Raw genomic sequence first — 65797 nt, forward strand, 5'->3', positions numbered from 1 at the left:
GGGACAAACATGTCGTTATTTATGTTTAGTTTTTTTCTACCATATTCATGCACACAAATTGCAATGAAGTTGCCTAGCATTCGCTATTCAGACTTTATTTTTGAAAACATTTTGTTTTGGGATTCATCATGATATTGAATTGATATGGTTTGTTGCCACCCTGCATTCTAATGGGCATTTGCTTGTCTTCTGATAGAGACTTAAGGCCCCAACAGACTGAGCAGATCCCGGGGCCGATCAGATTTCGGGCTGAATTTTATGACCCCCCCGAGAAAATCGTTCGGTCGGCCCCGGACTAGGTGTACAGACAGAAAACACACAAAGAAAAGAGGAGCTGTGCGTGCTGCTCACCTGAATGCAGTGGTGTAAAGTAACTAAGTACATTTACTTAAGTACTGTACTTAAGTACAGTTTTGAGGTATTTGTACTTTACTTGAGTATTTCCAGTTTTCAGTATTTTACTTCTACTCCACTACATCTCAGATACAAATATTGTACTTTTACTCCACTACATTTATTTGAAAACTTTAGTTATTAGTTACTTTGCAGATATAAATGATTATATTATAAAACATACATTAATGCACTTTAGCCCTATTTTATACCGTGGCTATTTGAAAATAGCAGATCTACATGCTCACAACGCGTCGCGATGCGACGCATTGTGAGCTTGTAGATCTGCTATTTTCAATCATTTTGTACTTCTACTTTTGGTACTTTAAGTACATTTTGATGCCATTACTTTCATACTTTTACTCAAGTACATTTTGAAATCTGGACATTTACTTGTAACGGAGTACATCTACATTGCTGTATACTTTTACTTAAGTATAAAATGTGAGTACTTTTTACAACACTGCCTGAATGCTTGTCTTTTGATGCCAAATGAACACATTATATGGAAAAGCTTTTTTAGACTTTGTGTTAAACCTTTCTATCTTATTTAGTAGAACATCTATGATGATTTCAAGGCCATCAGCCATCAGCAACAATGTATTCCTGATACAGTAGCACACAGGGGTCAACATATAGCCTATAGTATGTGCCATTATGCACCAGTGGACATACAGTATGTAGTACGCTTTGTATGGCTGGTAGCAATTTACCAGGCTGGTAGCAAGTGTCACAGGCTGCATAAATCAGCAAAGGGCAAAGTTCCCCTTAATGGTCATACAGCATAAAATGCCCCCCAGACACAGAAGTGGTTTGTACACTTCTCTCTATGACATAATATTTCTCATAATTGATGATAGAATATTCCAACCAGCAGCAAATGAGAAGGTCTCAGAATAAATCTTTTAATGTACACAAATGTTTTCTAAAATGAGATGATTTGTGATTTAAATCATGTTGTGTATTTGAACGTTTAGTCAAAAAAGAACTGGACAACATGAACATTTAATAGAATCCATCAGCTGATATGTTTCGAACCAAACAAACGTTAGCTATTTATTAATTAGTAGGACAATGTAATTATTTTGCCATTGACAATTATGAATAATAATAATTTCTATAATTAGGTCTATTGTTATTATTGTTGTTGTTGTTAACACTATAAGTTTGTTCTTGCAAAATCTGTCAAAATACAGAACAGAACGTACATTAACAGAAATTAGTATTTATTTTTGTCTTCTTCAGACCCTCAATCTACACTGTAAATATAGTGTTTAAATGGAGACCAGCTGGAACATTGCTTGATTGATTTAATACTTTATAGAAAAGGGTAGGCTACAGGACAGTAGCCTACTGTAACAGTTCACTGATACAAGGTCAACTAAAAGGATAAATACCACAAGATTGCTTTGGGGCCCCTTTTTGTACTCGACACAAATAAAACACAGTGGCCTACTATGCAAAAAATATCATCATAAGACAGTCAGAAAACAACAATAAATACAGTAAAAAGGTCAGGGGGAGGTATAGCTAACACGGCCTCAAGGACCTTCGAGGGTCCCCGGACACTAGGTTGAGAACCAGTGCTCATGAGGACGTCCTGACAGGCATGAAATGTGACACCTGACATCATCTGGCTGCTCGTTTAGTTTGGGGGAACTGAGCGAATCCAGATGTAAAATCCCCTTTCCTCCTCCCAACTTTTTAAGCTGACTCCATTGCACTTCCTCAAACTCGTTCCAATATAAACTCAAACACACTGACCTAGTTCAACAGTAAAGGAAAAATCAGCGCATCTCATTCAGAAGACTTCATCCGAGCGATATAGTCTCACACCTTTGAACGAAAGGTAATAAACTTACTAATTACTATTGTTGATTGATTGAATACTTTATATTAGAAGTTTGCATGGGAAAAAAGTACAGGACAGGCTACAGTTCACTGATAAACTAGAAGGATTTAGACGTCAAGAAAGCTGGATGGCTTGTTTAAATTGGGGTCCTTTGCTTGATTTGTATAAAGTTATTGATCAGGCCTTTTGTTTCACATTCCTTCGTTTTTGTTTATTTTTGTCTAGCTACTTTATCAGGGGAAAAGTAATGGATAACTATAGTAGGTTTAAAGTTTTTCTTTTGTCATATTACATTGATCAGAATTCAGATCAAGCCAGAAATTCGTCTCACGGAGAGTGGAAAAGAGACACTAAAGTTGTTACCATGATGAGAATTTGCAAACGACTTCCTGCAGAGTGAACATAATTATTTGCATAATCGCTATTATTGCTGTTGGTATATTTAGTGGGCGGAACATTGAACCACCCAGGGGAAATTACATTAGCACAAGATCACGTTGCAGTTGCTGACATTCAAATGCAGCAGTACAATATGGGGCCATGCGTGCACAATTCACAATGCAGCTTGGAAGTGGCGACACAAAGTTTAGCCTGTATCACCTTTGTCTCAATCTGGCTAGCCATCGTCAAAGAAAAGGGAACGCCCACTCGGGTTGTCCCTCTTCCTTCAGTAGCTCCACTAGTCTCGAGAGAATGCCTATTTTGTCTAGCTCGGTCGGGTCCATAGCATAACAGCGTCAGCGTCTAGGAGTTCTCCTCCGACCTTAACACTAGTCACCAATGAGCCCTTGCGCCGCAGGAAAGGCTGCGCGTCTTCTGTAGTAAAAATACAAAATAAAGTTTCGCTACTCAGCAAAACAAAGGGAGTTTAAAGCATACTTTCCTTAGTGGGGAATACTCTGAGCCCCCCAACTCACGTCTAAAAAAGGCCTACACTTTTTAGCAGAAAAGAAAATATTCCACCTAACCCAAATCTCTATTGACACGATCTGTAGAGGGCGGCGTGGAGTAGCCGAAACTTCCTGTGAAATCTTTTATTTTCTGGCCAAGAGGACGGTGTATTTTACACACGTGAGATGGGGTCTCAGATTGTTCCCACCAAGGAAAGTAGGCTTTCAACATCATAGAACCGTCTTTGTTTTGGTCAGTAACTTTCATGTCTACCTCACTGGGGTCTGGGAACATTTCTACAACTCTGTCAAGAAGGCATACACACTTTCAAGGGATACTTGAGATTACAGGCAGTAGGCCTGCTTGCTTGTCAAACAGTGGGATCTACTTTTCTGTTTCAACTGTTTTTATTTCTCAATGGAAAAGTAGAAATTGTAGAATATAGGCCTATATAACATACTGTTTATTACTTATTCATTACATTTAATAATTTGAATTTAATTTTTTGGGGGTTGGAGTTCTGGATAAAAGTAGACATTTTTCCTGAATGCAGCTCGGCTATGTGATGCCACACAGTAACATTCTCAGTGTTAATGTATCATCTGTAACTCTGAGAGTGTAGGGTCAATCTAGTACTTTTGTGAACTGAACTCTCATAACTTGCATTGTGGCAGTGTACAATAATATTACCAGGAAGGAACACCTAAAGAGCTAGCCCTGAATGACCATAACAGGTCTGTAACTCTTGTACAAATGGAACCAAGTTCCATTTGTATACCCACAGAGTTATGGTGGTCAAAATAAAACATTTGAGAATCACTAGTACTAATTGGACTCCTAATGTGCCATATAGTGTCATAGTAAATAAGTGCCATATACATATTCTGAAGAAAACCTGGAGACTTGTATCGTCTGATCAAAATATATGAATAGGCTATACCAGTGGTTCTCAAAGTAGATTCCAGGGGCTCTATGGGTTCCTTTAGGGGGGGGTCTAAATTGACCCACAAGTCTGTAACTCTGACAGTGTACAAATGCACATTTTTGTCAGAGTTAAGGGGAGAGTAGCCTCGGAAACCCAGGCTTCATTTTGCGATCGGAAGAAAATGAAGCCTGGGTTTCGAGGGGAGAGAGACCTTGAAATTTGAAAGTTTGAGAAACATTGGGCTATACTATATAATGGTGTGTAAAACATCTAAAACCTTATATGGACAAGACCAAGTCTTTGCCATGGACGAATGTGTACGGACATGGTTGGTTGGTGTTGACTTGTGTGTGTGGTGTTCCATCCAGAATGCTGCTGTGTGCGTGTGTCACCCTGCTGCTGGCCTCGGCTCTGAGCTTCCCTCTGGATGAAGCAGCCCTGGATGCACAGTGGGAGCAGTGGAAGACCACTCACAGGAGAGAGTACAATGGCCTGGTCAGTATGCGTGTGCATGTGCGTGTGTGTGTGTGTGTGTGTGTGTGTGTGTGTGTGTGTGTGTGTGTGTGTGTGTGTGTGTGTGTGTGTGTGTGTGTGTGTGTGTGTGTGTGTGTGTGTGTGTGAGTGAGTGAGTGAGTGAGTGAGTGATAATGTGAGTGTGTGCATGTCTGCTGCTTGTTATGTGAACATCTGTGTCTGTTTGACTCAACGTCTGTCTGTCTGTCTGTCTGTCTGTCTGTCTGTCTGTCTGTCTGTCTGTCTGTCTGTGTCTGACTCAGTATAGTAGTCAGATGTTTTTCTTCAAGTGCGCTCTGTGCAGGATATCAGCCAACGATATTCATTTCTACTGCCAGTGTAGTGTAGATGGCTATTTGTTTGGGGTATACATACAGTATACTGTAGCTCAAATCTTTACATCACTTTGGTGCCAGCACTTCTCTCATTCAAGTGCAGCCAAGCATATTCTTTCAAGTTCAATGAAAAGTGCATCATGCACACACACCGGGCAGAGGAAACCATGTAAGGACACTTCAACAGTAGTCTTGTGTGGCCAGACTGTTTACTCCCGCGATTTGCAAATGCTCCTGTCATACAGTCTGAGGCAACGGAAGTCATATGATGAGTATCTGGCAGGAGAAGCTATAAAGCGGATGTGAAGCCTCCTAGCCACTTAATTAATTTTTACAGTTGCGCACATTTATCCTAATATATCATCTAAGCATACATAGCTTGCTGCTTATCAGAAATGATATTTTAAAATATAGTTTTGTGAACGGAAATGTCAGCTTTCGATACTCGCCGTTCGGGAGCAGTAGCATTCGGAGATTGTGGAATGGTTGTCTGACTACGCGAGACTACTTCGACAGCAACTCAGGGGGAGCCAGGGATCACAACGGGAACCTTCTGTTTCCCAAGTGGCCACTCTAACTCTTGAGCCACTGCCCTCCTCAATGAAGCGGTTAGGAGTTTATTGTGACAACATTTATACAGACGGTATATGTTTAAACAACAGCTGTCAATGCTATTATATAAGTTACAAATGGTGTTTTGATAGAACTGCTGATCTTAAAACATATTTAACACTGAAAATATCTTCCAACACACTGGACTACACAATTTACTATTAACTTTCCTTTACTACTCTAGGTCTATAGACCAATGCCAAAGTTTCTAGGTCTAAAATGTAAATATAACAAACCAGGGCTAGACAGTTCCATCAAGTTTTGGCCTTGGTTTAAAATGACGAGGACACAGACACGGATATAAGTTAATGTATGACATTCTCTTATAGTGAGATTGAGAATATTCCTCAACCCGATTAATTACTTTCCCTATAAATGACTAAACTGATCATGTGGTATAATTCTAGGGCATCGATGGCATTACATTTCACTCTATACTTTTTATACTCTGCTCTAGTCCACGCTGATTTTCCTGAATACGAAATGACAACAAAAAAGTGCTAAATCCTCTGTGTTAATTTATCAATTTGTAAGAGTGTATGTACAGTATGTAACCAAATGGACCCTTCTTGGTTATATTTGTACACTCTGAGTTAACTTAAATTATTACCATTTGAGGATTTTACTATGTAAGCTTTGGCTACACAGATTCTAGCTAGGAGGGAAATGTGAATAAGAACAGATCATTGAGTCATATCGAGCCTTGATGTACTGAGCATCACTTTCATGTCCCAAGCATCTGCATCAGTATCTCTGTTTCCTCATGTTGTCCTCAGGCTAGAGTTCATTAATCCAGATGGGAGCGTGTGTGTGTGTGTGTGTGTGTGTGTGTGTGTGTGTGTGAGTGTGTGTGTGAGTGTGTGCGCGCGTGTGCGTGCGTGTGCATGCTCTCAAAATATTCAGCATTCGTTTGAAACTGAGTTTTTGATTTAGGATCTTATCAAAGGATGTTAACAAAATGTGCGTTTCCTTTTCAACAACCATGCTCAGCAGTGGCTCAGGAGGTAGAGCCACCTTGGAATTGGAATGTTTACTGGCTTACAGCTCAATCTCCTGCACCTCCTGGTTGCATGACAAAGTGTCATTGAGCAAGCTTCCAATGAGCAAGCTGTGTGTCTCGCATGGTTTCCTCCGCCGTTGGTGTTTGAACGGGTGAATGAGATGCACATTCACCATTTATTTATTTTATTTATTTATACAACGGTGTCAGCTCACAACATATTGCATAAAAGAAAATCAAGCTTAAAAGAATGATCGTCCTGCCTCCAGTGTTTTTTTTTTTTTACATTCCTCAAAAGAAGAGAGAACTACTGGTATATTGTTGTTGCATATTGTCACTTTCGGGCAGAAACCTTGTATCTCCAAGTTTCAAAATTGTATGTTTCTTTCGTAAAGTAAAAGAATGCTTTCTCCATACAAGACTGTCAGACAAAACTAGTGAAAATAGCAGATCTACAATCTGATCTTGTAGATTGTCTATTCAATATTTTAAATCATATTTAAAATGATAAATACAAAACGGTTTTGGACATACAAGGTTTCCACCCGACAACAACGATATTTTGGTTTTTGTTCGATTCTCAGGGTGACGACATGATCCGGAGGGCCATCTGGCAGAAGAACATGCTAATGATTGAAGCTCATAATCAGGAGGCAGCTCTGGGTATGCACTCCTACGAGCTGGGCATGAACCATCTGGGAGACATGGTGAGTCAGTGCACACAGTTCATGTTTGGAAACCACCACAGACCTGATATTGGAACACTGAATGGTTTAATCCAGGTTCTCAAATCTTTTTGTGCAAAGGACCCCCAAATGTATACCGGTATATATGTTTGGCCGTGGACCCCAATCTGAAAATATTTGTGACAGGGACCCCCTAAGAGAAGATTAAAACATGTTTCAAACACTTTCAAGATTTGTAAAAAATGTTCCAAACTAGCAGATGTACAAGCTTGCAGTGTGGCAGGATGGAAGTGACACGCTGTGAGATTGTATATCTTCTATTTTTAAATAGCCACGGTAACAAATCCCCGGACCCCACTTTGAGAACGACCCCACTTTTTGAACCCTAGCACCCCTGTTCTGGAAATGCATAACAGGCGATAGGCAGAAAAAAATAGCAGATCTAGATCGTCTATTTTCTGTGAAGAGATTTAAGTGGTTAAATGGCCAGCTTGCACAGCTGATCTCTGTCTGCACTCCAATGGGCATGATGGGCAATATCAGTCCTGTTGACATCAAATAGTGGTCAGATTGTAGATAGATAGATAGATAGATACCTTTATTATCCCAAGGGGGAAATTCAGTTGTCCAGTTGTAGCATAGCAGTATACAGTATTTACAAAGTTACAGAGAAGTAAGACAAAAGATAGATAAGAGTAAAAGAAAAAAAAGAGCAGTACAGTACCAATAAAGAAAAGGTGCATCAATAGAGGGGGCGAATAATATATAAGTATATATATACATAAAGTGACTTACAAAAAGAGACCGTAACAGTCAATGCTAGTTAGTGCAACAAGTATCTCACTGACATTGTTAAACAAAGCAGAATACTCAGAAAGTCAAAAATCAGTGCGAAAAAACTAACAAAAAAAGCAGCTCAGAGAAGAAGAAAAACTAGGGAGCGTGTCACCGCAAGACGCACATGAGCACTCTCCCTGGAAGGTCCTTAGGGGTCAAAGTCAATACAGCAATAGTAACCAATGATTACATTAAACTACATGGGGTGTGCTATGGATAACTTAACCAAGGTTTAAGCCTCTGAATGTAATACATGACCTGAATATGTCTATAATAAGGGGCTTTTGGGACAAAACCTTTTCTGACTGCATATGCCAGCTGCATATACAGAACAGTGAGATCCTACAGGATAAACTACAGAATAAATATGAAAGAAGATTGTTTTCATGCAGGGTGTTTGCTGGTTGAGCAAACATCCCCAGACAAGACATCAAATTGTGTCGATGTTAAAAGAGACAGAATTGCTCCAAGAAATCTTGTCATGGCGGCATCCACACACGACACACTGTTGTGCCACTGTAGAGTGAAATCCACATAATATACACAATAGGTCATATTGTTGCTCAGAAGCCTATTTTCATCAAAATGATTTACATACATGTACACAGTACAGCTTGAGTCTCTGCACTGAGCTGAAGAAGTGATGGGGAAGCCTTATACTGTAAATGCTTGTGGTCAAGTTTCTCACCATCTCTAGCTGACACCAAACATGTCAAATTCTGCAGGATATATGTTCTGCCCCACTTAGTTTGACACTCTTTTGTACATTTTTAATTGGTGTTTCCCCTCTGGATTGGTCACATGTCCCTGGAACACGCCGTATTTTGGGTCAGTGTGGAAAACACACAGAAATCCAGTCCCTAAGTGCCAGCCATCCTTTTCTTTACTCAAAAATACCAGGAGCAAGTGGTGGCTTTAAAGCAGATGCAGTCAGCAGCCATTTGTGTCTTTACATGCTGTGGATAGGGCAAAACAAAGGCTTGTGGCCATTTAATTAACTGTAGATGCCGACAAACAGTATATGTCAGAACAGGTCTTGACTGATGGTTGTTTTTACACAAGGAAGGCAAGAGCCAGGCTCAGTTATAAAAGGCTATATATCAGAAATTGATAGTGTAGTGCCTTTTTATGGTATAGCTCACTTTCATTCATTAATGAGGATTCTTCGTTATTGTGAGCACAGGTGGCTGGGAAATGAAGGGTACATTTTAATTTAGACTTGAAGCATTTAGATGTAACAGATAGGCTGTTTTTCCTCCAAATGGATCTTTCCACACGTCAAAAAATCAGGACAGAAAAATCAGGACAGACAGTTTATCTTAAATGTTTGCTCATACAATCATGATTTCCCACGCAGGTGTTGTCAAACTCTGCACAATCGATAACTTGTGCAATTACATATTTATTAAATTGCCATTGTCTCTAATCTCTCATCTCACTCTGGTTCAATTCCTTTCCTTATCACATTTCTCTATCCCTCCATTCTGCTCAACACTCATCCACATCTCTTTTCTCAATAATCTTTAAAGGAGAACGTTGCCCATATTTAACGATGACACCAATTGTTCTACTGTGAGGAAACATGTCATTTTCCAGTTGGTTCTGTGTTAAGAGCACACTCTCCCCGCTGAATAAACGTACAGTTTTGTATGGCTGGTAACAATTTACCAGGCCCAACACACAGAACACATAGGGGAGTGTGTCACAAGCAGCATACATCTCAGTCAGCAAAGGGCAAAGTTCTCCTTAATGGTCATACAGCATAAAACACCCCCCAGACACACACATACATACAGGGAAATTATGGCATTATTCTATTGCATGTTTCTTAAGTGGATTAAATACATTCAGGAGAACATTTTGCCTCCAGGGGTCATCAGAGCCCTCCCAGTGGTGGAAAAGGTTTTCAATTGTTTTACTTAAAGGAGCTATAGTCAACTTTTTCTTGAAAAACGGATGCTAAAATAAAAATAATGTTTCGAAAATATTTTATAAAAAAATAAGCTTCATATATGTGTTTCAATAAAAAAATGACCACAAAAAGCGTAAAAATAATGATAACATAATCATTTTGGTCCTTTGTTTACATTTACAGGGTCCGAAAAATGTAAACAAAGGGCCAAAATGATTATTTTATCATTATTTTTCCGCTTTTTGTGGTCATTTTTTTATTGAAACACATATATGAAGCTTATTTTTTTATAAAATATTTTCGAAACATTATTTTTATTTTAGCATCCGTTTTTCAAGAAAAAGTTGACTATAGCTCCTTTAAGTAAAAGTATCAATACTGCAATGTAGAAATACTCTGGTACAAGTTAAAGTCTGGAAATCAAAATGTACTTGAGTAAACGTATGAAGCTGTTGGCATGAAAATGTACTTAAAGTAATAGTACAAAATGTTTGAAAATGGCAGATCTACAAGCTCACAACGCGTCACATCACAACACGTGAGCTTGTAGATCTGCTATTTTCACGATTTCTGCCTCTAATATTTGACAATTTGGCCAATGTTTAATTTGTAATTTTAGGTTTTAAAAAGTCCTTAAATTGTCACTTCAGAAATGTGCAGATACCGGTACCCTCTCCTCTATACACTTACACTTTATGTTGGTTTGTTTACTGTTGAGTGAGAAAACAATGTTGCATATTAAGTTAATCATCTGGGGACGCCCCCAAAATAATTTGGGTACCCACAGGTTGAGAAACACTGCTTCAAGTAAATGTACTTAATTTACACCACTGGTCACTCCTCAGCAGGCAAAGGGTAATTGGTGTTTAAACTCTGTCCCTCCTTCTTCTATTTTCTCCTCCCTGCATGCAGACAACAGAGGAGGTCTCTGAGAGGATGACCGGTCTCCAGGTGCCTGTAAACAGGGACAACAGCCACACCGTCTCCCCTGACGACGGCCAGGTGTGGTTGCCCAAGTCCATCGACTACCGTAAGAAGGGCATGGTGACCCCTGTCAAGAACCAGGTCAGAGCTCATGGAATGCACTGTTTCCCAAACACTGGGTTTATGGGTCACGACTCGAGTAAAAAAGAATAATAATCGTAAAATATATTTACATTTTTAAAACTAAAAACAAACCTAAGAAATTCCATAAATATAAAAAATATCCACCTATTTCCGCGGGAATTTACTGTAGAATTATGTGTGGGACACATCCGGAGAACAGCAGACATACAAGCTCACGCCGCGTCACAGATGCAACTGTTGTGAGCTTGTAGCTCACACTTGGCTGCAACGCCGGAACTGCCGCCCACCTTCTGCGCAATGCACGATGGGACGTTGGAAACTTGTGGATATAATTAAGAAGTTGTGAAAATAGACGATCTACAAGCTCGCAATGCTGTGTGCGCTTGTAGTTATGCTATTTTCACTAGTGTGGATCCCGGGCAAACGTCTAATCTCTCTCTTGGGTCTCGACATGAAAGGTTTGGGTACCAATGAGATAATACATTGTTTAGAATGGTGCAAGGATAGTGCAAACACAAGCTGGCAAAATGTACAAGCATCGGCTGATAGAGCTGGTTGGTCAAATCAGGTCGACTGGATACGTTTAATACTGTTAAATGCAAATAACAAAACCTTTTTTTAAATTAATCTGTCTGTCAGACAGATATTCTATCATTACAATCATAGCCCTTTTGTGTAATTCCATTTAGCATTTCTATTGTACGTGCGTAGAGATGTTATTTCAAAAGTGGTGCTGTAGGGCACCAAGGACATTTCACCCACTTTATGAACCAAAATACTGTATATCAGGCCTTTCCTATGTTTCTTGAATCAATGATTTTCACATGAGAAAGTGTGAAAGTAATAGCAAATGTTGTTGGACAATAATTACCAGAGATTGAATTCAATTTCTAGTAGTAGTAGTAGTAGTAGGCTGTAGCCACTGTCCTTTTCCTTTTCTTTAAAATATGGATGATGTGGAACTAAACACAAAATGACATCAGCCAAAAGCTTTAAGTGTAGCAATACTATTTTGGTCTCTATTTTGCTCTCTTTGTGAAGCAAAGTTTCTGGACAATGTAATTCGTTCCTGCACAATCCATGCAAGCCAAATGACGTCATGATAACGTCCTCTGGTGACTCCGGTGACGTTCAGAACTAGGCCAGATCACAGCCCATATGAGGATGATCTTGAAATCATTACCAGGACGTCATATGGATTTATGGATTATGGATATGGATTATTGTTATTGTTTGTAATGTTAGTTGAAATATATGAGCATGTAAGGTTATATTCTGGGACAATTTGGTTACATTTATACAAGTTACGGGACATTGTACAGGAGGAACTGGAGGATTTAACAAACCATTTCTCCCCCTGATTCCAAGTGGAAATAAATGAACACTGTTACAGTAGGTCACATAATCTGCTGGGAGAAAGTAAAACAGTCTGACTGGATTATGAATTACCATTAGCAGTGGAATTGTAGAGTAAGGCACGATATAGCACATACATTGAAATATGGTGTAGGCTATCTTGCGCTAAGGAAGATTAGCACTGGAATTATATACCCTATTATCTAATGAGCATTCATTCCCTCTGAATAGACAGTAGTTCTCTTCTCAACCATTGGTCCGGGGACCACCTGTGGTCCTTTAGGGGGTTCCAGGTGGTCCCCAGCTAAATGATGGAGAGTTGGTAAACAATGGACCCTTATAGATCTTTAACTATTGGGAGTGTAAAATGAAACCAATGGAACCTTAGCATGCAGTTTTACGCTCCCAAAGTTGAATTATTTTTAAGCAACCTTTCCGTTTTATTTCTAAAACAGTTAGAACTTAAGAAATGCACAAGCGGCAGTGAGCAGACATTCAGATGGCCTTTAGAAAATCTGTTCTTTTCACTGCCATTACAACCATAGCTATTACAGTAGGTCACCCACAATGATTTTCTGCCTCGTCAAATGACTTTACTTTACCTGAAACTGGTCAGATTGCGCCCCCTTGTGGGACACTGTAGAAACCATATATGGTACTCTTGTGGCAGGGTTCCTGTGGTTCCTGCTGGGCCTTTAGCTCGGCGGGGGCCCTGGAGGGCCAACTGGCCAAGAAGACGGGGCAGCTGGTGGACCTCAGCCCTCAGAACCTGGTGGACTGTGTCACCGAGAACTCCGGCTGTGGAGGAGGCTACATGACCATTGCCTTCCAATACGTAGAGGAAAATGGAGGCATCGACTCTGACGTGGTCTACCCATATGTTGGAGAGGTGAGGTGACAAATAGATGGGACACGTGTCATGTATAAGAAAAACATGTTTAGTGTAACATATCATTTCTACTCTTTGTGTGTGTTACTGTGTTGATTCTGACAGCACATTTTGATTTAGTTTTAAATCAAAATGCCAGCAGTCCAGGCTGCCTTTAATTTACAGGCACTTATACAGGCCTACACATACTCAGTGAACTAAAAATCTACTGGAACTGAGTCAGGTGCCGAGACAGTTTTTGAATGACATGCCAGAATAACTCACAAATCACATGCTTCAACGAAAAATAATGGTCACTCTATGGTCACGACATGACGTCATTCTACCTGCTTCCTTGGGCTAAAGAATTGACAGACTGAAACTGATCTCTTACACAGCAAAATAATGGTGTGAGAAGGAAGTGAAAATGTATGAGTACAGTTATCATGGTCCATATTCCCTTTTCCTAAATGAACAATGCAATCTCTAGATAGTTACATAAAACATCCAACATTTCAACATGTCTTGGTTTCAAAAGCAAGCCAACGTAAAGCCAATGTAAAGAACTTTGTGACAAAGCCATGTCAACAATTTGAAGTAGGACAGTCATGAACAAAATGTTAGTGGTGGCATAATGCAGCCAAATGACAGATGATTCTTCTCCTGTGTCTTACCTACAGGACCAGCAGTGTCGTTACAATGTAACAGGCATGACTGCCCAGTGCAAAGGCTACAAGGAGATCCCAGAGGGCAACGAGCACGCATTGGCCGTAGCGCTGTTCAAACACGGGCCAGTGTCTGTTGGCATCGATGCCACCCAGGGCACCTTCCAGTTCTACCAGAGAGGTGAGTGTAGGGTGGATGGTGGCCCATTCAAGCACTCGGTCACATCAGACCCGGCCTGAGTCAAATGAATCAGTCTCTAGTCTGGTCTGGGTGTGACTGCAATACATACCTGTTGTGCCTTGATTTTAGACAATGTTTTGATTTCATCATTTTACTGATTACTTTTAAAGCATGTATCTGTCTTGATCCTTCACGCCTTTTAACACTGATGCCTAAGATTGTCTGTCTAACATGATCTTTCTGGCTGTTTCAAAGTCTAGACTGAACTAGAGCCAGCAAGGCTCCTATACTTTGGAACAACCTGCACTAGGCTAGCAAAGTCATTAAACTCACTGCTATAGACTTGCTTTCACTACCTCATTTTATATTTCACTTATTTGTCTTGTCATGTGCCTAGGTGTGTACTATGATCCCAACTGTAACAAAGATGACATCAATCATGCCGTGCTGGCAGTGGGGTTTGGAGTGACTGCCAGGGGCAAGAAATACTGGATTGTGAAGAACAGGTGGGTCGCATAGCCTGTCAAAATGACATCAGGTGGTACATGTGGTCCTCAAAATGGAACGTTGAGATATTAGTTGACTCTGAGCTCACCGTGTAACATTCGTACAATGCTTTCTGTCGGACGTATGTTGACAAAGTGATGAGTCGAAATGGTGTTTGACTCCCGGCAATTTTGAACCTCTTGCTCTTCTCTCTTTTCCTCTTCCCTGACAGCTGGAGTGAGAGCTGGGGCAAGAAGGGTTACGTCCTGATGGCACGTAACCGTGGTAACCTCTGCGGAATCGCCAACCTTGCCAGCTATCCCATCATGTGAAGGAAGGACAAGACTCATGACCAAAGGCACAAAAGACGATGGAAAAGAATAAGGGACCATGCCTGAACTACTTGACAAATGCTTGTGGGTGTGTGTGTGTATGCGTGTGTGTGTATGTGTGTGTGTGACACACACACAAACAGACAATGTAGTCGAAAAAAGGGTTAAATTCCCCCATCCCTGAATGTTTTGCCACCTTCTCGTTCATTGTGCAATATTATTGAAATTATAACCAAATGTAAAACCTTTGTAAGCAGCATTTCTGAGGACTATCTCACCTGTATTTTTGGAATCTTGTTTAGAATATTATCCAAAAGAGATTCATTGAATTTGAATTTAGATATTTTACTGGTATAAGAGGATTAATGGATTTCTTTTGTTGGGTCTTTAGTTTACTTGAAGTATTATTGAAAAGTACAATATGGCTGTCTGTTGTGTTCTGTAAACACTTTATGCACCTCTGAATAATTGTCTTTCTCCCAAGCACCAGGCCTAGTAGTCTGTGGCATAAGAGATTTTTTTTTTTTTTTCCCATCAGGCTGCAAGGCTGGATAAATTGTTGTCTGCTTACTAGACACCAAGTTAATAGACAAACTTAAAATTTGCCTGCCTTTGTTTGGTGTTCAATGTTATTTTAATTTTAATCTCTGGATAGCATTGAACAAATTGTGTAGGGACACTGCAGTGAGCATAGAATTCCGTTTGACAGGTAACATTGCTGGGCAATGAGAGTTTCTCTTTGTGTTTATAAAAAATGAAGGACATGAATGCAACCAGTCTCTGGATTATATTGTATTGAAACTAAAATATGATGTTTTCTATGGAATTGAATAAAGGTTTTTCATTTTGAATTAGAATTTGTTGTTTGTATCCGCGTAGGGGGTGGGGGGTTCTGCTACAGCTCAAATCTAAGCGATAAATCAGACTATAAAAAATATAAATTACACATAGTGTGAAGTGAGCAGTGTGCATCCCATGAAACTTGGCCAATGGGTGTACAACAAACTTTGAGCGCTTTTTGCCAAAATGTAGGCCACGCTTCAGAGCCCGTACAAATAGTGGGCATACAACTAACTTTGAGCACTTTGTGCAAAGTTATAGGCCATGCGTCGTGTCAAGGACAAAGCCAGATATTGGAGCTGTGGTCTCGAGTCGGGATCCAGGTCCACATGGGAACTTTGACCTAAATGTAGATCTTGGACTTCATGTGACCATGCAGCCTGTGATGTCAGTCATACATGATGATTTAAACAAAGTTTGACATGGATTGATCCAGAGATTTGAGAGATTACTAGCTCCGGGCACAGACAGAGACCCCTATCTCAAAGAGCTTGGTTCTGCAGAAGGCTAGTGACCACATTTGGACCAAATGCACTACTGTAGCCACACGCCACACCCCAATACAGGTGACAACAAAGCAATGCAAGAGTGAGGTCTAGGTCTAGCCAACACCAACTCAGGACAACTCCTGAACCGCTGCCCTCCACACTCTTATCTATCATGGCCATACTGACTCCACTGCAGCTACAAGCAGCTGCCTCTTGAGGTCTTCTCCCATGTCTGATTTCTACACTCTCCTCAGCATGCAGGGCATCCCAGGCAAGTGCCCACCAGATCTTCAGGTCCTGTTCTGTTGAAGCAGGCATAAATCGTGCAGGAACTATACGTGGAATTTCTAATCTTTTTAGTTTCCTTCTCCATCAGGATCTCTGTGCCAATGCCCAGCCCCCGTTGAGCTAGCTCAGTTAGGGCCTCAGGGTTGCTGTTGACGTTCTTCAGCAACTGCTTTATGGACTGGGTGTGTTGGTCTGCGCTCACTTTACTGTGTATGGTGAGGTCCTAATGGAGCATGAAAGGAATTTCAGCAATTATGGTTAAGACCAAGACTAACTTAATTAAGGCCAGGGGGAAATTCTGCTGTATATTCACTTTAAGCTAAAGGTTTAATATGTATTTAAAATGTGGGTACATTTCTCTCCAATGATTTAAATATAAATGTTACTAAAGCTGCAATTTACCCTCATTGATTCTGGATGGGGACCCAAATGCATTTGGGTCCCCATCCAGGTAATCAAACCCTGGGGGCCATTGGTCCGATTGGATTCCACCAGTGCAGTGGTTCTCAAGCGTGGGATTTTCAAAAAAAAAACATAACTCTGAGAGTGTATAAATACTGTAGTTCCAATCTTATGGTCATTCAGGGGATCAGGGCCAATTCTTTGTGTTTCTGGTAATATTATTGTCCGCTCAACACAAAAATGGACACCACAAGCCACCATGACAATAAGTAAGAAAGCCTTGCCAAGACATGAGCCCATATGGCAGGAGCCTCCTGTTTCTGTAGTGTGAGGCAGCTTGACGTACCCCCTGGACATGACACTAGTATGTCGCAGGGACATGGCAATGACCCCTGAGAGTGAGTGTGTGTGTGTGTGTGTGTGTGTGTGTGTGTGTGTGTGTGTGTGTGTGTGTGTGTGTGTGTGTGTGTGTGTGTGTGTGTGCGTGTGTGCGTGCGTGTGCGTGCGTGCGTGCGTGCGTGCATGCGTGTGTGTTCCAGAATGCTGCTGTGTGCGTCTGGCCGTGCTGCTGCTGGCCTCGGCTGAGCTTCCCTCTGGATGAAGCAGCCCTGGATGCACAGTGGGAGCATTCACATCCCCAGACATCAAATTGCGTCGATGTTAAAAGAGACAGAATCGCTCCAAGAAATCTTGTCAAGGTGGCATCCACACACTGTTGTGCCATTGTAGAGTGAAATCCACATAATATACACTCTAGGACAGGTCATATTGTTGCTCAGAAGCCTATTTTCATCAAAATGATTTACAAACATGTACACTGTACAGCTTGAGTCTCTGCACTGAGCTGAAGAATACTGTAAATGCTTGTGGTCGATCAAGTTTCTCACCATCTCTATATGACACCAAACATGTCAAATTCTCCAGAAGATATGTTCTGCCCCTCTTAAGTTTGACACTCTTTTGTACATTTTTAATTGGTGTCTCCCCTCTGGATTGGTCACGTCCCCCTTGATTTTGTAACCCAATTGTCACCCTGGCGCTACACTCCTTCTGCCAACCTGGGGAGACAACGGACTGACCTCATGCTCCTGAAAAAAATAATATTCTAAAGTCTTGGGTCTGAGAGGCTACAACCCATCAAATTGTGGTCGGTGGCTCAAATGCAGAATAGCCTAAATAATGGACCTTGATATGAAAAGGGTTGAAAACTACTGGGCTGTGGTTCTAACAAGGTCTGATGAAGCACGTGAGTGGAGGGCGAGCTTGTTGAGTGTTTTTATAGCGACCAACTATGAAGGCCTTTCTTCAGGACCATGAATTATGCAATACATTGATTAAAAATGTTGCTCCTCTTCCAGACCTGTTGTTATAATTAAATTAAATTATGTTTTGTTTTGTCCCTTGAAGGAACACAGTGACATTATTAAATAACCAAGCTAAATGTTAAAATACATAGTAGACAAGGACTATTTCAGTTTTATTTCTAAACAGTTCGGACTTAAGAAATGCACAAGTGGCAGAAAGAAGATGGCCTTTAGAAAATCTGTTCCTTTAACTGCCATCACAACCATTGAGCTATTATACAGTAGTAGGTCACCCACAATGATTTGTTAAACTGGTCAGAGTGCGCCCCCTTGTGGACAAACTGTAGAAACCACACACCTGTACTGTACATAATTATTATCTCAGCTGGTTCTGCTGTTGGGTGGCTGTTCTCTCCATGGTTCTCTCTCCTTGTCACAGGGTTCCTGTGGTTCCTGCTGGGCCTTTAGCTCGGTGGGTCCCTGAAGGGCCAACTGGCCAAGAAGACGGGGCAGCTGGTGAACCTCAGCCCTCAGAACCTGGTGGACTGTGTCACCGAGAACATGACCAACGCCTTCCAAGCTTTGAATACGTAGAGGAAAACGGAGGCATCGACTCTGAAGCCTACCCATAATATGTTGGAGAGGTGATTTGACAATAGCTGGCCTGGCACAAGTGTAATGTGCAGTGGTGGAAAAAGTACTCACATATTTTACTTATTTTTTACTTATTAATACTGCAATGTAGAAGATATACACTGTTAGATATAGAATTCCCGTATTCAAAATGTACATGAGTAAAAGTACAAAAGTATTGGCATCAAAATGTACTTACCAAAAGTAAAAAATACTCACTGTGCAGAATGTTCCATTCTACCACTTTTTCTAGTCACATGTTCAAATACTGGATTCTTCTGATTGGTTTAAAACAGTGGCAAATAGAATAGGCCAACAAGCTTATGGACCCCGCCCACTGAAACAATTAATGATTGTAACTAAAGATCCTTCATCCTTGCAAGTTACAACTGTGTTTTCTTTCATTTATGGTGAAAGTGGTAGAAAAGCAATGAATTTACCATTCGAGGTCGTGGGTTGTTGGCTGATTTACCACTGTTTCAGGGTTGATTGGCACTCTGCTTTGCCTCGTGCCACAACCCTGAAACAGTGGTAAATCAGCCAACAACCCACTTCCTCTCATGGTAAATGGCTTACTTTCACAAGTTCAAAATGTATAAAAAATATTTTGAAAATAGCTGATGTACAAACTCACAATGCAATCGCCGCATCTTGACACATTGTGAGCTTGTAGGCTGAAATCTATACACGCCTGAAGTGGTTAATGTATGTTTTTTAATATTAAAAATCTACTAAGTAACTTAACTAAAGTTTTCATATAATTGAGATGTCTGAGATCATATGTATCTAAGATGTAGTGGAGTAGAGGTAAAAGTACTGAAAATTGGAAATACGCTACTCCAGTAAAGTAAAAAAGAAAATAGTACTCAAGTACAGTACTTGAGTAAATATGTCCTTTTGTAGTAAAAGTGCATGTGATGTGAAGTGTGAAGTACATTTGTGCACTCTCAGAGTCACAAATGGATGAACACTGGCTATTTTACTGTGTGGTCATCACATTGTTCGCCTTTAATTTACAGGCACGGGCACTTGCCGTATACAGGCCTACAAATACTTGAAGTGAACTAAAAAACAACTTAAACTGAGTCAGATGCCAAGCCAGTTTTTCCTATCAGAATGACATTCCAGATAACCCACACATCACATGCTTCAATGAAAATGAGTAGACACTCTGAAACTCTCGTGATCTCTTACACAGCAAAATAATGGTGTGAGAAGGAAGTGAAAATGTATGATACAGTTAGCTTGATCCAGATTCCTTTTTCCTAAATGAACAATGTGGTCTATAAATAAACATAAAATGCTCAACATTTCAACATGTCTATGTTTCAAAAGCAAGCCAACAAGTGAACGCCCTGGGAATGGAAATCACATTTTGCTGTTTTGACATGCCGTATATTCTATTGATTTTTGCAACAGAGTTCTGTGCTCTCTTGAATATTTGCACATTTTATTTGCAGACATATTCTTTGATACAATGAAAAGACCTTTGTGACAAAGCCATGTCAACAATTTGAAGTATGTCATGAACAAATGTCTGGATTATTTCATTCCAGGATTTTACTGATTACTTTTAAAGCTTGTATCTGTCTTGATCCTTCTCAGTCATAAGTCATTAAACTAACTGCTGTACTGCAGACTTGCTTTCACTACCTCATTTTATATTTCACTTATTTGTCTTGTCATGTGCCTAGGTGTGTACTATGATCCCAACTGTAACAAAGATGACATCAATCATGCCGTGCTGGCAGTATGGTTTGGAGTGACTGCCAGGGGCAGAACAGGTGGGTCGCATAGCCTGTCAAAATGACATCAGGTGGTACATGTGCTCCTCACAATGGAACATTGAGATATTAGTTGACTCTGAGCTCACCATGTAACATTCGTATGGCGCTTTCTGTCGGACGCATGTTGACAAAGTGATGAGTCGAAATGGTGTTTGACTCCCGGCAATTTTGAAAATCTTGCTCTTCTCTCTTTTCCTCTTCCCTGACAGCTGGAATGAGAGCTGGGGCAAGAAGGGTTACGCCATGATGGCACGTAACTGTGGTAACCTCTGCGGAATCGCCAACCTTGTCAGCTATCCCATCACGTGAAGGAAGGACGAGACTCATGACCAAGGGCACAAAGACGATGGAAAAGAATAAGGGACCATGCCTGAACTACTTGACAAATGCGTGTGTGTGTGGGTGTTCAGGTTCAGGTTCAGGTTCAGGTTTATTGTCACACATATCCATACAAGTACAGATACAATGAAATGCTTGTGCCAGGAGCACTCTCAGCCTTATTACACAAAGACATGGTCACAGTGACTGACAAGAGTGTGGACCCACATACCATGCAGGCCACACAAAACAAGTCCCAACAACAACAATACCATACAGTGTAACAGTGTACAGTTTAAAAAAAAACATACAGTGCTCATGTTTACCTATGTTTCACTTTCAACCCTTCGTTGAGCAACCTGACTGCCTGGGCAAAAAAACTATTACTGAAACGAGTGGTGTGTGATTTGATGCTCTTGTAACGTTTTTTGGATGGGAGGAGTGAGAACAGGGAATGGGCGGGATGGTGGGTGTGACAATGATAATTCCCATCAAACTAGACACCAAGCTAAAGAGTCTGGGTCTAAATCCAAGCCTTCGCCGCTGGATCCTGGACTTCCTGACACAAAGACGTCAGGTGGTGAGGATGGGAACAAAGACCCCCTCTGTCATTCAGCACAGGAGCACCTCAGGGATGCGTTTTGAGCCCCCTAGTCTACTTTCTGTACACCCATGACTGTGTGGCCATGTTCAGCTCGAACCAAGTGATCAACTTTGAAGAAGGCTGGGATGGGTCCCAAAGTCCTTTAGAAGAGCCTTCTACAGAGGCGCCACAGAGAGCAATCCTGACTGGCTGCTTCACTGCTTGGTACGGCAGCTGCACCGACCTCAACCACAAGGCCCTACAGAGGGTTGTGCGGACAGATGTGATCTCCCCCCAATCCAAGCTCTGTATGACGAACGCTGTGTCAAAAAAGCCCAAGGAATCATCAAAGATCTACACCATCCCAACCACAGTCTGTTCAAGATGTTGCCGCATGGAAAACGACTATGCAGTCTCAAAGCTACTAGCAACAGACTGCAAAAAAAGCTTCTTTCCACAAACAATCAGGCACATGAACAAACTGTCAAAGACGAGAAAGGTCCAGAGCAAAATGAATCGCTAGATGAAAATGCATACAGAGAGATACATACTCCTTCAGACTGTACAATGAACACTTATAAGAACTCCTTCCCTCATGTATTTTTCGATCCGGCCATCCGGGTCCTTTGTGATTGTGTCCATTGTGTCTGTTGTGTTACTGTTTGTCTAGTTTGTCTAGTAGGTTATTTATGTATTGACACACTAATCTGCTGTAACGCCTCAATTTCCCCCCAGGGATTAATAAAGTATAGCTCATCTCACAGGCAGGTAAATAAAACGTCAGGGCAGGTGAAGTTGGCTTTCAGGTTGCCCGACAGGGCAAGTGCTCATTTGAGAGGGGACACAAATGTCTATAAACATCAGATATCTGTCTAAACACCTGAACGTGGCCAGTGCGCTGTCTTCTGGTCTGTGGAATGTAAAATAAGAGCACTATTTACCTATAATGTGCTGTTTTTACTGTTGCTACATTTAAAAATAAAAAATAACAAGTGTGAACCCATAGACATATTCAATCATAGCTAAAGTATTTGGTATTTGGATTTGGAGGTATTGAGGTATGACATTTTATCGCACAGGCTCAGAAAGTAAAGAAATAAGTGTTAAATTGAGCGGTAATTAAAATCGTACCTATCATTTTATAAAGGACGATTTACTTTTCGGGCAAGTGGGCATTACCTTCGGGCAAGTAGAACATGACCTGTACTTGCCCGATGGGCAAGTGCCTCTGAGACCTTAGTGTCAACCCCTGTCTCATCCCATGTCCTCAGCATGCAGGGCATCCGAGGCAAGTGCCCTCCGGTCCTTCAGGTCCTGTTCTGTTGAACACCTTTATCCTCAACACACAGCCTGTAACAACATCATCCTCAACCGGCCTCTGGGATGACATTGGGGATCTCCATATATGGGCCCGTGACATCAGACATAACAAACTGTCCATATTTAGGCATATCTGCATATCTATTCGTTGTTGCAGAGGTCACTACTAAAATATATACACAAATATTCAGTTCATGTATGGGCATATCTGTGTCCGCCACAAAAACCTGCTTTTAGCCAATGAGGAAGCTGCACAACGATGACGTCACAAAAATGCTGGTTCCTCATTGGCTAAATGTTACGCCGTAAACTGGAGCTGATAACAATAGTGTGTTGCCCTTCAGGAAACCACATTAATAAGCCCTTTCTCGAAACAGGGTTACAAAGTGCTTTACAATAGCACGATGTCGTACAACTTTGGTGGCGGTACAAATAATCCTGCTGCAGGCACATCTGGACTTTTTGGTGCTAAAGCCCCTGCCTCAGCCACAGTTAGCTTTGGCACCACCACCACCAACACAGCCCCTTCTGCATTTGGTACTCTTACAGCCCCTTGCTTCGGGGCACAAGCCAACACAGCTGCCGCAGGGTTTGGGTTCGGCTCTCCCACCACTGGTGGTTTTGGTGGCATCCCTACTACATCTACTGCTGCTCCGAGGTCCCCATTCCAAATTACTCCCCCCTCCAACACAACAGGTGGTCTATTTCCCTTTGGTCTTGGTGCCGGAACTGCACCAGGGACCACAGGATTTGGATCTGCACCAGGATCTAGTTTGTTTGGAGCACAAACTCAGCAGCAGCCAGGAGGCTGGTTTGGTCAGCAGCAGCACGGTCAGCCCACCTCAGTGTTGAACCAGCAGTTTGCAGCTTTGTCGGCTCCCGCGTTACTGGGTGATGAGCGAGATGCCATCCTGGCCAAGTGGAACCAACTGCAAGCTTACTGGGGCACCGGGAAGGGCTATTACAACACCCAGGCCTCTGTCGACTTCAAGCAGGAGGGTCCCTTCTGCAGGTTCAAGACGGTGGGTTACAGCCGCATCCCTGGCGGTAAGGACGAGGACGGCTTGGTGACTTTGGTCCTAAACAAAAAGGAGGCTGACGTGAGGTCTCAGCTGAAGCAGCTGGTGGAGACACTCCATAAGAAGGTTTTCGGAAACCAGCAGTACACTTTCAATGTAGAGAGTGTGAGAGCACTTCCTGATGACCAAACAGAGGTGATCATTTATGTGGTTGAACGTCTCCCTAATGCCGCTCCCAGGCAGATCCCAGCAACCGATCTCTCCAGGCTCATGGAGCAGGCCAACAAGACCATGCCTGCTCTGTTCCCACCACTTGGAGTGCTCATGTGTGTCCCTCGCACCGAGCTTTCCCCCGCACAGCTCAGACAGCTCTCGCAGAATGCCCCTGCAGGTATGGACGCTATCATTTGGGAACAGGCCAAGGCTGACAACCCCGACCCAGAGAAACTGATCGCCGTGCCCATGGTGGGGTTTAAAGAGTTGCTGGGCCGGATGAAGATCCAGGAACAGATGACCAAACAGCACCAGACCAGAGTGGATATTATTTCAAATGACATCGACGACCTGCAAAAGAACCAGGCTGCCACGGTGGCCAAGATCGCTCAGTACAAGAAAAAGCTAATGGACCTTTCTCACAGGGTTCTACGGGTGCTTGTCAAGCAGGAGATCCAAAGAAAGAGTGGCTGTGCTATTGACATGGACGAGGAGCACCTCAGGGTGCAGTTGGACACCATTGATTCCGAGCTCAACGCGCCGACAAAAATGAAGGGCCGGCTGAACGAGCTGATGGCCCAAATCAGAATGCAGAACAATTTTAGCGCCGCGAGATCAGAGGAACGTTACAGTGTTGATGCAGAATTTCTCAGGGAAATCAAACAACACCTGAAACAGCAGCAGGAAGGTCTAAGTCACCTGATCAATGTAATCAAAGATGACCTGGAGGACATAAGGCTCATTGAACACGGGCTGAATGATAGTGGACACGTACCCTTCACACCCTGATGCCTAATTTTATGATCCATCGTGGAGCGGCGTCCTGTACCGAAGGTGGCAGTGTGAAGGTTCACTTAACTACAAACATGGCGTATCTATTTTGGCCATGTCATTAGGCAAAGATCTTCAACAAAACAATCGCGTTTTTATTGGGTTTTTGAGCAGTGCTAAATCTGTATGTGTCCGTCCCACACTCGACTCATGGCCAAGCTTCGGGGACGCTATTGAAATTAACTCATGAAAGGCACTGCTCACTTCACACTGGGTGTCATCTTTTTTTTTTTTACTGAAATTTGCTGATCTAGAAGCTCAGCTCCACCATCTTCACTATTTCTGGGGGAAAATAATACTAAGGAAACTAGAAAGGTGCAATTGGAGATTGCAAATGTGGTTGCCGTCGACTCTAATGGGGAGCTAGCCTCGGGAACCCAGGCTTTTATTGGGGAGCCAATCAGAGAGGGGGGAAAAGATGACATCAGGATATCAAGCTATCGTAGGTGCAATTCTGGGAAATTGCAAGTGTGCTTGCCTATTTATAGGCTATACGGTACGTGATGTCACATGAAGCTTGACCAACCCTCAAGCTGCATCACTTTTGAGGTTTTGGGTTATAGCCTATAAGTTTCAATGAGTTACTCAATAAAGTTGGCCAAGAACTATAGTGTGTTGCCTTTGGTGTCATCACCGAGAATGCTGCTTCCTCGTTCTAAAGGTTACGTAATACAAATTATATTAAGAATAAAGTTGGGATAGCACTATGTGCCTATAGGCAACCAAATCCCTATTGTTCAATAAAGGACAATCAATGTGATGTACAGTGTTTTTATGGCTCACTGTAATTGAGACCGTAGGTCTCAGTTAGTAATAAGTTAGCTGAGTCAGTCAGTCATGTCTCGTGTCACGCTCCATATATGGCCATTAATTGGACATATTGTGTCCGTCTCATGTGGTTTATGTCAGACATCTATGATGTCAGACTCAGACGTCAGTAATTTGGGAAAGTATGGCCACATTTGTCGTATGCAAGCCACACTGGAGCAGGAGCACAAGAACCAGCAGGCCTGATGGTAAATAAATGCTATATAGCCTACATCTGTTTTTCTGTGCCTCTCTGTCTGTCTCTGTGCTGTGCCAAATTATTTGTGTAAGTTAAGTTTGCGAGACATCACATTTATCTTTCTCTCTTTCTGGTCCTGAGCCGCAAGGTTGGGAACACTACATAATATGCTACTTTCACATAGGCTTTTGGTAAAATTCGGCTTACAAGACCAAACCCAAATTTTATGGAATTAAAATTAAGTTCGAAAATAAAACATTTAGTCGCTTAACCTACCCATACACCCTTGATGGCTTCCAGGGGATCCTTAGCTAAATGAGTTAATAGGATAAAATCAGTTTAACCACTTATATATATAGCCTATATCGGCTATTTGAAAATAACTGATCCACAAGCTCACAACACAAAATTGTGATGTGATGCTTTGTGAACTTGTAGATCTGCTATTTTCCAAAGAAATCTGAACAATGAAATGGAAATGTGTGTAGGCCTATGGGGGGATCCTGGCACAAAGTAGGCTATATGTTATGATGCAGGTCCACGGCCATACATTTGGGGGTCCTTGACATAAAAAATTAAACCACACTAGTAGGGGAGAGCGGGGTAAACTGAGACACTTTTTACATTTGCTCTCCTCTAGGCGAACTAAAAGATATATTAGTAAAAATTGACACATTTCCCAGTAATTTGGGATGTATCCTAACAATGGAAGTTATCAGAATGTATTCAAGACAAAAGGCAGTGAAAATATGATTGTTTTAAAAAAAAAGTGGTCTTGTGTCTCAGTTTACCCCAGCACCGGGGTAAACTGAGACAGCCCAGAGAAATCAACGGGGTAAAATGATCCACTCACCTTTTTCACTTTAAAACTACCATAAAAACACAACAACCCGGTTAAACCAGGTTACATATGCACAATACAAAAATGTACATTGCAGACATTCTTTTAACACTTATGTTGCTATGATTTTTTCTCTTCAATGTCCCACGTTGCCATGGTTACCATAGACTTCCATGTAATTGCGCAATTGTGTAAAAAGTGCACGCCCATGCCTAGCTGATGCACCACGTGTGTGCACACTGTTCACAGCTTTCAAACAAAAAAATCCGCTTGGAAATCCGTTCAGGCATTCATGATTTATGGGCCATTATGTTTTCTTCAGATGTAAACAAACATGGCTGCCATGTTTGAAAGAATAGGTTGGTTTGGGGGTTAAACATGCAATTTCGCGATCGCGATCATGCCTAATACATTTCTGGAGGTCCAAAAAACAATTTTGAAAAAAAGATTGTTGAAAAAAAAAAAAAAAAGTTTCAAAAACGGCCCAAACTCGGGGTTGGCACAGCGTTGGTATCAATACAAACTCGGGAAACTCGGGGTTGGCAACAGATGTGTTAATAGGGTTTGTCCTGTCATTTCCACCCATGTGTCAAATAATGTGTCACATGGGCAGAAAGAAAAAACAAAAAACCCTATAAAAAATTGATAGAAGGGTTTACCAAACTTTCCTCAGTTGACCCTTATGTAATTTTTCCTGTAGAATGCATTTCTGCAAAGTATATTGTTGTATTGTGCATAACTAATGAGATAATTATAATTTGTAGTCAAATTTAGTCAAATATGCTAATTATCTCATTACTTATGCACAATACAAACAAATATATATCAGAAATGGATTCTACAGGGAAAATACATAAGAATCAACTGAGAAAAGTTTGGTACACCCTTTAATCAGGTTTTGCAGCTTTCTCCCTGTCTATCATGTTGGGATAATGTAAGATAGTGTCTCACTTTACCCTGAAGCAATTGTCTCACTTTACCCCACAGCCACATTTTGGGAAAAGGGATATCTTTTATCAATTTAGGGTAATCTTCAGCTAGCATCTATGGCTTTATAAGTTGGTAGTTCATCAACATGTTTGATATAAATGTTCTCCCTGCATCAATTTTCTTTTTGATTGATTTTGATTGAAGGCTTTATTAGAAGTTTGCATAGGAAAATGTACAGATTCATGACGGTACAGTTCACTGGTACAAGGTCTACTAAAAGGAGATCCATGAAAAGACTAAGCTTATTTCAACAGGAAACCATTAAAGTATCTCATATAACATTGAATGACAGACAAATAGAACACAGTACTATGCAGTAGATATGTAAAGAAAAAAAGAAAACAGTAGGTCTATACAATCAGTAAGTACAGTATATACAATATATACAAGGAAGGGGCAGGTAACAGTAAGTCTAAACAATCAGTATGTACAGTATATACAAGGAAGGGGCAGGGAGGGTAGGGTTGGGCTAGGTTTTTACCAGTTGTGAACGGCTGCTGCCTGTAAGTGGTTTTTTAGGGCAATTTTAAAGGATGCTAGTGATCCACACTCCTTTATGGCCTTCGGTAAGGCATTCCACATTTTTGTGGTGTAGCAGAAGAACGAGTTCGACCCTTTCTTTGAGTTGACTCTGGGTTGAACGTGATCTGTGGCACTGCCTCTGGTGTTGTAATTATGGACATCCTTAACGTTTTTAAAGTATTTTGACAGGTACTTGGGTATCATAGTGGTGTAGTGTATCTTGTACACCAGGCCCATTGCAAGTTGCTGTACTCTGTCATCTACTCTGAGCCACCCCACTCTTAACTGGTGAGTAGCGGTGAGGTGAGTCTGATTGGGAAGGTTAAGCAGGACCCTAATTAGTTTATTTTGGGCTGTTTGGAGTTTAGTTTTTAGGGCTTGTGGGGCGTCACGATACCATACGTGGACTCCATAGTCAAAGAGGGGCTGGATTATTGCACCAGCTATGGTCTTCAGTGTGTTGAAGTTGACCATTGGGGCGATCCTCTGTAGGAAACGAGTTCGTTGGTTGATTTTTTGTATTACTTTTGAAGTCATCTTTTCGCTGGAAAGATTAGCTTCAAGGATACATCCTAAGTAGGAGATTTCGTTTTTTCGTGTTATGACCTTGTCACCCACTTTGATTGTGAAGTTCTCTACCTTTTTGAGGTTATGATTTGATCCAAAGAGGATGGACTCGGTTTTGCCCAGGTGAATTGATAATTTGTTGTCGTTAAGCCATGTGCAGATCTTACTCAGTTCAGAGTTAAGTGTCTTTTCAACCTGCAAGTGGTCCTTGCCCGAGACTAGGAGAGCCGAGTCATCCGCGAACAGGAACAGGTTGCAGTCGCAAGCAGATGCCATGTCGTTCACGTATATTAGGAACAACAGAGGTCCCAGTATGCTACCTTGGGGAACTCCACAGCTTACTGGGAGGGGGGGGGACAGGGTACCGTTAATCTCCACCACCTGTTCCCTCCCCACCAGGTAAGATTGCATCCAGCTCACTGCTGCGCTGTCAAGACCGATGGCTTTTAGTTTCTCAATCAGAATAGCATGATCCACGGTGTCAAATGCCTTCTGGAGGTCCATCATGACCATGCCACTATACTTGCCCTGATCCGCTTCGCGTTTGATTTGGTCAGTCAAATAGAGAAGGCATGTGTCAGTGGAATGGGATTTTCTGAATCCAGATTGGAACTCGTAAATCAGATTATTCTCATCGAGATATCTTGCAATCTGTTCGTAGACTATTTTCTCCATGACTTTGGATATGGAGCTAAGAATGGAAACGGGGCGGTAGTTTCCAGGGTCTAGTTTGCTACCTTTTTTATGCAGGGGGGTTACTTTTGCTAGTTTGAAGTCCTGGGGGACATGACCCTGTTCGATGGAAAGGTTAATTATGTGGGTAATGATTGGAGCAATGGTGGCGGCTGAATCTCTGAGAAATCTAGCTGGGATTTTATCAAGGCCAGTGGCCTTGTGTTGAGGTAGGGCGCTCAATTTTTTAAACACTTCCTCAGTTGTCACTGTGGAAAGTTTAAAGCTGTCTTTACTGACGCCCAGTTTTTTGTAGAATGTATTAACAAATTCTTCACCATACCGCCCAGATGGGGCGACCAGTCTTTTGACCAGTGAACGGGCTGTGGTGGTAAAGGTTTTGTTAAAATGGGTAGCCACTTCACCTTTGTCAGAAATGAGAGCGGCGTCCGTTTTGATGTTTATGTTGTGGCATATGGTTTTTGGAGCTGTGTGGAGCTCCCTATACGTGGCCGTGTGTGTGGGTCTGTCTGTCTGTCTGTCTGTTTGTCTGTTTGTCTGTCTGTCTGTCTCCGGGTATGTAGCCTGCAGTAACCTTTTGTGACCACACGAGGGCGCTGTTGTTCAGGCCAGGCCAGACACACACACACACACACACACACACACACACACACACACACACACACACACACACACAGCTCCACTTCGAACAGAGGTTCGATTTTTGATTTTAAGCCTAATTGGTTGTTAAGCAACTTCCATAGGTCTCGTGGGTTGTTTTTGTATTCATCGATTTTGTCGTCGATGTAGTTTTTTTTGGCGGATCTAACTAGGGCGGTTGTCTGGTTTCTAAGTCTCTTGCATTGAGCAGTAAGATGCTCAATGTGTTTTTTGAGGTCATGGTTGAATTTTTTCTTGAGCTTTTTGCAGCACTTTCGTTTTTCATCGTATTTTTGTCTCCACCAGCCGAAGGCTGAGGGGAGAGTATGTTTTCCCCTCCGTCCGTCCGTCCGTGCGTCCGTCCGTCCGTGTGTCCGTGTGTCCGTCCGTGTGTGTGTCCTCGCAGTTTGTGTGCAGCTAATCTCAGTCGCCGTTGGCCCGGTCGCTGCCAAAGTGAGCACACACATTCCCTGGATGCCAATCTAGAACCTCTGCCCTAAATTTTTCAAATGGGCTTTTTCTAGCGCCACCTAGTGGCCGATGTTCGCAAGACACATTTCTGTGCACTACCCTTACAGATTTGTTCCAAAAATCCTACAAATCGGTAGGCAGTATCTCGACAGTCATGTGATCGACACGGATCTGTCCGATTTTTCATATTCCATCCTGATTGGCTAAGATTGGCTTCCAAAGTTTGTAGGATTGAGCCGTTTGGAACAAAATGCCTCAAATCCCAAACGCAAAGTGCAATTATCATGAAATCGCGCACACACGTTCCCACTAGGTCGAAGAAGACATGCCACTTAAAATCTTTGAAAGCAGCCTCATGGTGGCGCTATAACAGGCCGATTTGTGGTTTTACCTATAACTCCATCGATCAGTTTCAAACTTTGTAAGCGCATTCCCTAGAGGCCAAGGAAAAACCCTTTCCCTGCATTTTTCACATCAGCCTTTTATAGCGCCACCAGGAGGCCGACTTATGTAAAACACAATTTTTCCTATTATTCCTTGAGATTTTATCCAAAAATCATGCAAATCGGTACACAGTATCTCTATAGTCATGTGATCAAGTCCGATCCGTCTGATATTTCATATTCCATCCTGATTGGCTAATATTGGCTTCCAAAGTTTGCAGGATTGCTCCGTTTTTGAACAAAATGCCTCAAATCATCAACGCAGCTTGCGATTACTGTGAAATTTGCCACACATATTCCCACTAGGTCAAGGAACAAATGCTACCTTTTTCACATTGGCCTGTTATAGCGCCACCAGCAGGTAGACTTTAGCAAAACACATTTTTGGAACACAATGCTTCAAATCATGCATGCAGCGTCCGATTGCTATGAAAGATCTAAGGTGAAGAACATATGCCACCCTTTTTACATTGGCCTATTATACAGTAGCACCACCAGGATGCACAGCCTGGTGGAGACCTGTGCTCGGAAGAGCACTGCTTCTAGTTTGTCTCTGAGTCTAGCTGATTCTGCAATATCTGAGTTATACCATGGCTCTTGGCGGGCTTTAACCCTGGTGGTATTCAAGGGGGCCACGTCGTCTAGAGCATCGGTCAATTTGGTTTTGTCTTTGACACAACAGCTGATTATGTTGACAGCAAGAAGATTTACTTTTACATGCAAAAAACACACTTTTGTGGAAAAAAGCAAGTTTTCTACAGCACTATCAGGTCTCTCTCTTCATGGCAAGTGGGAAATTCAAGGGGCTTGAAAATATAAAGTTCACATGAACACAAATGTATTCCATTATACAGGGGGTGTCTCAGTTTACCCGGTGTCTCAGTTTACTCCGCTCTCCCCTAGGCTACTGCCTGGTAAAAGGCCAAATTGCTAGCATGACAAGAATGAAGAATGCTCAACACCATAAAGAGGAAGAAAGAAAAAAAGAAAAAAAAAGAAGAGGAACTATTTTGAGTTGCCCCATGTGACTTTGAGTCATAAAAGACAACCAGGAACAGGTTGATGATCAGCAATCAATAGACGCTCTCACACGTCTATACACTAGCCGTTCCGACAGATTAAGGTAAGAAAAACATTTTAATGACAATCATAACAAATATGATGTTAGACATTTAACTTGTACCTCTATTGTCAAGTACGATATTGCTATTAGCCTATGCACGTTTGCTTTTACTTTCGTTTTTGTTAAGGTTTTAAATTGTTCTATTTTATGCGATGATGAGAACGGCTTGATTGCCAAAGCACGCTTTTTAGAACTGAAAAAGCCTAGTTAACTTTAACTAGGCTGTTCATGGGGGCATGGGAATTCTCAACAATCTATGATTAATTCGATATTTTAGTTGATTTTTCAGTTTATAGCAAACATCACTTTCTAGAAGATAAATGTTGAGAGTTATCAAAATAGCCTAATAAACTAAGCTAACATGAATAGTAGGCCTATAGCCTATCCTTGTTCATAGTTAGTTTTAGTGTTGGTCTTATTACAGTAGGTGTTTCATCAAATGAGAGAAATGAACAACAATAAGCTCTCTCTCTCTCTCTCTCTCTCTCTCTCTCTCTCTCTCTCTCTCTCTCTCTCTCTCTCTCTCTCTCTCTAGCTCTCTCTCTCTCTCTCTCTCTGATTGATTGAAGAGTTTATTATCCGTTTGCAATAGAAAAGGGTACAGTTTCATGACAGTATAGGCTACAAATCACTGGTACAAGGTCAACTAAAAGGAGATCCTAGTTAGCTTTATGGCTATTTGGAACCACTGTGTAAATAATCTCTCTCTCTCTCTCTCTCTCTCTCTCTCTCTCTCTCTCTCTCTCTCTCTCTCTCTCTCTCTCTATCCCTCCGTGACGTTATTTGGAAACGCACACAATTGACGAATTCTCAATTCCATAGTGGAAAAGGTATTCTGAATTTCTGATGTTTTACTTAGGCTATAAGTAAAAGTATCAATTGTGCAATTTAGATGTAGCCTACTCTGTTTCAAGTATAGTCCAGAATTAAAAATGTAGCCTACTTGATCAAGTTTTCAATTAGGCTAAATAGTGGAGTAGCCTACAATATGGACCATGAGATCTGAACCTAGTGGAGTAGAATAACACAAGTAAAGTAGCCTACAAATACCTCAAACTTTACACCACTGCTCAATTCTGTCTATCCAGCAAAACATGCAAAAAGAAAAAGTCCACATCCTCTTTTTTCTAGTTAACCAGTTTGATGTTCATGACCCATTGGTGACCCATCATGTCTTTTCTTCACCAATAGATCACAAAACACATTCCTATTTCCTATGATAAATTACATGCAGGAACTATAAATGTAACGAAGAGAGTAGACAACCAAAGAAAAATACAAGTCTACATAAAACTATTACCAGAATATCCTAATAAAATCTAACATCTAACCAATGGCCTCCATTTGGCCTGTTATGACATGAATTGATGACTGAATTTGATGACTCAAATTCTCCCAAGACATTTGCTTACCTCACATTTTCAAAGGTCAAAGCACATCCTGTTGTTTACTCAGTACACAACAGGTTGTGGTCACATACAGTAAACGTTGTGTATGTGTATGTGGCCCCTGTTTTCAGCTACTGTGCTGAAAACAGGGGCCACATGCATGCAGCTACTCATACTGTATAGATAGAAGATGCTGGGTTGAGATTCATCATGTTGAATATATGAAAGGAACCAACACACTTGTTGTATTGTACTGCATTATGTGAGTTAAATCGGGAATTTTCAGTTCGTAGATTCGTTTTCATTGTATGAAAACATCTCACAGGCCCTTAATTAGGATGCCCCAATGCTCCTTATATAGGCCTAGAGAAAGAATATGATTGTGCTTATTAGAGCCAGCCATTTCAGAGAGCCAGCGTATAATTACTGTATGATTAATAATGGATGGCAGCCTATAAAACATGTTTTTATTTAATTTAATTTTATTTTATTTTTACATAGCTGGAGGTTTGGACAAGTATGTCAGCTGCACTGTTCACCATTTGGCAATTTCAACACACATTTCCTATTTGTCAACTGCCCAACAAGGGGTTTTATTTGTTCCTCCAGTTAAAAAAAATCATATCCGTGTGAACTGTGTGGAAGCAGATTGTTATGTTTCTCCACTCAATTAATCAGGTTTTATCTTTAATTTGTCACTCATCTGTATGTCTGTCATTATTTAAAAAAGGAGACCAATCGCCAAGAATGTCATTTATACAGTATGTAAAGACTATTATCTTATCATAACATTTGCGTATTTGACTATTACCTTCCTCCTCTGATGACATCAGTCAGCACTTCAAACAGGGACTTTGATAAAATCTTCAGGCTTCAGGTCTATGAACGTTCAGTTCAAATTTGGTGACCTTATTTACAGAGATACATGTGATACGGCAGTCCCTTTCGAAACAAGAATTTTTACTATTTTCAGTTTTTGGGAAGGATCCAAACATCAACCAAATAAATACATTTTACATTTAAATGTTTTTCTTTACGGCCATCCATTAAAAAAATAAAATAGAGTTGTGTTTCGTAATGTAGGGTATATCAACTCAGAAAACTCTAGTACAGTCTACTACAAACAGTGAAGACTCGGGACAATGGCTCCAGTCTATCTGTCACTCTCCACTAACTGGCTGATCTGGGGCATTCCCATCGACAGATATTGGGATGCCAATAGTTGTGCACGCGTAGTGATCGGCTTGGTCCCGACTTGTTTGTGACCTGCGGGTCAATGGCTCCCGTCTGACTGTGGGACTTTGTCTGGCCGAGGTCAGGCATTTCGATCGACAGATATTGACGATCAATTGTGTGTGTGTCGGCTTGGTCCAGCCATGTTTATGTCAGGACAGCTGAGCTGGGTGGGATTGTAATCTGTCTCTGACCCCACCTCTCTGGGTCTTCTAAAATGATGAAAAAAATCATATTGGGCAACTTCGATGGGAGGCTCCTGAAATATTTGAAGAAAACTACTGTATTGTTTCATCCTTCATGGAAGGACATTCCTCTGCTATATATTCTCCCATGCACACATCTTCACTGTCCTGTCAGAAAACATTTCCATGCAGGCGTGGATGTTCACCAGGTGTAAATTGTCTGTCTGTACAGGAACCATGTTGGGAAGTGTGCTGCTGGTTTCTCTGTGCGGACTGACCGTGGCCACGTTCAACAGCAAGCTGGACCTGCACTGGCAGATGTGGAAGAAAACACATGTCAAGAACTACCAGTCAGAGGTAATATACATACTTAGTGCACATGCTACTAAAAGTGACACTTAATGGATATATGGGCATCTTAAGTCACACATGTGTCCATATTTGGAGATCTCTGTAGCTGTCAGTCCTTGTCCCTTTAATGGGCATATTGGTTGGATCGGCGGTTCATTTGAAAAATGTTGCTTTGTAAAACTGTACATTGTAACAGTACAGTAACAGCAGGAGAAGCAGTTGAGAACATAGGCACAAATCTGAGTTATCCTTGTGCGAAAGTTGGAGTCTGTGGAACCAACTGTGTGCTGTGAGACCCCAGACATGCTGACTCGGGACCCATGGGTCCCACAAAGTGTTTGGAGCTCGCCCTCCCTCATGGATGGAGGGCATCAAACAAAAAATATGTTGTGTATAAAATTACTGTATTTAATATATTATAATGTATAAGCCTAATATACATTATTTGTTTTCAGTCTCGCTGTACATTACATTTTTAAACTGAATATCGTTGTTGTAGATGATAAAACCGTTCATTTTGTATTTATCATTTTAAAAATCTACAAGCGCACAGCGCCTCGCACAGCGAGGCTTGTGCGACAGTCTTGTATGATGAAGCAGGGCTTTATTTGTACAAATTCAAAACTTGGAGATACAAGGTTTCTTCCCGACAGTGACGATAAGGAGGAAGAATAACCTTTGGATATGTGTGTTTGGATGTGCGTTCATGTGTGTGTGTGTGTGTGTGTGTGTGTGTGTGTGTGTGTGTGTGTGTGTGTGTGTGTGTGTGTGTGTGTGTGTGTGTGTGTGTGTGTGTGTGTGTGCTTGCGTGCGTGCGTGTGTGCATGTGTGTGCTCGTGCGTGCCTGCGGTGTGCATTTGTTTAGGTGGAGGAGCTGGGCCGTCGGGAGTTGTGGGAGGAGAACTTGGAGCTGATCACCCTCCATAACCTGGAGGCCTCCATGGGCCTGCACACCTACGACCTCAGCATGAACCACCTGGGAGACATGGTGAGAACCAGGAGAATAGCAGCTCATACAGATCAGTGGAGGAAGAAGTACTCGCTTACGTAAAAGTACCAATACCACTATATCAAAATACGGTTACAAGTAAAAGTCCTGTATTGGCATCAATATATACTCAATTCAATACAAAGGAGTAATTACGTGTCAAAATATAAACAGATGGGGAACGTATATACTGTAGTTGGATGGGGGGTACAGCATTTTGTAAACATTTTGTCACATTGTGTTGTTACATGTTATACAGTATACAGGTATACTCACAGTACCAAACTCAAAGTGCACCCATAGCTAACCTATAGTTTTTTTTAACTGTCTAAATTAACATCATCGTTCAGATGTGTAGGGTTTTCAAAGAAAGTCAAAGAAGGAAACAGTCCTATCTGACAAGCTTCTCTTTCTATTGTTATTACTGTGTGTGTGTGTGTGTGTGTGTGTGTGTGTGTGTGCGTGTGTGTGTGTGTGTGTGCGTGTGCGTGCGCGTGCGCGTGCGCGTGTGCGTGCGCGTGTGTGTGCGCGTGTGCGTGTGTGTGTGTAATGATCAAAAGACCAACTCTCTGTTCATAATTTTAATATCCCATATTTATATGGGATTCATTGATGCTGTGTGAGCTACAAGCAACTCCAAAAAATGAATTCCCAAAAATGAAAGAGTGTCCTTATGACAGGCATTATGTGTTGTACTGAAACACGCTATAACATATTTTACATGTTCACTCTTTTGATTTTGTTATTTTCCTTAATATCATTAAAATAAACTGGGAAAATAATCAAAAAATACTAACTGGAATTCTTGGCTCGCTGATCAGTCTAACAGACATAAACATGTTTTTTGCCTCCCCACTCAAAGTTAATAATGAAATTACCAATTCACAAGATTGTAATGCCGTTTTCTCCATAGCTGTCTTATATATTGACTAACATCATTGTAAGATCACTACAAGATTAAAAGCGTCTGCTAAATGCCTAAACTGTAAACTGTACAGTAGATGAATTTTGATCATTTGTTGCCTATTCCTAGTCAGCAGCTGAGATTCAGAAACTGGCTACATTCCGTGTTCCCTCCAACCTCAAGAGGGAGCCCTCTGCTTTTGTGAGCACTGCTGGTGCCTCTATACCAGACACTATGGACTGGAGAGAGAGGAACTGTGTCACCAGTGTCAAAATGCAGGTGAGAAAATGTCTTTGTCTCAACAAAGCTCTTTCTGAGCTTCCACACAGCCATGCTGGTCAAAGAGCGAACAAGGAAAGCATGACGGGAACTGATGTGACATTCTGCACCAGTGGTTCTCAAACATTCTCAATCAAGGACCCCCAAATTGATATGTGTGTGTGTGAACGTGGACCCCCATATGAAAAGATGTTGTGACAGAGACCCCCATAAGAGAAGATTTGTGTTGTGATTCTTTTTTTTAAATGATTCAAATCTTTTGAAAATTTGTCAAGACTTTTTAAACCTTTTGGAATATAGCCGACCTACAAGCTGGAACCGCCTCCTCAAGGACCCCATTTTGAGAATCATTGTTCTACACATTATGTTGTCACAGTTCCTCTCTTTGTCATTCTGTGAATCAGTTCAAGAGCTTGTTGTGCAAGTTTACAACCCACACCTAGTGTTTGTATCAGGTGTCCCAGAGTTGTCAGACTACTTGACACACACTGCGTTGTGTCGATAGTTTAGTTTTTACCTTGAATGTTTTTTCACACATCGTCGCCTGTTAGATCAGTTTATTTTTTGCAGGATCCTGCAAACAATGAATGCAATGACATATAACATTTGTCACAAGCATTACCTGGTATTAGACACTGTCCAGAGAATTAAAACATTGAACTTTGAAAAGGTGTCCATCCTGTGACATATCCTGTCCTACCTGCTCAATGAGTGTTAACAACTCTGTACGTCAGTGTCAACTGTATCCACAAAATGTCACCAAAGAATTGCTCACTTATTTCCAATATATATATTTTTTTTCTTTCTCATTTTTGGCCTTTTCTGCCTTTATTGATAGTCAACAGTAGTCTGACAGGAAATGGGGAGAGAGAGATGGGGACACAGAGTAAAGGTCGCCGTTAGCGGAATCGAACCTGCCGCCCGGGACCAATATATTCTTTTTAAAACAACTTAAGCCAGTCATACTCATGCTTGTCATACGCTTATACGTATATAAGCTCATGACACGTAGCATTGCAACGCGTTTTGAGCTTGTAGAGATTGTCTATTTTTCCCCTATGTTGGTAAACTTTAGTTTAGAACAGGGGTCTTCAACAGGGGGTCTGGGACCCCTAGGGGGTCCTCAGAGTTACTAAAGGGGGTCCTCCAAATCGTTATGTGATAGAAACATTTTCTCCTTTTTTATATTAACAACTTGAACCCCAGTGTCCTTATTCTGAGAACTTTAGCCGAAAATAGCAGATCTATGTGAGCTTGTAGATCGGCTATTTTTGGCAAAGAGGTTTGGTGTATTGGGGAAAAGTTTATTAAGTATTGACGGTTTGAGTGGTTAAATATCTGGAAACACACATTAACATGAATCCAAAATACACTGATGATTGTCCTGCCAAACAATGAAACTATATGGAATCTATGAAAAGGTTGTGGGGGTCCCTGCTTCATCTCTCTCTCAACTAAGGGGTCCTTGGCCTGAAAACGTTGAAGACCCCTGGTTTAGAAGATTAGAATTAATACGTTATGCCAACAGCTAATTTGAAGTACGTTACACAGTGCACATTACAGTAATACTAAAGCCATTGTATTTGTTTGACTCAAGGGCACTTGTGGCTCTTGCTGGGCGTTCAGTGCTGCAGGGGCCCTGGAGGGCCAGCTGGCCAAGAAAACCGGGAAACTGGTTGATCTCAGCCCTCAGAACCTGGTGGACTGCTCGGGCAAGTACGGCAACAAAGGCTGCAATGGAGGCTGGATGGAAAAAGCCTTCGAATATGTCATTGAGAATGGTGGCATTGACAGTGACGCATCTTATCCTTACACAGGAATGGTGAGTTCTTATAATATGATCGTGATGATTGTGAATAACAACTAGAAAGATACAGTTTCGGAAGTTGCGAGTGTAGTTGCCCGGACGTTACATTTGGAAGTTGAATTCTGCAATTCTATTATCAGAACACTTGATGATGTCACCAAGAATACTGGTTCCTCATTGGCTATACTATACGGAGTGACATTCGTCATTGGTTAACTAACTGTTCCTCATTGCTATATTGAGTAACACTTGACCAATTATGAAGCAACAAAATCTGCTTTTGATGTTGTGGCCGTACGTCACCATACCTCATACGTAGCAATTTGCCGATGAGGAAACAGAAAAGAAAAAAAAAACGCTTTTAGCCAATGAGGAAGCTGAGCAAAGGTAAAGTCACGAAAATGCTACTAATGTTACTCTGTAAACTTGAGCTGATAACCCTTCAGGCAACCACACTAATAACAACCTTTATTTTGATGGCATGTTTTAAAATTACATTAGTCAAAATATTTGTTGTTTCTGTAGATGCTTATGTAAACTCTGGTTGGACTTTCACACTTTTCTCCATATGTCAGTGTTTGGGATCTGTGACCACCGATAATAATAAGTTAGATTTCGTTTTTAGTATGGATGCCCTGTATACAGTATTATACTCACTTCACTTTCACTTCAGTGTATCTACAACATGGTATTTACATTTTCTTCGATGTAAATACGTTGAAGTGAACAGTTTTTTTGTTTGTTTTTTTGCCTCAAGGCTTCATCAGCTATTTTCAGTGTGCAACATCAGGGCGGGACACCGGCGTGCAGCAAAGTATAAAATATAAATCTGTTTTCTTCTGGTTCACTTGCTCAAGACTGACCCTGTTGTCTTGTCTCACTTCAGCAACAACAGTGCCGCTATAATCCCACATACCGTGCAGCCAACTGCTCCCAGTACAGATTCATCCCTCCAGGGAACGAGGGGGAGCTGAAGAACACCATAGCCACCGTTGGACCCGTGTCTGTGGCAATCGATGCCACGCGACCCAAGTTCGCCTTTTACCGCAGCGGTATGGGAACACATTGTCAGCCGGCCCCATGGGTTGCAAATGGCCTTAAGACTTTGGCGCTGGACTAGAGAGTGGTTCATTGGCTTCATAGCTCACAATACAAAACTTTTAATAACATTTAATGTATGATAAATACATTTACAACAATAATAACAATAACTTCATAGTACTATTCAGATTCGTCATGACCAAGTTTCTTACATACACAAGTTCCGGCCTTTTATTGAATTAGTATTATTATAACAATAATAATAAGTATTATTAATAATAATAATATTGTTGGTATTGTTTTACAAAATAAAACCCTGTCCTTAAGACTTTTTAATTTAATGTATGATTTAAGGCAATTCGCCTATCAAATCACTCACAGAATGACGTGACTAAGCCAGAGAGTAACTGAAGACAATGTATTTCACCCAGCTTAATTTATCTTGAAAGCATAGACTTGAAACAAATGCATTTCACCACAATACCCTGTCTTGCATCATTTCAGGAGTCTACAATGACCCAAGCTGCTCCCAGACGGTCAACCATGCAGTCCTGGCTGTGGGTTATGGTACACTGAATGGACAGGACTACTGGTTGGTTAAGAACAGGTAAAGGGATTTCACACACTTAATTCATCTTCCAGTGCCCATCTGCTTCGTACATACATACTAAGTGGATGTAGAGTCCATCTGTCTTTCTGTTGTTCATTTTAAATGATATATAATGATATCATTAATGATATGGTACTATAGGGCCTCATTTGGAGAATTCACAGTGCCATTAATTTCACATATTGCTAGAATCCACAGTGATTCTAAAAATCAGTGCAACTGTACAATAACCTTCAATGTGTACAAGAGTCAAATCACATCAACAAGAGAATATACTTACTGTATATCATTAAAATATATGTATTGTATAAAGATAATTGCCAGGCAAATAACTATTTATCAAGAGAGGAAAGTATTATTCATGTTTTGTATGTATGTAACAGCGTTGATTTTGTCGACTAAAACTCTGATGAAAAATGTTCGTCGACTACTATTGACAATTTATCGTCAACAAATAAAAACTAGAGTACAATTTTAGAGAGGGACTAGTGGAGAAGAGATCCAGTAGAACTAAAAGACAATAAGTCATTTTAATGATTTTATGCTCGGTAGCGCTCCGTGTTGCACTCTGAAACACAACGCTGCGCAGCACGACGTGTTGTGAGCTTGTAGATCGGCTATTTTCAGCATGCAACAAAGTGTAAAATCAGACATTTTAGTTGACAAACTCAACTGTAGATTTAGTCAATTCAGAAGACTAAAATGTGACTAAAACTAAATTAAATGTCAAAGATTATGACTAAATCAAAATGTGCTGTCAAAATCATGTAAAAAATATGTAAGAAGCATCACCATTAGCTTCCTGGGAGAATGACGTACTCAACTCTTTTTCTAGCTGGGGAACGACGTTTGGAGAACAGGGCTACGTCCGCATGTCTCGCAACAACAGGGACCAGTGTGGCATTGCTACATATGCTACCTATCCAGTCATGTAGATCCTGACCAAGGAAACCATCTAAGGCCAGTGGTCTTCAACCCTTTTCAGGTCAAGGTCCATTATTTATTCGGCATGTGAGCTGCGTACCACCACTTGATGAGATTTAGCCTCTCAGACCCAATCGTTGGATGCGATTCTGTCCACAATTCCTTGCTGTATTGATGTTGGTACCATAGGAGAGGCTAACGTTATCAAAATAACAATTCTTCTACATTCTGTAATTGTGTAGACTTCTTATAAATCAAGTACTGCAGATGTTTGACAATAATTTAACTCTTGAGAGCATAAAATGAAACCAAAGGGTCCATTTGGTTAGCAACTCGCCATCATTTAGCTGGGGACCACCTGGAATCCCCTCAAGGACCACTGGTTGAGAACAAACTGATCTAAGCAATACTGGACATCCCTCTGTCTAATATCCTTTTTCTTTTATGATTCGTTTCAATATTATTTCATTTCCTTGTAGTATTTTATTTTAATCTTTGTTTCTTTTTTGTTACTTTTTTAAAGATATTTGGCCAATGTGGTCAACATCAAACTATTTTGTGGACAAATAAAAAGTCCTTATAGGGAGAACTGTAACCATATCCCAGGGGAAATGAAGTTCTACCAACCAGGAAGTTTGTCATACTGTTACAAAGCTGCACAATAAAAAATAGATTATCTGTGTTGATGTCTTTGGTTGATTTTATTCAGATTTTACCCAAATGAACAGGTGTGAGGAGCGGGTTTAATGAAACACTGTGTGATGTGTGTGTTTGTCTGGTGTTTCTCTGTAGGAGAGAAGAGGCCGTAGATATGAGATAGGCCAAGGGTCTTCAACAGGGGGTCCGGGTTCCCTAAGGGGTCCTCAGAGTTACTACAGGGGGTACTCCAAATCCTTGTGTGATAGAAACTTTTTTTCTCCTTTTTTATATTAACAATGTGAAACCCAGTGTCCTTATTCTGAGAACTTTCGCCAAAAATAGCTGATCTACAAGCTCACAACGCCTCGCAGCGTGAGGCGTTGTGAGCTTATAGATCAGCTATTTTTGGCAATGAGGTTTGGTGTAGAGGGGAAAAAGAGCAGCCTAATAGTGAAATGTCAAGTTTATTAAGTATTGACAGTTTAAGTGGTTAAATATCTGAAAACAAATTGACATGAATCCAAAATACACTGATGATGATTGTGCTGTCAAACGATGAAACTATGAAATCTATGAAAAGGTTGTGGGGGTCCCTGCTTCATCTCTCGCTCAACTAAGAGGTCCTTGGCCTGAAAACGTTGAAGACCCCTGAGATAGGCTGTATTCGCCCCGATGACGCTTATTGGTATAGATTCATTGATTGGTAGCTTGCGGAATGATTCCATGTCGAACAAACATGTCACACAGTCCCCAGCTGACTGAATACTTCCTCTTCCATGTTTGACATGGTCTGTTTTGTTTCCTATTTCTATGGGAGAAGCAGAAGTTTCCTCAAGCGTGGTTATTTCTTCATACAATAGTGTCGCAATCAGCCTCCAATGTGATACTGACATAATCTCCAGTCCTCCATACAAATAACACCACCAGGCCAAAATACACTTTTGGGTTACAAATGAGTCATTTTTATTTTTTAGTGCAACATCACAACAAACAATTTTCACATGAGGTATTCAAAGGGATTTTCTTTAGTTGTTGATACAAAATGTCCCACCATGATTGAAGTTTAAAGTGTTGTGTATCTTTTTTCAAAGCCTTTGGTTGGTTAGCCACATTCAATAGTAAGTCTAACACATGGAACAAGAATGGCACGATAAAGCATGGTGGGTTTTGGTTCCAAGCCAAGGAAACGCAGACTTAGTCAAATATAATATTTCCCTCGGCTCTTCCCCGTTTAAAGCTTTTTGTATGGATTTCATTAATTCCTACTTACAACAGTGGGATCAAACAGGATTTCAACTACACTAAACATCTTGGAAAAAAGAGAGGGTGGGGTGAGGTGGTTTACAAATGTGGAAAAATAGCTTTTGTCTCCTCTGACCTTTGTTTTGGGTTGAGCGCTTGATTCTTGGGCTTTCTCTGTTACAGCAAGTCACATATGATTCGAGTTTTCGGGAAAAAAACAAAACAAGGAATAGGCAACGTTGATTACAGCAAGATCCTCCTTGCTTGGATTGTCACCTCTTTCTTTTTGGTCTTGAAAATGATTTCTTTATATACAGAATATGTACTAAATATGACACTCTTAACATACTGGACATAAGCTTTGGCTGGGCTTGGTTGGCTCCTGTAACAGATTGATTCCAGCACATTTTGGTTTTGAATAAAAGGCATGAAGAGACAGATGGACAGACAGATAGATAGGTAACTAGATAGACAGACACCCTGACAGGATGGAATCTTTGGTTAAGGAACATCGTTGCCACACAACATCGCACACAGTTGAGGTAGATGGGTAAAGTCTTCATGTACACACAGGTGGAGGGGAGCAGGGACAAATGGGGGGGGGGACAATTACGCTCGATTTATACTGTCGCACGCCGAAATTGGCACATCCACAAGCTGAGCTTGTAGATCTGCTATTCTCGGCGTGTGATACCGTCATACGACAAAGTATAAATCGGGCTTTACAGTCATAAGACTTCCATCCACAGACACCGCCTCATGTCAGTTTCTCAGTTCCAGTTTAAGATAATACTGTTTATGCAACATAAAATATTCAGCACACAGAACCTAACCAAACACGGGTGCTTTTTTGGATCCTCTGAGTTCTGCAGTACTTCAGATAGGGATCTGCTAAACCTATACCCATGATACTCAACGATTCAGCAGATGCCCCGACAATCTTTGGTTGTTTTACTCACTCACTCACTCACTCACTCAACAAATGTTGCTATTTCAACCATATGCTTTGCTTCCCCCTCGGTTTTGCTGTTTTATTATTTATGCTCCCAGCAGACTGCTTTCACCCTGGCTGCAGCCCTCAGTTCAGGGTCAAGTTTCGACAAAATCCACTAGGGGGTGCCGCAGGCTACATTGGCAGCACAGATGACCTGCCTTGGCCTGCAGAATTCACTCTGACCTGGAAAGGCGGAGGACTCCCCTCAGTTGACGCAGAACAGAAGGTGACTGGTTAAATACAAATAGCTTGGCCTCCACTTTAGATCGGACTCGTGGTGAACTATGACAAAAGAGGACCCTAAAATTGCCTATGTCACCTTTCAGTCTCAGGTTATGGATACCATGAGTGACAAGGAAAGGGCCAGAAGAGGAAAGGAAAGGAAAGGAAGTATGGGCCAGATCCAACCTCATGCCGCCACCTCCAACCCCCTTGGTTCTCAGCATGCTTACAATTGTTGCTCATTAAAGTTTAATTCACTGCCATGCCCCCCACCCCCCCTTCAACTGCCCCTTACCCCCGCCCTCCCGTTCTAGATGATTCAGCCACCTCTCTGATCTCCCTCCCGCCCCCTGTGAATGCGCCCTAAAGCCCACAGGTCTGGCCGAGAGCGGACCCTAGACCATGTACCCAGAGAGGAGACCAGGGATGAAAAAAACCCTCTCTTTGAAGTCAGCAAAAAAGTCGATGGCCTCTTTCATGACCGCCCGTCTTTCAAGTGCACGCTGTGAAAGGGGGCCCCAGCAGCACACGCCCCTTTGAATGTTAAAGACAAGACAGAGAGCGTGGAGAATGGTCAAAACTCAAAACCCGGTTCAGACACACTCTTTACAAATGACAAATTTGTAAATTTGACACATTTACAAACAGTCGGATGAGTCAGCAAGGTTCTGTGTGGCGGTAACTGCGTTAATCCAAACTTAACAGGGCCACGGTGCGGGGAATCACACGGCACAAAAGCACCCACAGAAGATCGGGACACAGCAGCCCTATAAGAACCTATTGGAGCTGAGATTGGGACACAGCATCCCTATAAGAACCTATTGGAACTGAGATTGGGACACAGCATCCCTATGAGAACCTATTGGAACTGAGAGAACTGGGAGAAGGGTTTGGCGCATGGAAGACGGACGTTACACAGACACAGTGACAAGAGAGTCTGTGCTGCATCAGTGAGGGGAGTCACGGGCCATGCAGTCCCCAGGCCGATGCACATAATACACGTTTGCATGTGGTCCTGAAGGACTCGCACTCAAAGGCCTCCCTACCGTACCGTACAGCGCTTTAAGTGGGTCCCCCTGGACACAGTGCACACTCTGCTGAATGGCATTGGTTTTGAACACAACTTTACAGGAAACCTGTGGACCTATGGGATGTCACGTCATTATTATTATTATCATTGTTATTATCATTATTATTATTATTATTACCACAACATTCAAACAAGCTTTGGCCTTGGCATAACAGCTGACCATAGAGACATTTGCAAGAGTAAAGAAATCCCCATTATTCTACATTAAAAACAAAAGAACAAAAACAAAAGGCCAGGCCTTAAAGATAGAGATACATACTGTAACATCACTGGGTGAGGGGGTGGGTGGATACAGGAACTGGTTAAGGGGTTCAGGAACGAGGGGAATACAGGAACGGGGGTTCAGGTCGTACATTCAGGGAGGATAATCTTAATCTTTGGTATTACGATGGGATCCTACAGCTAAAAGTGCCCATCAGGAAAAAGTCTTCAGTTTCACACAGACATACAAAGCATCGTTAAATAAATACTTACAGTATATAGATAGCATAAATAAATAACCAAATAAATAGAGAGAAAAAGAAAAAAAAGGGAAAAACAATAAATAGACAAAAGCAGTCATAAATATGTTGATCGGATCGGCAAATTGCATTTTAAACCTTCTTGCTCCAATTCAACTGGCTATAAGGAGGCATGTTAAAAACCATTCCTTTGTGGACCAAAAAATGACCTTGCACGCCAAGCAGGGCCGGAACAACTGCCCCACACTCCCAACGTGCTTCTATAAATAGAGTGATGTGCTTGATATCTGTACAAAAGGGCTGAAAGAATCACATTCCTCCATTTTCTAGACATCTGTAAAAAAAGATTTTGCAATGGAGCAGAGGTGTGTTCAGCTGAGTTGTTTTGGAAATATGCAAGTGGAAAAAAAAGAAATACTACAACATCACTATACATTGTGTCGGGTGGACGTCTTTCCTCCGGAGCCTTTGTGTTTCAAAGGGTGTTTCCTCTTTTTCAGTCAAAACATGGCTATGGAGCTTTGGACTGGAAGCTCAGTCAGTGTCTTAAAGCTAGAAGGTTGCACCAATGAGGCTCCGCTTCCCACATCCCTCGGAATCCTTTGCCTCTTTTTTTTTTTATTGATCCTGTCCCAGTGTACGGTGAGATACACGAACGGATCCCTCCTTGAAAACTCTGATTCATTCAAGTCGGGACCGTCTTCACAGAAAATAGGGAAGGACAAGCCAAGGCTTCCGGTTGACAGTAATGATTGACAGCTGGGAGAGTCATGGACACAGTGGAAACCTCCTGATAATTCCGGGAACTCGGAACTTGGAACACCTCTGTAGTCCTGTGAACCATAACCATGGCAACATATGCTAAGAAACGGGGTAGTAAGGTTCTTCAAGAAAAGAAAAAAAAAGCTTGTATGTGATGGACTGGTGTTTAAAAAAAATTGCCTATTTTTCTCTTTTCACCATGATTCTTGAGAAAAAATAGAGCCTAAGGACATGGGGAATTAAATTATTCTAACAGATGGCGAACATTTTGATTAGGAAGTTACACAATGGAGCTCTCCAGCTGTGAGTGAGCAACACCTCTTGATTCTTCACATCGGAGAGATGACTTTAGATTTGAAGGTACATCAAAATATTCTACCTCCTGATTTGCAATACCCTCATGATCTCTAATCTACATAATCAAAATAATGAGATGGCGTCTGTGTTAAGGGTGTGACTCTTCCAAGTCAAATCAACTTATATGCACCCTTGACTATACAACGTAGGACCTCATATCCTACGATCATATCATTCTGGGTATCGCCCCCTTCCATTTCAAGGGGGCGATCAACTTTGGTTTGAAAAAATGCTTCAAGATACTTCAATATTAGCCGCCTCGGTCGCTCCCTGATAACGAGGAGGACATTATTTCGGCCGATCTCTGCCCAGACCAGTCTATGTGCCCCCTTGCTCCCTCAGCACCTTCCCCGCGTCGCGTCTCTCCGGCGCGCCTCTCCCATCAGGCCGTGCTGCAGGACACAGCGGAGGACGAGACGCTGGAGCCCGAGGAGCCGGTGGAGGAAGGGCGGCCCTCCTCCGCCCACTTGTTGATGTTGCGGCGGCGGGCGTTCATGAAGAAGTTGCTGACGGTGGAGAGCTCCAGGCCCAGCTGCTGGGAGATGGTGATCTGCAGGTCTTTGGCTGGTCGGTGGTTCTCCCTGAAGATGGCCAGGAGGGTGCGTCGCTGCAGGTCCGTGAACACCAGCCTGGTGCGCTTGGGGCCCTGGTTGCGCTCCAGCTTGCTCTGCTCCTGCTCCTTCCGCTTGCAGGCTGAGGGAAGAGAATGCAGAGAATGTTAGAGAGGCAGGGGCTGAAATTTCTAAAAGGGAATTTTGGAGAAAACATCGAAAATGGCAGACCTCCAAGCTCACAACTGCGACGCGTTGTGAGCTTGGAGGTCGGCTATTTTCGGTGCTTGATACCACACTGAACTAAGCATAATCAAGTCAATACTGGACATGTGGCATAAGGGCATGGATTTCTACACAGAGAGGGCAATTCTTTCAACATAAGATGCTGCATTCAAGTTCAGGAGAGTTTGGACAAGGGCAAGGCAATTCTCTTGAATGCTGCCTTTGGGTATGGCATGGAAAGAGGGGGGGGGGGGCATTTGCATTTCTTTCACCATAGTAAAAACTGTATTCATGGTCTGGAGAGGACACTTTTTACAGACAGATAAAAGGGCAGGGGCTCAAGCCCCCTTTGAAGTCTATGTGTGTGCACGTGCCTGGATGGGGGAATGAAATAGAATCAAATAAATAAATACACTTCTGGGGGGGGGGGGGGGTGGATTGGTTAGCTAACAGAGACTCCATAACTAGGACAAATGGATTAGCTGGGAGAAAGGGGGATTTGTTGAAAGAAAACAGATTAGCTAAGCAACTTTGATTAGTTAAAAGAGATGAATCAGCGACTTGTTTCATTGGCACAGTAAAGGAATTAAGATGTTCACGCGATCACATCTCATTGCCAGTGAGCTGCTGTACCCTGCTTGGTTAAACTAGATAACTAGGCCCAGCTAAATCTCCGGTGTTATCACCATGGTCTTTATACACAACGGTTGTGTACGGCGTAAACTGTAAAGCCTGCTGACAATGTGCCAAACACAATACAACCCTCAAGAAATAAATTTCCAACTGAAACAAATGAGAAAGTGCAACAACTGATTTACAAATTAGAAAATCGAGTAACAAATGTATTTATAATGCCCAAGTTTTAAAACAATTACAGAGAAAGACAGCAGTTGTGAAACACTTTAAAGATCCTTTCACAGTATTCGTGTAGCCAAGACCTATCATGTTCGGTGTTCGCGCTATAACAAGACTCCAGAATTCAAGAATCGGTTCCTTGAGGAAAATCTACAAGATTACTCAGTCAAACATTCAATTTAGCCCAGTAAAGGAGTTAGAGCATACATGGGCAACTGGCGGCCCGGGGGCCACATGCGGCCCCCACCTTCGCTTAATGCGGCCCGCAGGTTAATACCGGAATACTGATATATTATTGATTTCAGCTGTTACAATTCCTAACATGACCTGGTTTAATTCCCTCAGACTATATTAGTAGCTTAATGACTAGTATAGTAGTATTAAAATGTATTTTTTATGTCCAATGTATTTGTATTTAAGTTCATAAAGTTAACATGAGTATTAGAGATGTTACCGATCAATCGGCAATGGATCGGATCGGGCCGATCAAAGCATGATCGGCGATAATCGGTGGTTTAGATCAAAAGGTAAATTCACCGATCCGATCGGATCGGTGCATCTGATCAACCAGCCGTTCAGTATGCCCACTTGAGGCCATTTTGGGGTATTGATTTCCACAGTGCTGAAGGAATAATTAGTTACTGCTATGATAATAAATACATAGTAATGCTGGTAAATAACTATAAGGCAAATATATAAATGAATTCATGAGTGAATGAATGAAATAAAGTTAAAACATTAACATTTAGAAAATATAAATAATAACTTGATCGGATCGGTGATTGATCGGGATCGGGTGATCAAACTTTTGTGATCGGTGCTCGGTGATCGGTTCCAAAAAACCTGATCGGACCATCCCTAATGAGTATATAATTAAATGTGTTTGAAATTAAATCAAAATGTTACATTTCAGGATTCCAATTCAAAAATAACAAAAAATGATTCAGGATTCCAATTCAAAAGAAGCAAAAAATAGCCGATCTACAAGCTCAAAACGCATCGCAGCGCGATGCGTTTTGAGCTTGTAGATCTGCTATTTTTTGCTTCTTTTGTATGAGATACTAGAATGACCAAGTAGGACGTAGCAATATGCAATGTGGTCTCTGGAGTGAAGGTGGAAATATAGTGGCCCTCGCCATCATCAAAGTTGCCCACCCCTGAGTTAGAGTATACAGCAGCATTGGGCTCCTTTCTGAACGAGATGCCTTCCTCTGCTCCCGTGGTGGTCGTTGCCTCTCACCACATACACACTCAGGGGTTCTCAAACACTTTCATGCTAGGACTATAATAAATAAATTACACCGTAGGAGCATCTAAAATGGTGAGGATAATCCATTCTTTTCAATAACCCCCAAATTGTCATATAGCCCCTGGCTGCAGGCCCCCTAACGAGAAATTGCTTTAAAAAAAAGCTACCACCTCTGCAACGTTTTGCGGTACGTTGTGAGCTTGTAAATCTACTACTTTTGCCATTTTTGAAAAATGTAGCAAATATTTAGGAAAACATTGCTGATCTACAAGCTCACAACGCGTCGCAATGTGATGCACTGTGAGCTTGCTCTTTTTGCATTTTTTATTTTTATTTTCGAATAAGTATAAAATGAAGTGAGTAAAACCAGGAAAAGACAACCTGTTTCATGATATTATGAAATCTATCTGTAATCACATACGATATCTAGTCTAATAACACAACATGGATACATCAATATAATATTGATATATTGCCCAGCCCTAATTGAGAGTGACTGTGGAAAGTGGATTTTACTAAACAAGTCAATAAGTAGATGGCTACAGGTACTGTACATAGTGTAGGCTAGGCACCCTGCTTTTCTCATGTGATAACGCTTCTGTCATTGACTCATTAATTTCCGGCTATCAATCTGTTGCTGCTGTATTGAGTGTGTGTGTGTGTGTGTGTGTGTGTGTGTGTGTGTGTGTGTGTGTGTGTGTGTGTGTGTGTGTGTGTGCGTGCGTGCGTGTGTGTGCGCGCGCGCGCGCGTGCGCGTGAGTGCGTGCGTGAGTGCGTGCGTGTATGTATGTGTGTGTGTGTTTGTGTGTGCCTGTGCTCGTGTGCCTGTGTGCCTGTGCGTGCATGCGCAAGAGATTTGACATATTCCTCTGGCTCTTGGTTGGTAATCCTCTCCTTGCGAAGGATAATTTGAGTCTGACATAGTACTGTATGCTGTGTGCTGGACTTTTTTTTTGGACTCTTTCATACATCTGATACTGTATTTAGCATTTTTGTCCAAGGCATTTTGTCCAAGGCTTCCAAAATGCAACCCTGGCCATTTGGGCACTCTGAAGAAGAAGAGTATACGTAAGAGTATACGATTCATGAGGCCTAAAGGTACCATGAATCATGAATAATATAATATTCTGAGTGATTCTATAAATAAGGGATTCCTTTTTTCTAAAATATTTTGGGTCTTTTCTTCCTTTATTGGTACAGGGAAGAGTGACAGGAAACAGGAAGCGACGCGCAGGAAAGGCCACCGGGTTTGGGAATTAAACCCACGACCTGCTGTCAGGCAACATTAGAGCCTATGGTATGCTATGCGCCTTAACTAAGCCATCAATACCGCTAGAAATTAAGAATTTCTTACACCTAATAGCTCAATGTCTGCAACACTCATCAATGCCTTTGCTGCAATCATAAAAAAGAAAATAATAATAATGACTAGCAATTATGATGGATTCAACATGCCCCGTTTTCAAAAAACAAACAATAAATTAATTTTGTCAAACTAATTCGGTAGGTTAAAGCAGCAGGCCGTCATTCCACCGTAGTTTTGATTAGGCCTAGCTGTATTTTGCTGTATTTTGAGCAATTGTTTACATGCATGTTACTGTATATGATGAAGTAGCAGTAAGTAGCAATGATTTATTGTATGTTTAGGGGGTCATTACATGATGCTGCCTAAATGCCTATTAGGTTACCGAAATTATCACTTTGCCAGGACCACAACACCACTAGGACTGTCACGATTATGACATTTTACATGACGATTAATTGTCACTCAAATAATTTCGATTACAATTTAATTGTGTTTTTGTCATTGACAATTACATTTCTGTTTGGCTCTTAGGTTTTGAAGTTGAACATGGCAGATATGACACATAACCTAAATATACAATGAAATGACGGACATATTTGACAACTTTATACTTAAAAAAGCCAATCTTCAAGCTCTTTGAGCCTATGGATCTGCTATTTTCACTATTTTTGAAAATGTTTGAAAATATATGAAAATTGTTCAACTTGGAAACGATTATGACGGTTATGACAAAATAATTGCAATTAGACGATTATGTAATAATTGTGACAGGCCTAAACACCACCTCTAAAGTTAGAGAAAACACAACACCAATCTCTGTCTTTGTGTACGGAGTCAACACATCCTCCCTCTTGTCTGTCTGTCTGTCTCTCTCTCTCTCTCTCTCTCTCTCTCTCTCTCTCTCTCTCTCTCTCTCTCTCTCTCTCTCTCTCTCTCTCTCTCTGTCTGTCTCCTCCACTTCCCCTCTGCCTAGCCTTAGTAGACACTTCAACATCATTAGTTTCTCATAAAAGTCATTTACATGTGGCGGCAAGAGTGAGTGATAATCACTTTAGGGAGAACTAATTTATTTTCTATTAAAGGGGGGTTACGTCAGAGGTGAGTGAAACCAGCAGAGTCGGCAGAGTGTTTAGAAGCCCTAAGTGGACTGAAACATATTTGGGCGACTCGTGTAATTACCTAAATGCACACTTTTAGAGGTCTCAATCAGCAATGTGTGGTGGAGTTTTTCTTTTCTTTTTTTGTGTCTTTCTTTTTTTGCTGATGGTATGAAATGGGCTTTTAAGTGTGAGCATTGGTGTACATGCACACACACTTAAATGCATTCCCTATCTCTCGTGCAAGCACACACACACACACACACACACACACACACACACACACACACACACACACACACACACACACACACACACACACACACACACACTGGTCACGCACACAACGGGGCTATACCTTTGGTCCCAAAGCAGCACTGAGACCGTTCAATTGATTGGCTTATATCTCCCCATTGAGAAACATCTCACACGCTGCCGTGCACTGATACTGATGTTTACTGTATGACCGGCACCTCTCAGGAGCAACCACATATAGTGGCAAATATCTCTCATCAGCAGAGCACTCGAAAAAATAAGTGTGACCTTAATGCCGTCCTCTCCACACACCAGTGCCATGGTTATCACAAAGAGCATCACATATGAGACTATACAACCGCACCATATAGCCAGGGGTGTCGCACCAAATTCTGGGCCCTGGGTACTTTAACTATTGAAAAATAGCAGATATGCAAGCTTGCAGCGCGTCACTTGGTGCTGCGCTGCAAGCTTGTAGATCTGCTTTTTTTTTAATCGTGAAGATTTGTGCAAGTCTTTGAATATTTCAAATCCTTCTAAGGTTTTTTGAAAAACCTGTGTTTCTGTCAGTGGTGCTCAAACCTTTTCATGTGAAGGACCCCCGAAAGGATATGTATTTGGCCACGGACCACCATCTTAAAATATTTAGTTCCAGGGACCCCCCAGAAGCAAAATTTGAGTTACAAATGTTAGTCTTCAATAGCTAAAGTATAAAATAATTAAGGCCCCTCCACCTTGGGCCCTAGTAACTTAGTCCCCCTTGTGACACCCCTGCATATAGCATTGACTGCTTCGACAACCACCTGCATCTCTGAACCTCATACATTGAATTCTGCATGAATAAATCTCATGTTAATTCCCGGCGTATATTTGCTTCCAATCACCATCTGAAAGGAAGCATTTGACTAGAGAGGATGCACTCTTGTCAACTCGAGAGTGCAGAGAGGCCGTTGGCTTTTAGACGTCTACAGCTCGTTTGCATTTCTGAGAGGTATCGAGCCGTGTCTCATTAAAATCCATACAGTCCAAGATGTCAGAAACATGTCAATATTTTAATATTATATAGATTGTAATAATGTAATTTCTTATGTTCCACATGTTACATTTTTTTACGCATCTTCCTGGCTGCACCTGTACTGGAGGAGTGTGCAGAAGGCATTCTATGGTGCACTCACTGCTATACAGTACATGTAATAAGTAATGAAAGGAGTGACATGATAGCGGCGGTTAGCTCGCTTGTACCATGGATTTATGGTGCTGATGGGGGAGTCGGAGGATGCCCGACCACTCTTTTCTCCTCCGCCCCTCCGTCCCTCCTGTGCCTCCCAATGCTTACCGACGATCATAACGCCCGACCATTAAGTAAATGCTTCCTTATGCTGTAATCATGTGTAAAAGGCTCACAATTACCATGCTATAAATCCCTGGCACTCGGGCTACTCCTGGAGACATAAATATTCCCCTATAGGGTTCTTATGATCGTGGGAACAGCCCCTAATCATGATGTATGCCCCTGTCTCGTGTTGCTGAAACGTGATCGAAAGCCCTTTCCCTACCCCCCGGCGTCTGAACCTACATCCCCCTATTCCCCCCCCCCCCCCCTCCCTCCCCTCACAGCCTTCCCCCCTCCCTGCTCCCCCCCCTGCCCCCCCAAACATCCCCACCACCCCTCCAGCCCCAGCCCCAGCCCACCCCCTGCTGATTTCTTGGGCCAGGGGCTGATAGAAATTATTGATTAAATCTGTGCAGCTCAGACTCCTCGACCCACAGAGGCTGGTTAACCCTTTCAGCACCGGAGTGGGGGGATGCTGCTAAAACCAGATAAAGAATAAATAAATAAGTAAATCAACTCTGTTTGTTTGGGGAGGACCTCGACGTTAAAGGCACATATTAGGTTGTTTACGATTCCCTGATATGCATAATGCCGTCCTCTGTGACCTTTGAGCTTTGTTAAGCGAATGTGAACTGTATGCAGCAATGGATGGGGTCTTTGTGGCTTTCATTACTAAGGGGGATGGGGGGAGGTGGGGGGCGCAGGCAGTGCAGCCGACACATAAACCACATTGACCTTTCTTATTCATTTAGACCTTTAGTCAAGGGCTTCAGCCATCATCTTTAAAGTTATAGTCCCTGATCCCCCTCCTCTCGACTTTAAAGTGTTGGAGCACGGCTGTGTGGTCTTTATCCTGCTTCGCCTGCCTCTTTCTTGGGCTAAATCCTGATTGCCTACTCCACACAGCCTAAGGTCGGGCTGAAGATGCATCTCATATACAGTGCAGTATAGTAATCCAATAGAGCATAACCACCACAAACCACAGGGAAAAAGAAACACACACACATACTGCAGATAAATCCAAGGGATCACCTCCTGCTCCGTGTATATACCGTACTGCACTGTGTCTTTGCATAGAGACATGTATGAAAAGAAAATGACAACTAAAAGCGTATCATTTTGTTGACATGCATTTGCCTCAGATGATCTGCACAGCAGCCCGGCCCCCCAATACTGGACAGATAGCAGGGAATTATCAGAACAACAGATTATTGCTGGCTGACACTGTCATGTTGAAGGGTATGGTATGTATTTAAGCGAAGTGCTGCATTAAGGAGGATCATCTTAAAACTTGAGGCGTAAAGCAGAGAGTGCTTGAGTTATCTTCAGACTGGGGAGCACAGGGCACTCTGCATTCTAATTCCAGTCTCGATTTGCCGATGCGGCCGAGGTGTGTGTGGGCAAGGCGTGCTGCTCTTTCCCATGGAAATCAATAGAGGCTTGTAATTAAACAAAAGGGGGTTGGCCAGGGGAAGGGAGAAAAAAACAACCCCCTCGGAAAGTAGGTTATGTAGAAAAGTGCAGAGCTGTCCAAATTGTGGCTTTGCCAAGAACTAAAATATGCAAGTTTAGGCCATGTGGGAGTGAGAGAAAAGCATTGTCAAATGTTAGCATGCTGGTAATACATTCTCTGCGTAAGGCCCTTAATTTTTTATGAGCATGATTGATCCGCTGCTTAGATTTTGAGCAGTGGGTTGTTAAAAAATGTCTCTGTTTGTAAGGACAAATAAGCTAAAATGATATTTAAATCATAATTCCAGTCAAGATACAGACAAAAAAGGTAGCACTCACTTTTATCCTGCTAAAAAAGAAACGGCTATGCATCTCGAATTCACAGCATAAAGACTGCAGCTGGCCATAATCCAGCTGTCTTTAGAGCAACATTTCTGCACAATTACAGTATCTCCAAGCCTAATTCATCACTTCGTAAACCAGTTTGGGTGTGATTGGTGTAACACTTTGTTGAACGGAGGTTGTACACATGTGCTCTGAGAGCCGAACAATCAAAGATCAATAATTGTGAGGGGATTGCAAGAGTGCACAATCATTACCTATGAACCCTATTGTGCTGTTGGGCTTAATCAGTTGAGCTGCTGACAGAGAGTGAAAAGCAGTGATCAACTGGGCTGGCTTACACACACGTACTGCTCACAGACCCCCACAGTGAGCAGCCCACTTGCAGAAACACACAGACACACTCCCCTCTGCTCATCTCATATTACTGTGTTCACTTGGATCTCTTTCTGTGCCTCGTGTATCAGATGGGTTCTTGGTCCCTATGGAGGCACAACACTGTAACATTGCACTGTACACCGTGCTGTCTTGTCTTCAATCCATATCCCCCAAGAATATCAAATGTCAAGCAGCAGATTACATTCTGGCTCTTTAAAAAAAGAATTCTTTCTTCCTAGAAGTCTGTATGAATACTGCATGCTCCTCCACTCAACCAATCATTTATTCCAAGATTATAGAATACTGTAGAGAATGAATAAAAAAAGCCAAGTGTGGTGCCTCCGTGTAAAACAACAGAAACAAATGCATTTCTTTTTAGCCTAGCATTAATTGCTTCTGTGACCATGTTGATAAGAAATGTCTGGCGAAAGCTCAATCTCAATTTACATCAAACACGGTGCCAAGTCAACTTCAGCCAAGCACAGAGCAGATATAAATCACTGTTAGAATCAATCAGTGGCTCTAGAATGGCACATCTGCACAAATTATTTTGTGGACTGGAAAGCGATTAAATTTCCAACTGCTGCCCATGCTGATCTTCATGGTTCATTTAAGAAGAGGGCAAATGTCTGTGGCTCTTTTGATTAGAGCTACTGTACAGATCAATAGGGGCAGTGTGTGAGCAAAGTAAACAAAGGGACTGGACATATGGCCTGTTCTGTCTGGACTGTCCTCAATGTATCCCTGAGTTCCTTCTATAGTGTTTAAGATCATATGGTTGCCAAATAGTGGTATATGAACTGGGGAAATATCAGTAGGATGCTTTTGCTTTTTCTCAAATCCTGACCTGAGCAGAATACTGAACTCAGAGAAAGAATTTTGTGGAAGACACAAGGCGCTTGGGGAAAACAAGGCCAGTGAGTGAGTTTGTGTACAGTATACTGTATGTGTTTTGTTTCATATCATATTTGTGTGTGTGTGTGTGTGTGTGTGTGTGTGTGTGTGTGTGTGTGTGTGTGTGTGTGTGTGTGTGTGTGTGTGTGTGTGTGTGTGTGTGTGTGTAGCAGCTGTGTAGTTGTGCAGTTGTGCATGCACGGTATAGACAGAGAGCAAAGGCAGATCTTACCCTCCAGCCGCAGTGAGGCCATCCTTTGAAACTCGGGCTCCTGGAGCCAGCGTTGCATCCTCTTGAAGGTCTCCCGGCCGGACTTGAGCTTGCCCCAGGGCTTGGGGTTCCTCAGGAGGTCAGACAGAGTGCCCTGTGACCTACACAGGACCCTCTCGGCGAAGATGGCCTGGGGGATGCTGTACCTCTTCAGCTCCGTGATGATCCTCTGGGCCACGTCTCTGGTGTTGATCTCCTCTCCGGCCGGCCCCACTCCCCCCACGCCGCTGGCACTGCCAGGTTGCACGCCGGGCAGCATGCCCTCGCTGGGCGAGGACGAGGCCGAGGAGGACGAGTGGAGATGCTCGCCCATCTTGGAGGCCTGCTGGCCGGGGTGGTGGTGAGGCTGGTAGTGCTGGCTGTAGAGGTGGGGGTGGTGGCTCGGTACGTGTTGGTGGGCGTCCATTTTGTTGAGCTGGTGGCCCACCGAAGAGTCACCTCCTCCGAGGCCAGGCGGGGACATCTCCCGGGCGAAGTCCGCCGTCCGACAGAAGATGTTCCCTCCGTGCACCTCGTACCCGCCGGGAAGCATCTGGCCCCCGCTGCCGTTGGGGCTGTTTCCCAGGCTCCCATAGCCGTGCATGGACGAGCCCAAGCCTGAGCCGGTGGAGGGTGGGGACAGGCTCTGGGACATGGCCAGGTCCTTGCCATAGGGGTTGTAGAAGTTGCCACTGAGGCCTCGGTCCTCGCGCATCAGGGTGAAGCTCCCTATGACGTTGCTGACCGGCAGGCAGGGGTGGTGGTGATGGTGGTGGAATTTGTCGTCGAAGGGCTGGAGAGGGGTGAGGGTGGTGTAGGTGCTGCCACAGCTGGACGGAGCGTCCCCGCCATAGCCCAGCGCCGACATGGAGTGGTCGAAGCCCGGCGGACGATGCTCTGGCTCCAGGGACATGGTGGGCCCCCCTAGGGAGGGCCTGGGGAAAGCAGCCGAGAGGTCCCGAGCGTGTAGCATGGGCCTGCCGTCCTGGCCATGCGCCAGCTCCGAGTGACTGTGGAGGGACATCTCCCCTAGACCCCCATCCATCTTTTTAAAAATTCCCCCAAAAATATTTTTTGCTTCTTGGCTGGAAAATTTTGTTTTATTATTATTGTTGCTGTTCGAATCTGTCTTGTTATTGTTGCTCAACAGCCAGGCTAACCGTCTGGAAGGTCTCTTGTTACACGGGGAGTATGGATTTATTGATCAGTGAATTAATTGATTTCCTGGCTTATGGGGTGTCTAATTAATTATCTGATAAAGTTAAGTAGTGTCTTCAAACTCCCTCCAAGTCCAGTAACGAGTGTGTAACGGTAGAAACGAGAGGGAACCTCAACATATCATATTATTTTTCATTTGTGCAACAACACTCCTAGCCTCTCTCTCTCTCTGTGGTGCTGAACGGTGTTCTTCGGCAGATGCCTTGCTTTTGTGCCTGCGTGAGAGACAAGAATACGCGGAATTACCCTGGTGCTGCTTTTAAAGTTGTATCGTTACATAGACAAAGAAAGCAGTCAAATAACCACGTCTGTGGGCTAAACCATTAATTGCAGTCATAAGTCACATTCACAAACAATGGGAATTGCAAAATTATATCAGACGGATTCCGCTGCAAAACGCACGAGAAAAAAAGAAAGAAAAAAAACGTCGGTGTTTTCAAAAACACGCCAAATAAAAGCACACACTTTTCCCCCCCCCCATCTGATGCAAAGTTGTGAATACTGAATTATTAGCCAAGCTCTGCACGATCAACACACATTAGGGCTACTCAACACATCATGCAACGAGCGTTACCAAAGCCAAATAAAGCATGCAATCTATCAGAAAACGCGAACGTACGTTCGCGTATGTCCCCTGATACACTGCATGTTTTTTATACCGAGAATCCTACCTTTATTATCCACTTATTTCAGCATCATCCGCGGCTGTTGTCCGTCCTGAGCATCGCTTGTCTCTCCTCCGGCCACAGCAGCCTCCGTCTGTCTGTCTGTCTGTCTGTCTGTCTGTCTATCTGTCTGTCTGTGCGTGCGTCCGTCCGTCCGCAGAATCACACAATGTGTCCGATCGGTGCACTGAGGGGGATGCTACATTCAACCAAAACCACACGGTGTACCCGGTTATTTTTTACCGTTATATCGTAATAACACTGTTACAAACGTTGCGGCTTCTAATCTAGACTCGCTTTCTTCACCTTAGTAGTAGCTCTGCTCTTTTTCTTTCATTATCTCGTGAGATTTTCCTCCCTCCTCCTCCTCTGCTTCTCTCTCTGCCTGGCTGCCACTTCATCGATTTCACCAGCAACTCTTTTCTCCTCCTCTCCTCCTCCTCCCCCTCTCCTTCTCTCACACTCTTCGGTACGTCACCGGGCTTAAAAATCTGACAGATGTGCAATGAAATTCCAACTCCCCAATTAACCCTTTCGCTTCGGCCAGGCGTCTCCTGGGAGGGGGGATGCGGGGTTTTGACCACAAGAAAGAGGTGAAGATGCACCCTTTCTCACACACAGGCAGCCCCCACCAAAACTTAGGCTTGTCTGTCTTTAGCTCATCTGACTACAGTAGCTGATGATGATAGTATCAGCACGGGGTGTTGATGAATTCTGCTGTAACCCTGTGTAGGCTATACATCCTGGTCATTCTGCTGTGCTTGGCTTGTTTGTTCCAGCTGATCAATGACATGTTGCCATCATCACGCATCATGCAGCTACATATTTATGTATGGTGTGTATGTATGGTGAAATATTGTGATATAGCTTGTCTAGGCCTACTTTGAAACTGTAGGCCTATTAAAAAAAAAGAGGAGGAGGAAAAAAAGAAGAAAAAAAATACAAGGAGGTAGATGTAGCCTATAACAATTCTCATATTTAAATTGGCTACAGATTTAGTATGAATGGTGTAAAAATATTGTGATTGCTGTGTGGCTACTTTGAAACTGTGTAGGCCTATTCCATGTAGCCTACGAGGTAAATGTAACAATTCTCATATTTAAATTAGCCACAGATTTTAGTATGTACAGTATGATGTTATAAATATTGTGGTTGCTTCTGTACTTTGAAACTGTAGGCCTATTCCAATATGAGAATACTGTATAGGAGGTAGATCTCATCTCAGGACCTCATCTTTAAATTAGTTTACATCATAGGCTATTTCTCTTTATTATTGCAGTTGGTGTCCATCTTACATAGGATATAGTAGGCCTATTAATAGGCCTATCTGAGTGGGGACATTCATAATTTAAATTGGGCATGGTGAGATAATAAAAACTGTATTAATGGTGAATATGTAATTATGAGAATCGCTTCACTGGCTTATTGACTAAGGTAAAAAAAATGATCTATGTATTTACATATTGGTAGGCCTGTAGACAGGCACAATCCTGATTAATTCATACATTTGGTCCCTTAAAGAGAGCATTTTAAAAAAACATTCTGCATAATTTGTATTTATTTGTTTTCCCCCCTCCTCTCCATTGTATTTTAGGTGATTTTAGAACAATTGTTAATCCGACCTTTTAGACAACGCTGTCAAGTGACACGCTTTTGCAACTGATTCATTTAGCTAACCTCTTAATCAGCACTCAGACCACGGTTGAGCGGGCCCATTGACAACAGATTGCGCGCACACTCCAATCTGTAGTCCCTAAACAAGATCAATGAGGCCGTTCGTTTAAATGCGACCTTTTTACATAAGATACTCGACCTATTGCAGCTATTTTGGCACCAGCTTTTCATTTTAACACGGTGCTTATCGGACTGTAGTCCTGTTGTGTATGTGCGTGCACGCGCGTGCGTGTGAGCGTCCATATGCGCGTGAATGTGTTTTTTGGCCTATATGTCAGAGACAGAGATTTGGGAGTTAAGAGAGAGAGAGAGAGAGAGAGAGAGAGAGAGAGAAAGAGAGAGAGAGAGAGAGAGAGAGAGAGAGAGGGGGAGAGAGGGTTGGTCGGTACGCATACTAATATAATATCTAACTGTCAGTTTATTTTTCAGAGATGAGCAATTCTGGCGTTTGGAGGGAAAAAAAGAAAGAAAAAATAAAAGAAAGAAAAAGAGGAGAGATGCAGTGTGTGTGTGTGTGTGTGTGTGTGTGTGTGTGTGTGTGTGTGTGTGCGTGCGCGCGCGTGCGTGCGTGTGCGTGCATGTGCGTGCGGTGTGGGACCGCTGCCTTCCCGGAGCAGATGCTGCCCTTATCGATCCGCCAAGCGAAAAGCCAAGATGGAGAGATACACGTATGGATAGCAAGTAGCTGGAGGAGGCAAAATGGTCAGCGCGGCCACAGAAGCGATGGAGAGAGAGAGAGGGAGAGAGAGAGAGAGAGAGAGAGAGAGAGAGAGAGAGAGAGAGGGAGGGAGGAAAAAAAGAGGTCCTTTTGGAGGTCGGGGTGAAAGTTCACCTTCTGTGGCTTGAAAATCCGAGAAGGCATCAGGGCTGACATCCGAGATAGAATATCCCCCCCAGACATATAGGTTGGTTGGTTGGTTCATCACAACTAGGCACACGGTAATCCTATAATTAATTCACGTCTAGGCTAAATTAAATTAACTGTACATTTTGTACAATGGCAGAGTTACAGATTGATAAACTAACAGGTTTTTTAACCGCGTGGCCATGAATCTCTGCTCCTCCTCGCCCCATTGACACATTATAAATACAGGCGTCCCAGGTTTTTTTGTCGAGACGAATCTATATAACAAGCCTTGTGTTTTTTCTCTCTCCAGGATCAGTGGACGTGCTGTGAATATTGCTCTATATATGTAGGCTGCAACAAATAAACAGACCTACACACAGGCAGCTATAGGCCAGAATCCGCTGTCCTGTGTTGCAGAACAACAAATTACAAGTGGATTATAAATAAAAACTGTCAATACATTATTAATTTCAGCCACTCACATAACATCGACAATACTCCCCAAATCTAGTTTAATTCAAAAGCTAAAATGTAATATTTTATTGGAAATGATAATGGGCTGGTGCATTGGATACATAGTGGCGTTCCTGAATGAAATATCGACTGGCGACATCACACTATCTCCACTCGGATCCATCAGTGAGGAAAGGCGTTTCATTTGGAACATTTCAGGACCAAGAACAGTTCCTCCACGGAGCAATGCATGCACGCATCAGCATCACTGACTATTCTCGAGGAATTCCTTTAGTTTAGCCTAAAAACTGTGTGTGTGTGTGTGTGTGTGTGTGTGTGTGTGTGTGTGTGTGTGTGTGTGTGTGTGTGTGTGTGTGTGTGTGTGTGTGTGTGTGTGTGTGTTTTTATTTCTAATGACAATTTTTTCTTTTTTTTTTACTTGAGGTGGACATTCATGCTAATGCAGATATGAACAATTTTTTTTATGTTTAATCTCTGACTAGATATAAATGTTGGCCTAGTTCCAATACGATGTCATCATGAGCTGTGTTTTGGTAGCAAGTTACAATATGTTATATACATTTTGAGAAAGAATGCAACTCATATACAGTATATATAAAAAAAGATAAAACAACATTGACGAACACTGTAACGCTCTCTCTCTTACTCTCTCTCTCTCTCTCTCTCTCTCTCTCTCTCTCTCTCTCTCTCTCTCTCTGTGTGTGTGTGTGTGTGTGTGTGTGTGTGTGTGTGTGTGTGTGTGTGTGTGTGTGTGTGTGTGTGTGTGTGTGTGTGTGTGTGTACGTATCATTTGTCATACAAAAGTATGTCGGTTCATGTTGTTATGTTACATAAAATGCATCTATTACACTTACAGACCAGTTGAAAGGGGGCCAACTCTTTATAACCACCTGAACATTTGCCAAAAAAATAGCTTGTAGATTTTAATGTATTTTGGCAACGATCGATTGAATGAATTGATTGAATATTTGATTAGACAGACATGTAAAACAGCACGAGTAGGCAGTAAAAATACTCAGTCGTGTTTCCATTGTGGTCCTTTGTATTAAATTCATCAAATAAAGTAGCATCAAAAAACATTCAATATCGTCAAAAATATCATCGATTTGGTGTCGATGGAAAATACGGTCCAATTAGATTCAGGTGTCAGGTCTGTTTGTGACGTTAAATGTCATTGCATAACTTAGTCTATAGCTGGGACAACTTGTGTAACTTTTAACTCAACACGTGTTAGTTGGACACTATAACTATATATACGTTTATAGGCTAACATGTGTGATGTAATTCACGTGTGTTTTGAGGAACTCGTTTGCAGGGTCCAAACGGTCCATTGAAAATATATATTATTTTTTTTACTGTAAATGGTCCACTATGGGGCCTTAGTAACATAATACAGTATGCAGTTTCAACCTTTTTCCACATCATAAGGAATGGATCATTATTTATTTGGCATTTGAGCCACGGACCACCATTTGATGAGATTTATCCTCTCAGACCCAAGACTTAGAATATTTTGTTATGGTTGGATATGATTTTGTCCACAATTCAATGCTGTATCGATGTTGGTAGCATAGGAGAGATGACAGGCAAACGTTGATCAAATTGACAATTCTTCTCATTCTGTAATTGTGTAGACTTCTTGTAAATTAAGTTCAACAATAGACTCTTGAGAGTGTATAAAATGAAACCAAATGGACTCTCAAGAGCCATATAGGCCTAAAGGTCCATTTGGTTACCAACTCTTCCATCATTTAGCTGAGGACCACCTGGAACTCCCTCGAGGACCACTGGTGGTCCCTGGACCACTGGTTGAAAAGAAAACCACTGATCAGAAAGTTCAAACCCCATGCATGGTTAAAAAGTTATAAAGTCCTCAGTGTGTCTCATCGTCGGTCCAAAATAAACCACAGAGGATGTTTCTAAATGGTGCCATTGCTTTAACACATGTGATGGGCAAATGGAAAAGGATACAAATATTTAGAAATACGAGCTTTAAGGACATTCAGTAAAACACAGACAAACACACTTTATTTCAATTCTCGTTTATTTCACATAATTACATTTACAATAAAGACAAGAAATGACTTTGCGGGCTATCTGTTTCATGCTGTCTGTTCTATGGCGAGTTGTCAGCGCTGTAGCTTTGATGTGTAATAGGCCTGATTATCAAATAATTAGTTACACCTGTATAGGCTACAGGTATAAGGGCCAGGGCACAAAATAATATATTTAGGCTAAAGGAGGTATTTGTTAATTTTTTTTGTTCGACATTGACACAAACAAGGCATTATGAATGCATTAGACTAGGGCAAAACAACCAGTTATATTTTATTGCAGACATGTTGTTAATATATGTGTGATTCTATTCAGACTTGCCAATTTATATTACACGTTCACTTTTATATTTTAGAGGTGGTTCATTAGAATTATCATCATCATCATCATCATCATCATCGTTATTTGAATCATTATTTGAATTATTACGATTATTTTATTATTACTATTATTTGTATTTGTATTATTATTACTGTTAGGCTACTATTATTTGCTTATTATTGTAAGTAGCCTAGCATAATTATCAACGTTTGTAAAAGCTTATTTGAACACACCCTTTTTTTAAATAGCTACGCCTACGAGGATTTATAATTTCCATCTTAAGTTTTGTTTTAAATACCACCACTAAAAAGGTTAACATGCTGTTTTCAAAGACAAAAATAAATGCTCCAAATTAGCCTATATTTCAGATCTATTTATTCTAAAAAATGTACCCCCATTGCAATACTACGTTATACCTCTGGAATATGCAGCATCTATAGGCTAGTCTATATTTTATTTTATTTTTTATTCAGGCCTAAATTATTTTCAGGCGCAGCAGCAGCACCCATCCCTAACCAATCGATGAAATCAATTGTTACCACGAGACGTGGCATTACAGGGATCACTGTGAATAATCAATAAACGAATTAATTTTACTGGATTGGGTTTGAAAAAAATTATATGTATAAATGAGCATTGATCTATT

General features: G+C 41.9%; 1 protein-coding gene across 1 annotated transcript; it reads right to left on the reverse strand.

Moving 5' to 3' along the window:
* Positions 1 to 48092: 48092 nt before the first annotated feature.
* onecutl (one cut domain, family member, like) lies at positions 48093 to 58942 on the reverse strand (the record flags this gene model as incomplete). Its single annotated transcript, XM_080749420.1, has 2 exons — positions 48093 to 48403; positions 57880 to 58942. The coding sequence occupies 2 exons, from the start codon at positions 58940 to 58942 to the stop codon at positions 48093 to 48095; spliced, it is 1374 nt and encodes a 457-aa protein (XP_080605546.1).
* Positions 58943 to 65797: the final 6855 nt, after the last annotated feature.

The sequence above is a fragment of the Nannobrachium achirus genome (genome assembly GCF_963921795.1).
Source record: "Nannobrachium achirus genome assembly, chromosome: 2".
Lineage (NCBI taxonomy): Eukaryota > Metazoa > Chordata > Actinopteri > Myctophiformes > Myctophidae > Nannobrachium > Nannobrachium achirus.